This window comes from Zingiber officinale, chromosome 1A (genome assembly GCF_018446385.1).
Source record: "Zingiber officinale cultivar Zhangliang chromosome 1A, Zo_v1.1, whole genome shotgun sequence".
Classification (NCBI taxonomy): Eukaryota; Viridiplantae; Streptophyta; class Magnoliopsida; order Zingiberales; family Zingiberaceae; genus Zingiber; species Zingiber officinale.
Genome location: NC_055987.1, coordinates 152,536,664 through 152,605,551, shown reverse-complemented (window position 1 = coordinate 152,605,551; position 68,888 = coordinate 152,536,664). Strand labels below are relative to the sequence as shown.

Sequence of the window (68,888 nt, the reverse complement as noted above, 5' to 3'; positions counted from 1 at the left end):
GTGGGAGTAAAATCGATCTTGAAGAAATTCAAGATGCACAAACTAGAACTGACACCTTGATAGAAACTGAACAGGAACCACAAGATGTTGTTACACCACAAGAAGTTGTGGAGCAACAACTTGTTCAAGTAGCACAAGCTCTACGCAGATCTGATAAGACCCGTCGTCAACCTGAGAGATATTTTTTTCTCTTGTCTGACAATGGTGATGTAGTGCTAGTTGGTCTCAATGAGCCTACATCTTATCAGGAAGTTGCACAGGCCCAGATTCTGAGAAATGACTAGACGTCATGAGATTCAAAATGGAATCCATGTACACTAACCAAGTATAGACTTTGGTTGATCTACCTAAAGGGATCAAACCTATTGGGTGTAAGTGGGTCTTCAAGGTGAAGCCCGACATGGATGGGCATGTGCATACCTATAAAGGTAGATTGGTGGCTAAAGGATTCAAGCAGATTCATAGTATAGACTATGATGAAACATTTTCACTAGTTGCAATGCTAAAATTCATTCAGATCATGCTTGCTTTGCTGCTTACTATGATTATGAGATCTGGCAGATAGATGTCAAAACTGCATTTCTTAACGGAAATCTACTTGAGGATGTGTACATGACATGACCTGAGAGTTTTGTAAATCCAAAGCATGCTGGAAAGGTTTGTAAGTTGCAAAGATCCATTTATGAATTAAAGCAAGCTTCTATAAGTTGGAATCTTGATTTGATGATGCGATCAAGCGTTTGGTTTCATCAAGAACGAAGATGAACCTTGTGTCTACAAGAAGGTTAGTGGGAGCACAGTCATCTTTCTCATATTGTATGTTGATGATATACTTCTCATTAGAAATGATATCTCTACTCTTCAGTTAGTGACGACTTGGTTTGGAAATTATTTCTCAATGAAGGACTTAGGTGAAGCAGCCTACATTTTAGGCATCAAGATCTATGGAGATGGATCTAAGAGATTGCTTGGTTTAAGTCAAAGTATATATATTAACAAGGTACTTAAACGTTTTGTCATGCGGGATTCCAAGAAGAGATTCCTGCCAAAGTCACATGGTGCGAGTCTTTCGAAGACTCAATGTCCTTCTAAGGAAGCAAGGGACCGCATGGATCAGATTCCTTATGCATTTGCTATAGGATCTATCATATACGTCATGCTTTGTACTCGCTTAGATGTCTCGTATGCATTAAGCATGATGAGCAGATACCAGTCAGATCCAGTTGAAGGTCACTGGACAACAGTCAAGAAAATTTTTAAGTACTTAAGAAAAACTCAAGATTATTTGTTGATCTTTGGAGGCGATAAAGAGCTTGCTGTAAAGGGTTACAGTGGTTGTTGTAAAGGGTTATAGTGGTGCAAACTTCCAAATTGACAAGGACGATTCTAGATCACTGTTAGGGTATGCATTTTACTTAAATGGTAGAGAACTGAACAATGCTAACATTACGGATCCTTTGACCAAGGCTTTGGCACCGAGGAAGCATGATAGACACACTAGGTCAATGAATATTAGATATTTTAGTGATTGACACTAGTGGCATACGGAGAATGTTAGTGTAAGCCCTAAGAGGCAATCAAGAGTTGATTGACTTAGGACATTTTGTATCATATTTCGTTATTTCATTAAAAGGCAAAGGTTATGGTTATTATATTTATTTCAGTTCAATGTCGAATGAATAAATATAATAATGTCCTAGGGTAGTAGGTTCTAGTCTACAACATATCAATTGACTGAATTGATAGTGGGATATTGTAGATATATAGAACGCTAGTTTTAATTATTCCTAGTCAAACATTAATATACAAGAACAATATTAATGTGCTGAAACTAGTATGTAGGTCAACGGATGACTTAATCTCACAAGTCATGGATATGAGATATCAGATTGACACATGGGTATATATTAGAGAATATGTACTGAATTAACTCCCATGAGAATGTTTCATGAATCGTTATATGAGTGTCATAAACATTCTCATATAACTATTGGTATGAATAGTCTTTAAACCTGAAGTCACTACGATACCCTATATAAGGAGTGGTGTACTTTGGTATCATCAAACGTCGTCTGTAACAGGGTGAACTATAAAATCGATCACTAGGTATGCAATGAGTTACGCGGAGGGATGTGAGTGATGTAGATGGGATCTATCCCTTCCATATGACGGAAGCAATATCTGTGGACTCCTTGATTAGTAGGACACAAGAATGCATGGACATGCTCAAATGAGTCCATATGAGATATTGAGCTTATTTGTTTTGAGTGTGTCTACTTAGAGATCAAGAAACACAAAGATTGATAAGAGGATGACACGGTCTATGCTTCATTGATCAATCTAGATGTCAAGGATAGAGGGACTGAGTCATACAAGATAATAGCCACGGGGATCTCGACTTTCTCGTCACTTGGATAGCAATGATGCATTGCTATGTCACTCATTGTTTATGTATCTAAAATGTTGATTTGGATACATTGTCAATGTTACGAGAGTCTATTGGGTCACACACAAAGAACATGTTGGTTTGGAGATAGATATTTTAGTTTGATTAAAATACTGAGGATCTTAAGATTAATGGGTTAATCTAAAGTGTTGATGTCATCTTTGTAATGATTGACACTAGTGCTAGTGGGAGATTGTTAGTAATAGCCCTAAGAGCCAATTATGAGATGATTAGACTTATTAGGTTAATGGTTAATCCAATATAATAATCCAACCTATTAAGAGGAAAACAAAGAGAAATTTAATCCGAATTAGACTCATTGAGTTAGACTCAATTGGATCCAATTATTGGATTGAGTCTAATTTGAATTAGATTCATGGAGTCAATTTGGATTGATATCCATGGAGTCAATTGGGATTGATAAGGTTCAATGAGTCAGACTCATTGGGTGAACTTGAATTCACCAAGGAAGAGGAAAGGTCAATTTTGACTTGACCAAGAGGGAAGAGGGAAGGTCAATTTTGACTTGACCAAAAGACTCTTCATGAAAGATAACTAAGAGTCAATTCATGAAGAAGATCAAGAGGCAAAAGGAGGATCAAGAGCCAAATGGACTTTTGGTATTCCATGGGAGTACAACAGGAGGAATTTTGGCCATTGATTGTAAAAAAGTTCATTTTTTGTCTTCTTCTCCTTCCTCCTCTTCTTCCTCTTGGCCGATCCTTCCTCATGGCCGAATCACCTTGTGTGGCTAGCACCACAAAGTTGGATCATCTCCAGATCGAGAGTTCGTGAGAAGAATGGAACATGTTCGTGTGGATACCGTAGAGGCGCGGACACTTGATTGCACTGAGATCTGCATCCAAAGAAAGGTTGTTGCCTGGATTGCGAAGGGCACACATCAAAGGTATAATCTTCTCATGTAAGACTTAGTATATGGTTTTCTTTCGTATGGATCTTCTGGAGGAACTAGATGTTTTCCGCTGTGCTTTCACGTGTTTAGCGCCCTAGTTCCTTACAATCTTGTGTCAACGGTGCTCTCTCCCCGAAGGATATGTCAGTCGGCCGAGCGGGATAGCCGCTCAGCTGAGTATTCCTCCGCTCGGCTGGACTTGGTTGCTTTTCCGTGGCGACAGGTCTCAATAGTTTGTTTTAGCCCGACCAGACTAACGCTTCGGTCATACGCATGCTCCTCTGCTTTGTGACGATCGTCTGATGGTCTTGGCTGAACGAGCGCTTCTCTTGGATCGGCCCTTCGCCAATCGAGTAATACATGCCCGATCCAACAAGTTTGGCTACTCAGCGTCTGGCCCTTTGGCGTTGACTTCCTTGACTTTGACCTCCACGTTGGCTGCTACGTTCGTCGTTTGACCCGCACTTAGTGGGTCCCCTTTTATCATCGCATCAACATGAAAGTAAAATTGGCTTATTGATGAAATTTGTTGATTAAAATAAAGGAGCAATATTGTTATTTCCATGGAAAGAAAAACTAAGATTCTGCCTTCTGGATCTATGAAGAAGATCAAGGTACCTTATAATAGCTCCATTCAGTTTTATCTCCAACTTTATATGAGAGTGGATTGTCACTACAGAATGCAAGTTTAGCAGTTGAGAGATATAGAACACCCATGACAGGACCAGCTGATGTCGACAAGTAGCAAGCATATGTAGTCTTTAGTTTTTCTTCTGGAAGAATTTCAAAAGATTGTTGGAAAACTTTTTCATAACCTCCTTCAGCTATGACTTTGGATATCTGACCAATCCTTCCCATAGCTGCATCAGCAACACTAGGGCCTGTCTTCACTGAAGTAAGAAAAACAAATGCATCATTATTGTTCAAACATGATCTAATAAAGGCTACTCCACAAACCATCTAGGCAACAGAAACAACAGAAATACAGAGAAAAGAACATAGGCAAAGTAAATGCAGAAAAATGTTACTAACTCATATTTCAACTATGCATAAAGGATATGAATGATAGGAACTCTAAGAAGTCATATACAAAAATAATTTAAGATTTGTGTGTACTTTGATCTTATCATATCAGGAAGCTAAAATTAAGTCAAAGCATCAATTCATACTAAGCCTACTTCAACCCACAATCATCATATGACACATACCCACGAGAAGGTCGCAAAGATGGGAATAAGAAACGAACTAAGATGTTTCTTATGTGAAGGATCATGCATATGATTATCGAATCATAATTGGAGTTGACCTCTTCTAAAGACTCAGTTTCTTCTCCAAAATGGTTTCTATGCAAAGAATCATGTATACAAGAAACATTTTGGTAAATTTTGAATCGGTGGAATCACGTCCAAATAAAAAAATTATATAAATATTTTCTAAAAATCTATTTTATTCAGAATAATTGGTATGCAAAAGCATGTAAAATAATAAAAATATTATAATTGATAAATATAATAGTATAGAAGTTGATGTTGGTAAAAAAAATATAGGTTCACGTCTTATATTGATGACAATGGAGAAATTCCTATTTATTTCATTCTATTAAGATTGAAATACACCAGCAATAGGAAATTTTGTAATGAAATGCTTTTAACATAGAAAAAAACATTATTGTTAGATGGAAGATGACTTTGTTATGATGTGAGTTCTGGGTTCTGGCACATTGATTACACCATCATATTCATTTTGTGCATCAATGTGACAAAAATTGTGGTTTTGATCATTGTTAGGTATCTCTCTCCACATTAAAAAATAAATATTTTCTATGTCACCATTGAGATCACATCCCCTTCAACCTTTTTATTCAAAGTTTAGTCGTCATTTTAAGAGCAATGGAAGTCATGCAACATGAGGTAAATATGGGATTATCCAACTCCACTTCCAAGCTTAAGTGGTAAATCAAATGTGTAAACTAAAGACTGTGTGCATATATGTGAATCTCAAACCTTATGGAAATGAAATACAAGCAATGATCTACCATTGGGAAAATCATGAATTTGGGCATTGGATGGTTACAAAAGAAGTCCACTTTTCCAATTTTTATTTTCCATTTCTTAATATTTTTAATTTTTCAAAAAAACAAGCATCTATGCAAATATACACACACGACTTTACTATGCTGTGGACTTTGTCCACGACAGCATGTTTTCCATTTTTTTTTTGTTTATTATTTTTTAGCTTTTGGGTATGTCATTTAAGGTTTTGTCTTCAGAGTTTAGGAGTTGAGTTATAGTATTAAGTACAAAAAAAATTTCAAACCGAAATTTTTTTTAGGTGTGCATGTGGTGTGCGACGTAAGGTATGTAGGATATCATCCTCTCTCTCTCTCTCTCTCTCTCTCTCTATATATATATATATATATATTGGATTATTTTCAAAAATATGTTATATATTTAACAAATTGCTCCATCCATCATCATTGTTGTCATTCTCTATTTGTTCCTGGTCCACTAGAGTGTCAACAACTCCGCCAAATCTCATCGCGATACAAAATAATGCTTATCTTTCATCTCTTACACATCATCATTGATTGCACTCTCTTGCCCCATCGCCTTTCTTTCCTCACCCTCCAAACTTGTTGTGTCATTGTGAGTCTCTAACAATTATTTTCTCAAAAATCATAACCTTTTCAAGACTATCATTATCCTTAATTACCATCCAATCCTAACTAATTCATATCAGAATTTTGCCCTTAATTTTAATTGTAACACATCATGTACTGACAACATTAAGTTATTCTTTGCTTTAGCTAGCATCCAATACTAATGGTCTCACGGTTTTATCACATAGTAAAATCTGACTCCAAGAAAGAAGCTTCTCGAATGGTCACCTATTGTGGAATTGCTCCGCACCAAGCGCACTCAATATAGTATTCTTTTGGAGGCTCAAACAATTCCACCAAAACCCCTCATGTATTGAGAGTACATATTTAATCTATTTATAAGAAGTAAACACTAATGAGCTGCTCACATTTCTCCCGCATCAATGTGCTCATACATTTCTACTCATGCATCTTAGAAGTTTACTAGGAGTCGCCCTTGTTCAAGTTCTACATTGGCAACACTCCCTGCCGCCATTAAACCCAGTCATCATTAAATTAATGATCTCATTCGAATAATTTCCTAGTTATGTCACTGCTTGGTGATTAGAGCTGTAAATGAACCGAACGGTCGTGAACAAGCTTGTTGTTCGACTTGGTAGGAGCTTGTTTATGTTCGTTCAATGCACACAAGATCAATTAAATGAACAAGCTTGAACAACTCATTAAACTAAACAAACAAGCTTCAACACATGTGCAGCTCATTAATGTTCGTGAACAACATTCGTGAATAGCCTTCATGAACCGCATTCGTAAACAATATTTGTGAACCATATTCATCAATAAAACTTTTATCAACCTGCTAAATAAACAAAGAAAGTTTTAAAATGAAGAAATAATTTTGTATTATCAAATTCAATAACTGACCAAACAAGCTTAAAATGTAAAAGTTTCAAACAATCAAACAAGCTTAAATTAAGAGCTCGATAACAGCTCAACGAACCAAACTTAGGCCAAGCTTGAACTAAGCTTAAGCTCATAAAAAATAAACCAAGTCAAGCTTGAACAATCATTTCAAATGCTTAGTTCATTTTATATTTGGCTTAGTTTAGTTACCTTATCAAATAAGCTTGAACACTTCAAAGCTTGGCTCGGCTTGACTTATTTACAACTCTATTGGTGATACTACAGCTAAAAGATGAACTGACTCTGATGACAAAGTAGGGGGTCAGAGGCATCTCGAGAGATGCCAATAGTTGTCATTGAAAAAGATTTGAGTCAACTACATCTTGCTAAATTTGAAACAATAAGAAAAACTTTATTAGACAAGTAAATTCCAATTCCATCTTATTTTTATTCAGAACCGCATATTTCCCGTTGCTAATATGCTGTTCAGAATAAATATAAGGCTTGACAATTTGTGAAACCTGCCTTAGTCTTGAACACATCTGTATGACCACACTATGTTTACTCATACAAAATAAACAACTTTTTGATTAACTCTAATAAGTGCCGTTAAAAAAAAAACTACATTAGCAATCCTTAATTTATAACCCAACCTTGAATTTAATCTAATAACCCAAGGAGTCAATTCTATCCAGTAGAAGTTTGCAAACAAATGCCTTTATAGGCCTCCTCTTAACCCAAAAAAATTAATTTTTTTGTTGCAAAACTAAGATCGAATCTTCGCTACAACCTCAAGTAGCAAAAATCAAAGGCAGAAGAAGAAGTGCACAACAAAACCATAAAAACGCATCTGTTATACACAATCAAGATAGATAATACACTCACAGTGCTGCCAAACATCCCCCGCGAGTCCCTCTGTCTTCTTCGCTGCTTCGCTGACCTTCTTCCCCAATTTCCCTAGAGCTTCCCGCACCGTATCCGCCGTACCTATTCATCTCCCAAGAATCAAAATTTTATCATTTAAAACCAGCCCTAAATAAGTTAAACAGCGTGGATAAAGCAAGGAAAAAGCCAGACAAAGGGGATCCCAAAAAAAAAAACAGAGGCTCGTGCAAGGAGATCAAAGGTACGCATACTCTTGCTAGCGGGAGAAGAGGTGACATAGGGATTATAATTCGCCGGCATGGAGGCGGCATCGCGATGGCCGGAGGCAACGTAGGGCGGCGGAGGGAGCGCAACGTCCTCGGCAGTTAACGTGGGGTAGGGAGCGTAGTCGGTAGATTGATCGCCTTCGGATCTCTTATGATCGCTGTGATCCGCGGAGGAATCCATATCGGCTGAAGCACTTCAGCCGTCGCCGCCTCCGCACCGGTTTAAGTTGTCAGCTTCCGTCTTGGCCATCCTAATCAAGCTAGACATGAAGTTTATATCTTACAAGCTTTATCATTATCGTTCAATTTTCCAAATTTCACATCTCAGCCGTCAAATGTGAAAGGGACAGGTTCACAGATAGGTCGCTGATATATATATTTCTACGGTTTAGATTTATAATTGTAGGATCGAAACGTACGTTGGTTTAGATTTATAATTATCGTCGTTACGTATTTTCGGACGGGGTGTCGCCAGCGATGAAGTAATTTTGACCGAAGAAGACGCGTGCCGCATATTTAGAACGGCATGAATTCATAATGGAGTGTGGAAAATCAACTGTTATAGTTGTAAAATGGTTCCGATAACAAAATTCAAAGGTAAAAATTTAAGGGTATCCCAAATTAATAAAAGTATCAAATTAATGCCCATTTTTCCAAAAAAAAAAAGTTTAAATGATGCCCCTCCCATAATTTTATCTTAAATACTCTTAAATTTAAGATCATTATAGAAGTTACCGATTAATTTTTATAAGATATAGAAGCTAGTAAGTAACTATTATATATTGTAGAAATTATATACTAATTTCTACATACTCAATCACATTAGATTATATTTATTTGAAATATAATAAGAGTGTCAGAGAGTTCTTATCGTTTGGTTTATTTGTTAAAATATTATTTTAATTAGATTATCATTTAAAAAAAAAGTAAAATATATAAAAGGTTTCCTTTGTAGAAGTTAGCTGTAAGTAGTCTGGATTAGTTTTGATATTGTAATCAACTAAGTTAAGCTTTACAGTTTTGATCCCTTGTGTCTAAGTGTACAGGGACTTAAGAACATAGAAAGTCGAGCGGAAGATACAACGACTAAGAAAGATGGCAGAGAAAGCGAGTCGACGGACTTGGTACATTCGAGGGATGAGGAACTGCAGAAGAATATACCGTGCGCGGACGAGAAGAATACGCATGACACTTCCGAGGGATAAGAAGTGGGGAAGAAAACTACTTGAGGAGAAGGTCGGAGTTGAGTTCGTGTGAGATCAACTCTGGACAGCCGAAGAATCACTCAAACAATCAAATGAGAAAACGGCCAACTTCAGTGTTGACCATGTCCAAGTGCCTGAATCATTTTGGCCACGTCCCATTGCGAAGAAGATGAACATTGGAGTCCACGTTAGCCGACTCCAGGCACCCGGATGGGTCCAGGCAACCGAAAAGCGAAGATCAGATCGGAAAGAAGTTGTTGAGGAGTGGATCAAGTCGACTAAGTCTAGGCGTCCGAGAGGTGTTACATCAGCCGGCTAACTTCGACCAGTCGACTATAAATTAGAGTCTTATGCTCGAAGTTCGATATAACACACTCTGTACTTTCGTTTACAAATCCTATTTTTATTGTTTGTATTTAATTGCTATAAGAAGCTACTCCGCCTTCATGAAAGAGTTCTATACATCGTTTTGGATTAGCAACCTTCCCGATTACAAACCAAGTAAAATATTTTGTCTCTTCTCTATTTTGTCTATATTTTTATTTGTTTAAAATTAATGTGTGTTCCTTGCTATGTTCAATAAAAAGAGATTCGAATTTCTAACTTGTAGGCTATTCAGCAACTAGCTTTTGCACGTTGTAGAGGTTAAATGTTAGTTTCTACATAATCAATCGTAATCCGATAATATTCGTTTAGAATATAATAAGTGTTATAGAGTCTAGTTATTTATTTTGCTCATTGAAATATTATTTTAACCAGGTCATCACTCAAATAAGTAACGGTTGGAAAACCTAACATCTAGCTTCTACCATTATAGAAACTAATTGTTAGTTTATATATGAATGAACAATTAGATAATGTATTATAGAAATTAGTTACTAGTTTCTATATGGTCAAATGATTAGATAATATACGAATATTTTGGATCAGTCACTTTTAGGGGTGTCAATGAGCCAAGCCGCTCGTGAGCTATTCGAAGTTCGATTCGATAAAAGCTCGTTTGAGCTCGTTTAATGAGGCTTGTTAAGATAAACAAACCAAGCTTAATCTTCACAATATTCGGCTCGTTAGCTTGTGAACATGTTCGTTAAGCTCATAAATCAACTTTTAAATAAAAAAATAATAGTTTTGATATTAATTTATAGATTTTACACTCTACTTATAAAAAACATATACAAATATATTAAATTTATTTATTAGAATAAAATTATAAATTTTAACAAGAATATTATAATTTTTTAAAAATATATAATTTAGTTTTCAATGAATATTTAAATTTATAATTTATATTTATTAAGCTCGTTTAGGCTCGATAAAAGCTCGAATAAGCTCGTGAGCCATGAATATATTCGTTTAATAAAGCTCGAGCTCGGCTCGATTATAAACGAGTCAAACTTAAACATCCAAGAGTTCGGCTCGGCTCGGCTCGGCTCGATTACACCCCTAGTCACTTTAAAAGGGATGCTCATTTAACTTTAATAAGAAATGGGGCGCTCATACGACAAAAACATTTATTCTATATGCTTGCGAGAATGCTCACAAAATAGTCTGGATGGGCGGTTGGCTAATGCATAGAATGTTACCACCATGAGGTATGGTCGTCTGGGAGTCAATTCCTAACTAGTAGCCAAGTTCTTGTTAGAATCGGTTGAGCAAGAGGGGGGGAAGGGGGTGAATGACTCACTTCGTTTTCTTGATCTTCTTGATCTTGCGCAGCGGAAACTTGAAGGCAATGCTAACTCTTGTATTTACTTAGTATCCACCTCTTTAAGGAGGTGACTAGTCCAAGGATCCACACCACCGTCACCCTTCCACTATCAAACTTCTCCTTCTCAGAATTACACCGAAGGTGAAGAAACCTTACAAGATTTACAACTCTCCCTCTCCAAAGTAAAAGATCACACTCACTACAATGAAGAAGAAAAGAAGGATTACAAACTTGAACTGGCTTCTTCACAGGGTGAGACTTCAGAAAGTAGCGAAGGGGAGAGCTTGAACTTGAACACTTTGAAGATCTTGAGCACATGAGAGATTGAAACCTTGGAGAGCAATGGAACAGTACCTTTTATTGGGTCCTTTTGTTCTTGTTGCTTCCAGCTTTTTAAATGTCGAGGAAAACTAGTCATTTCTCACATAATCGTCGCCATGAATCGATTGAGTTTATATTTCAATCGATTCACAACTATCCGTTGAAAACCATCGCGTCAAAATTAACAGTGTAGATCATCTTGTTCGAACTTCAATCGATTGGGGCATTTCTTCCAATCGATTGAATTCATGAATCGATTAACGAATCGCTTCAGACGCAGAAACGCAGAATCACATAATTGAACTCTGTGAATCGATCGGCCGATCAATTGAATACCTTCAATCGATCGACTGATCGATTCAGGAGGATTCTGTACGTCGCGCAGAAGCTTCTCCAAACGATCGACCGATCGATCCAAGACCATTCTGTGCGTTGCGCAGAAGTCTTACCGATCGATCGGTTGATCGATTCAGTGTCATTCTATTCTTCACGCGAGCTTAGTCAATCGATCGGTCGATCAATTGGTTTCCTCCAATCGATCGGCTGATCGATCCAGGAACTCCCTGTATCATAATCATGCGTCTCAATCGATTTATCAATCGATTGCTAGTTTCTCGATTGATCACAAATGGATTAATACATATTTAATTTCACAAATACCTCATGCCAGATGAACGCCTATTCCCCTCGACTTTCTTGCCTTGCATCTAGCCTTCTGACCTGCAAGGACTTTTTCTGCCAAGAATCTGGTCCTCGATCTTCTTGGACTTCTCTTGCCTTACATCCGGCCTTCTGACCTGCAAGGACTTCTTCTGCCAAGAATCTGGTCCTCAACCTTCTTGGACTTCTCTTGCCTTACATCCGGTATTCCAACCTGCAAGGACTTCTCCTGCAAACTCACAATGCATGTTAGATCCAACGTATTAATCTAAACTTAAACAATTGTCAACACATTGAAACTTCAGGGCATGATTTCACTAACAATCTCTCCCTTTTTGATGTTTGACAATCTATTTAAATTTAGACTAATTTCCAATATATCATAAAAATAAAACGGTAAATAGTAATTGCATTAAATTCATCTAAATTAAGCATAAACAGTAATAGCGAGCACATATATAACAGAGCATGAATTTCATTCTTAATCAAATTAAGCATAAGCTTCAAACATATATCTCCCCCTTTACCAAATATCAAAAAGAAAAACTAGAAAGACTCCCTCTCAATAGGTGCATTAAACAAACATAATATACTCGAGGAGTACTCCCCTAAAATAAAAACAATAGGGTAAGCATGCAAACCATAGATGAAAAACATAACTAACAACAGTAGTGTCACAAACCATATGTCCAACAACAAGTCATATCATGGATACAAAACATGAAATGGTGGCGAAGATGCACAGCACAGACTAAGAGGCAAAAAAAAAAACATCCATACAGAAGGGAGACACGATAAATCACAACGGAGCATAGAAATCAATCATGTCGCCCTCAGAAGGAGCGGGAGGGTCAGCCGCATCAGCAGGAGCAACAAGACTCTGGGAAGCAGCAGCAGGATCAGGGGGCACATCATCTGCCAGAGGAGGGGGCACATCATCTGCCGGAGGAGGGGGCTAAGGAGAGCGACCTGATATCCAAGAGCGCACTAGCTCGGTCAAAGAATCAACACTCCTCCGCAAGGTGGCAATCTCAGCGTGCATCCCAACAATAGCCATGGACAGCTCCTTAAAGCGAGTGTCTACGGTCTCCTCAAGCGTTTGAAGCTGAGTGGCCACAACATGTCCTGGAGAAGCAGGTGCCTCCACATCCGCCTCAGGATCAATAGCCTCTGGTGCCAGTGCCTGGCCTGCCCCCCGAGGTCGATCTCGGGGTCCCTCACCAAGAGCACACCGGTCAATCCATCAGACGCCATCCGGCCCAACTTCAATACCAGTCTTTGTGAAAGACCGTGCAGAGATGCGGGAATACGAGACTGTCATATGCTCTAGCTTCCCGTGAGATACCTTTACATGTGTGGACTCCAACCAGTCGGTAATGATATTGCCAAAAGGCATATGAACTGTCTGCTGCACAGGCTGAGTGAAATGGATGATGCAGTGAAAGATATTCAAGGCAATGTTGACATCCAAGCGGTGCCGCATGGCATACAGTAAAAACATGTGAGAGGGTCTGAGAAGGGCCAAGACACGAGAGACGATAGGCAGAAGACAATTAATAACGATTTTGAATAAGGAATTGTCTAGGGCAAATAATTCAAGGGATGAGAAAGTGGTGATATGCGCAAGTGGACCATCTAGATGGGGACGACCAAAAAGAGCTTGATGCATGGAAGCAATGGTGATATGCTCAAATGGCGGAGGTAAGAGCTCTGGCAAGGTAGGATAAAATACGAAATCATTCGTTGACTAGCGACACCCTAAAAACTCCTGAAGAATCTGATAAGAAAAATCCAAGCTACGCTTGGCAACACGCGTGCGATAAAGAACTCCATCTAAGGTATGCAAGTTGTTATAGAATTCGGAGACAAGCCCGAGATTGACACTAAGTTCACAATATACAACAGAGGAAAGTTGATAATGCTCTATTAATGAGAACACTTCAAAGCAGGAGTCGTGATAAAATTTATGATCAATGGAAAGAGGGGGAATCAATTTGAAAGTGTTTTGGTTAAAGGCTTACTGCAAAGCAGCATTTGGAAAATGTTGATCAGTGGGAGGCTGAGGGCGGGATTGCAGTCGAGAGGAACCCTCACCCGACTCTCCAACCTTTTGTTTTTTTCTAAAGGATGGAAAAGAAATGCACAAGCACAGAAGCAACACGATGGAACAGAATGCAAAGAAAGAAGAAAAAAAATGTCGTGCACATGATGCATGAATGAAGTGCACCGAAAACACAATAAGATTAACCACATTCAACTGACAAGAGCAGAAATTAGAGAGAAAGAAAAAAAATAGTGGAGGAGTTACCTAGGGTTTGGCATCGGGAGGTCTGCGACGAGGAGACTAGGAAGTCAGGGACCGCAATCTTCGGTCGCCGAGAGGAGAAGAGTGGAAGTGGGAGAGAAAAAATGGCACTCGGTGCCGGAGAAGATCGTCGGAGTTGACAGCTGAGGAGGGTGGGTGTGTCGCCGGAGGAATCACCCAAGTTAGGGCACGAGCTGAGTCGAGAGAGGGAAAAGTTGGAGTGTGAGGAGACCTAGGTCAACAACGTTTTTAAGTCAAATTTTGAACTCCCCGATCCACTTGCTCTCTGCATCGCACAAAAGCTCCGTGAATCGATCGAGCGATCGATTAATACGTGCTGAATCGATCCAGTAATCGATTCAACGACATTCTGTGGGAGAAACAGCAGCATCCCAATCGATTGACCAATCGATTGGGAGTTCTGCTGCAGATCTGAATATATTCAGAGGGAACTTGAGAAATGCACGAAAAAAATTTTACACTAAGTCAAAAATCGTGAAATGATAGGTAGACACTACAAATGTCGATTATGATCAGGGAAAAATAAATATTGACGAAATTTGATTCTTGTGGTCAAGGATTGACACATAATTGGAACTCATCTAAAACGTCAATAGTATTTATAAGTTCGTATCTAACAACACACGGATAACGCTTATCCAAACACATCTTTCAACAGGATTTTTCAAAAATGAGTTTGATATGTATTTCAAAATAGAAATTTTCAATCATAATCTTTGGCTAAATGCATATGGATTGTACACTTGCTTTCCCTATGATTGGACAAATGAATGTTTCATATGAAAATCACTTTTCTTGACCAAAATAATGCATCATAACAAGTATTATGACCAAGAAAAACACCCCTAACCTCTCACTCCCATCTAAACCATATCAAGAAAAACATTTCTATATTTTTGTGAGAGGCAAAAGTAAGGTTAAGAAAACTTAAAGACCTTTTCCCATGAAGTGATCATGGAGGATGTGATTTAATCAATACAACACATTCTCAATTTCCTTCTAAGAAAACTAAACTCAACCTCGGGAAGAGGTTTCGTAAAGATATCAGCTAAGTTTGATTTCGACTCAATATAATTTAAAACTATGTCACCTCGAGTTACATGATCACGGATAAAATGATGTTTAACCTCGATGTGTTTTGTTCTTGAATGATGGACGAGATTTTTGGTCAAGTTGATTGTACTCACATTATCACACAGAACTTGAACATTGTTGTAGGTAAGTTTATAGTCCTCTAGAGTGTGAGTCATCCACAATAATTGTGATACACACTCTCCCATGGCAATATATTCCACTTCGGTTGTGGAGAGAGCTACACAATGTTATTTTTTACTTGACCAACTTACTAGAGAGGATCCTAGAAATTGACAACTACCACTAGTAATTTTGCGATCCAATTTGCATCCGGCATAATCGGAATCGATATATCCCACTAGGTCAAAAGTTTCGGTTCTAGGATACTAAAGGCCAACATTTTGAGTTCCCTTGAGATATCGGAGAATTCGCTTAATGACACTCAAATGTGACTCCTTGGCACAAGATTAATACCTTGTGCATATACCTACGGCAAAAAGTATAGCCGATCTACTAGCCATGAGATAGAGAAGACTTCCTATAGCACTACGATACACCTTGGAGTCAACTTCTTTCCCCTCAATATCTTTATCCAATTTAGTACTAGTGGTCATGGGAGTAGATATCTCCTTTGCATTTTTCATTCCAAATTTCTTAAATAGCTCTTTGACATATTTAGATTGATGAATGTAAATGCCCTCTTTTGTTTTCTTAATTTGTAAACCTAGGAAAAATATCAACTCGCCAACCAAACTCATTTCAAACTCACTCTCCATGTGATTAATGAATTCATTTAAAAAATCTTTATTTGTGGAACCACAAATAATGTCATCTACATATACTTGGGCTACAAACATATCATTACCACTATTTTTTAAGAATAATGTGGGATCAATTATCCCTCTATGAAACCCTTTTGATAGTAGAAATGTTGACAATCGTTCATACCAAGCCCGGGGAGCTTGTTTTAGCCCATATAAGGTCTTTTTAAGTTTATATACATGGTTTGGACACTCCAAATTTTCAAATCCCGACGGTTGCTCAACATATACCTCTTCTTTTATAACACCATTTAAAAACGCTGATTTTACATCTATTTGGTACAACTTGAACCCCTTGTGAGCGGCAAAGGTCAACATCATCCTAATGGACTCCAATCTTGCTACGGGTACATAAGTTTAATCATAATCTAACCCTTCTACTTGATTGAAACCCCTAACAACTAATCTAGCTTTGTTTCTCACAATCATTCCCTTATCATCAAGTTTGTTTCTAAAAACTCATTTTGTATCAATAATTGATTTGTTGGTAGGCCTAGGAACTAAATCCCAAACTTGACTTCTCTCAAATTAAGATAGTTCATCTTGCATTGCTAAAATCGAATCCGGATCAAACAAGGCATCATCAATGATTTTCGGCTCTATTTGAGATATTAAGGCTACTTGACTTTCGTCATTTCTAAAGTAAGATCGAGTTCTCACTCCTTGAGTGATGTCTCCTACTACTTGATCTAAGGGATGATTTACATGAATCCTAGTAGGTCTCGATTCTTGATTTGTTATAATTTCGGGTTCAAGTGGCAAAGTTTCAATTTTCTCACCATCGCTCTCTTGGTTTTCTTCCCCTTGATCATTTACTCCTTTTAGTGTTAGTTTCTCTAACTCAAATTGTAATTCTTCATCGTTTGCTCTTATAGGGTTCAAAGGAGGATTTTCCTCAAATACAACATTTAATGATTCTTCAACTAATTTTGATCTTTTGTTGTAAATTCGATACGCCTTGCTATGACTTGAGTAACCTACAAGAATACCCTCATCCGCCTTGGCGGAAAATTTGCCCAGATGATCTTTAGTGTTTAGGATATAAACCTTACATCCAAAAACTCTAAGATGCTTAATTGTTGGTGGTTTATCAAACCACAACTCATGAGGTGTTTTTCTTAGAAACCTATGTATTAAGGTTCGATTTTGGACATAACAAGCCATATTAATTGCTTCGGCCCATAAGAAACTATGAAGTGAATATTCATTTAACATGCTCCTAGCGGCCTCTTGTAAAACCCTATTTTTCCTCTCAACAACTCCATTTTGTTGAGGAGTCCTAGTGGTGGAAAATTCATGTTTATAACTTTTTTCAATACAAAAACTTGTGAATCTATCATTTTCAAATTCACCTCCATGATCACTTCTTATTTTGTTTATTTTATGATTCTTTTCATTTTCTACTCTATTACAAAAAGCAATCAAGGTATCTAGAGTTTGATCCTTATGTTTCAAGAAGAACACCCATGTATATCTAGTGTAATCATCCACAATCACGAATCAATATTTACTACCATTTAAAGAAATATATCTACTACTATTAAACAAATCCATGTGAATGAGCTCCAAAGCATTTGAAGTACTTACAACATTTTTACCTTTGTGAGTAGCTTTGGTTTGCTTACCCATTTGACAAGCATCGCACATTTTGTTTTTTTGAAACTTCAACTTTGGCAATCCTTGCGCCAACTCCTACTTTGAAAGTCTTTTGATATTCCTCATGTTGGTGTGAGCAAGTCTCTGATGCCAAAGCCAAGTCTCCTCTCTTTAGACATGAGACACTTAGCAAACACATTAGTAGCACCAAATAATTCAATTTGATAAATATTTTCTCTTCTATGGCCTATGAGGATATTGGTGTTTAGTTCATTATACTTGATTAGGTATTGAGATGAGTTGAACTCAACTCCATAACCCGAAGCACATAGTTGACTAACACTTAAAAGATTAAAGACCATGTCTTTCACTAATAACACATTTTTTATTACAAAATTTTCAGAAATTCTAATATCTCCTATTCCTATGACTTTTAATTCACTACTATTATCAAAGGAAACGGTACTTTTACTTTTGTGTCTAAATGATAAGAATTTTGAAGAGTCCCCCGTCATGTACTTAGAGCATCCACTATCTACAAACCATGTTGTCGGATGCACCCCCTTGGCGCATGCCTGTTTAAACACGATGAACCAAATGTTTTGGTACCCAAACCTTGGGTCCGGTAGCATCAATAATAAATTGCTTGGGTACCCAAGCTTGAACAAACTTAACCCTTGAGGCATGATTTCTACTAATTAGAGACATGAATTTAATTTCCTTATGTTGTGATTTAAAACCTAATCCCGCTTTGTTGTACACACCCCTTTGAGCTCTTAGAATCATGTCTAAATATTTTGAGCTTAAAGTAAACTTTTCTAGAACACCTCTAAGATCATCAACTTGCAATTTCAAAGATGTATTTTCCTTTTTAAGATCATCAAGTTCATTTGTGTCATTTTCATGAAGCATGCAAATTTCATATGGTACAATTTCATTCTTAAGTGATTTCAATTCATTTTACAATTTTTTAACCTTCCCTTTTGATTTGGCTAGTGCATTGGTTAAGCATGCAATAGTGTCATACATCTTATCAAGCTTGGGAAAAATTACCTCATCATCACTAGATGATGACTCACTTGAAGATTCCACATCCTCCCCAAGACTATCTTCATCTTCATTATCTTCAACATGGCTTAAAGCCATGAGAGCCATATGTTTTGAGCTATTCCTTTCATCTTCTTCCGATGAGCTTGAAGATGAATCGTCCCATGTGGCTTTCAAAGCCTTCTTCTTCTTCTTGATCTTTTCTTCTTGCTTCTTCAATTTTGGACACTCCGTTTTGTAGTGCCCTTTTTTCTTGCATTCATAGCAAATTACATCAGTCTTAATTTTAGAATCCACAAGAGATTTACCTTTTCTCTTTTCATCATTGAAAATCTTCTTGTCATCCTTCTTGTCAAACTTCCTTGAATGTCTCATCATTTTTCGAACAAAGTTTGTCATTTCACTTGATGATAGTTCTTCATCACTATCATTATCACTATCTTGCTCAGATTCTAAAGATGACTCCTTCTTTTCCTTGTGCTTCTTTTTGCTTTTTTCACCTGCAACCAAGACTATACTTTTCTCTTTGTGGCTTGTGTTAGCTTGCTCATGCAATTCAAGTTCACAAAATAATTCATCCAATTTTACTATTGACAAATCCCTTGAAACTTTATAGGCATCCACCATGGATGACCATAATAAATTTCTTGGGAAAGATTTTAAGGCATACCTTATGAGATCCCGATTCTCCACACTCTCTCCAACTGAATGAATATCATTTAAGAGTTTCTTGAATCTCCCATGTAGTAAACTTACCGTTTCTCCATCCTTCATTGTGAAATTCTGAAGTTGATTTATTAAGAGATCTCTCTTTGCAATTCTTGAATCCTTAGTACCTTCATTTAGCTCAATGAGCTTATCTCATAAATCCTTGGCACTCTTGAAAGGTCCAACCTTGTTGAGTTGTTCCAAACTTAATCCACACTGAAGAGTCACAATCGCCTTTGCATTTGCTTGAGACTTCAATTTTTGTTCAACGGTCCACCTTGATGATTCAACATTTTACCATTTTCAGTTGGCGCCGTGAATTCTTCCGTGATTGAGAACCACATATCAATTTTGGTCATGAGATAGTGCTCCATGCGGCTCTTCCAATAGGCGAAGTTGCTGCCTTCATAAAATGGTGGTCGTGTAGTGCTATGTCTCTCCTTCAATGACATCTTATAGCTCTTAACTCGTGCTTTCTTGGCAGTAAATCCTCAAAAGCAAATCTATGCTCTGATACCATTTGTTAGAATCGGTTGAGCTAGAGGGAGGGGGGGTTAATGACTCATTTCGTTTTCTTGATCTTCTTAATCTTGCGCAGCGAAAACTTGAAGGCAATGCTAACTCTTGTATTTACTTGGTATCCACCTCCTCAAGGAGGTGACTAGTCCAAGGATCCACACCACCGTCACCCTTCCACTATCAAACTTCTCCTTCTCGGAATTACACCGAAGGTGGAGAAACCTTACAAGATTTACAACTCTTCCTCTCTAAAGTAAAAGATCACACTCACTATAATGAAGAAGAAAAGAAGGATTACAAACTTGAACTGGCTTCTTCTTCACAGGGAGAGACTTCAGAAAGTAGCGAAGGGGAGAGCTTGAACTTGAACACTTTGAAGATCTTGAGCACTTGAGAGATTGAAACCTTTGAGAGCAATGGAATAGTATCTTTTCTTGGGTCCTTTTGTTCTTGTTGCTTCCAGCTTTTTAAATGTCGAGAAAAACTAACCGTTTCTCACATAATCGTCGCCATGAATTGATTGAGTTTATATTTCAATCGATTCACAACTATCCGTTGAAAACCATCGCGTCAAGATTAACGGTGTAGATCATCTTGTTCGAACTTCAATCGACTGGGGCATTTCTCCCAATCGATTGAATTCATGAATCGATTAACGAATCGATTCAGACGCAGAAACGCAGAATCACAGAATCGCAGAAACTATGTGAATCGATCGGTCGATTAATTGAATACCTTCAATCGATCGGCTGATCGATTCAGGAGGATTCTGTACGTCGCATAGAAGCTTCTCCAATCGATCGACCGATTGATTGGTTACTCCAATCGATCGGCTGATCGATCCAGGACCATTCTGTGCGTCGCGTAGAAGTCTTACCGATCGATCGACCGATCAATTGATTTACTCCAATCGATCGGCTGATCAATTTAGTGTTATTCTGTTCTTCGCGTGAGCTTAGTCAATCGATCGACCGATCGATTGGTTTCCTCCAATCGATCGGCTGATCGATCCAGGAACTCCCTATATCATAGCCATGCGTCTCAATCGATTTATCAATTGATTGCTAGGTTCTCGATTGATCACAAATGGATTAATACATATTTAATTTCACAAATACCTCATGCCAGATGAACGCTTATTCCCCTGGACTTTCTTGCTTTCATCCAGCTTTCTGACCTACAAGGACTTCTTCTGCCAAGAATCTGGTCCTCGGCTTTCTTGGACTTCTCTTGTCTTACATCCGACCTTCTGTTCTGCAAGGACTTCTTCTACCAAGAATCTGGTCCTCAACCTTCTTGGACTTCTCTTGCCTTACATCCGGTCTTCCGACCTGCAAGGACTTCTCCTGCAAACTCATAATGCATGTTATATCCAACGTATTAACCTAAACTTAGACAATTGTCAACACATTGAAACTTCCATGGCATGATTTCACAACAATTCTTACCCCCCCCCCCTCTCTCTCTCTCTCTCTCTCTCTCTCTCTCATGTACTGGTCACTGCTCGGGCTAATAGTCATCCATGATTTATGTACCTTCATATAATCTGAGGACATATTGCGAGGGACGCATGAGATAAATGTTATCATCTTTTGCCCGTGAATACTCACAAAATGACGCTATACTTCTTTAATGAAAAAGGGGAAAAAAGATTTAAAATTATAATTATTTCTTTCACAATGCTTTCGCATTGACATTCTATCATTCAAAACATTCGAGAATAGTGTAGCCGTGATATGAATTGCTATAATCTATCATAATGCTACTATGTTGACCCATACATTTTATGCCATTATATGAAATAAAATGATGAAACTAAATTATTAACTTGTCAAGAACATTTCAAAGTATAGTATCTCTCTTCTGTTTTTTCTTCTTTCTTACTCTAACTAGAGACCTCTTCCAAGAGTTTATATCTTCTTACTTTGGCCTTGAAAACTTGCCTTGCCTTGCCCAATCTAGGGGAGATCTCTCCGGTTGATCTAATCCGATCCGTGACATCAGAGGCAGATCTATTCAATATCCTTGGCTTCTTGATTGGATTATCGAGTTGCGACGAGAAATGAACTCGGTGAAGCTTAATTCCTGAGCTAGTACTACTACTAGCATTAGTAGTAGTGCTTGTATTGTTCTTGTTAACCTCTCTATTGTCATTATCAGTATCATTACTGTCGTTGTTGCCGGAGGAAGAGATATTTGAGGCATTAAAATTGGAATATCCTTCTTTGACAGCTTCTTTCCTAGAAGAGTTTGATCCTTCTCTCAAACACCAATTGCAAAGTGTGTAGAATTCGAGATTAGGGTATTGGTTACTGCAATATCTGTCGACATAAAAGTAAATAGGATCAACATAGTCCTCGTTTATCAGATCATAATTATGAATTAGATCACTATTATTGCACTAAATCCAAAACCTAACCTACTTTTGATCATAAAGGGCAGTGATTTATACACTAGTAAGAAGAATTTTCTAAAAGTTATTTTCAGAATCATAATTATTCTATGGATTAATCATGAATATATGGATCAATGATTTAATTTGTTTGTTGTATATGAAAACATTCAACACAACACATAAAGTCATCTCTCTTGCAGATGGAGCTACTTAATAGATCGGAAAGATCAAATCTTGCTCCTTTAATCCTGTTTTGTTCCACTTAATTCTGCTTTAAATCTGATAGGAACATGATCTTGGCAAAAAGATTAGAAGGCAGTAAGGCAGAGGACTACCTGTGCTGCGACCTCACAAGGCAGAGCTTGCACCGGAAGAGCTCCTGAGTCAACCCCTCATCGCCGCACATGCAGCAGACCGCCGGCGGCTTCGCCGGCGACGACGGCCCTCCCTTGCTCGCCATCGGCGTTGGATCAGCAAATCTTGAGTAAAAATCCGATCTTGGCTCGGGAGAGAAGTTAAAAATCTGATCTTTTTGCTGCTTGGTGAGGAACAGAAGTGGGGGATGGAGATGGATTAGGAGGAGGAGGACCGGCTGGGGGGACTTCAAGAGGAGGAGGTAGCTTTCGGAGGTGGGGAGATTGTAGAATTTTCGTCCACGATTGTGGGCCTGTTGATTTGGTGAATTAGAAGAATAAATGGAGGGTTGGAGAAGAACGCACGGCATTGTCACTTGTCAGAAAACGAGGGGCAAAGACTTTGGTTACTGACAGCGTTTGGCGTTCGCACGATTTCAACTATTTTTTTTAATCTGCTTATTGATTTCCTTTTATGAATAATGGATTGTAATTCATATGAAAGCCTCAAATGTTCGATTTGATCGCTCCACTCGTGCAATTTTAGTTATGTGAAAGTGGATTTGTAACACTTTCCATGGCATTTTAGCAACTAATTTAGTGTCAGATACATAGACGGCAGTAGTAACATTGGAGCGCAAGGATTCCACTACTGTCTACTGCTGAAGCCAGTAAAAATAAAGTAAAAACTAAGCCTCATCTTCATCTGCAGGAAAGAAATGAAAAGATGGCCACTGCAACTAGAGATTTATGGGATGCGATTCGATTCCTTGTCAAAAGTCCTCTTCGAAGTTGCAATCAGACAGCTCATAGATTTGGTTTTCCAGGCCAATACAAGTACACATTGCTGCTGGATCACAAGCGGTGCAGTGAAGAAGGTTCTTGTGTCTTAATTTATTTATTGATTTCTAGATGGTGTTGGCAGTATTTAAATAGTCAGAAACACTCTGACTCTGGTTCATCCTAAATGCTATGCAATTTTTAAATTGTAGTTCTATACAAGTATTCATATTAGCGACCCAGGTATCAAAAGCTTTCTACTAATGAGATGAAAAGTTAATAAATCTTACTGATAGTCTTTTAAGATTTGAGAATCCCAACTTTAGAATATAAAATCCTTTATTACCTTAAAAAAGTATTTAAATTAATATAAAATTCAAACATAAATAAAATATTTTACATCTCTGGAAGCACCAGCAAAAAGTAGGACATGAGTTCTGCAACAAAGCACAGGCATAGCCACCCACGTACAATAAACATATCGAAGGCCTGGCCAACGCATCTGTTTGAGGTGCCGTCAATGCGAAGAAGATGACTCGTGGGGCGGCGGCTCAGGTCGAAGATGACTAAGCCTGGTCAGAAACAATGGCCACAAATCATCGCATGGACACACGAAGTCTTAGCAGGAACACACAATATCTGCCACCATAGTTGACAATGACCACGAAGGGAGGGGAAGGATAACAGGAAGCAATGAGAGCTCCACAGGCATCACGCTCTCATAAAGTCATTCCTCAGAAATCTGCCCTATAACTAGCTGAACCAGAACCAGACCTTCCAACAGGACAGCGACATCCACTACTTGTGAAAAAGGAACCGAACAGTGGAGACCACAAGTCTCGTCCACTCATCATCCAGCCCGAATGCCTTCGTCTTCAAAATATTCTAAACAATGACCCCAAAGAAGGTAGATAATGAATGAGACTGCCTTCCCCATATCCTCCACAGCTCACAGAAAATCATTAAAGTTGCACTGCCTGACGAGACTTCATTCTTTCACTGCGTTTCTATTCTACTGTCTAAAGAAGCCCATTCACCGAGATAAAGTCAGAATCACGATGACATATATAACAGGCGCGCGTAGGCCTGCTTTCTCTGCTGTAGGCCCATCCCACACGCGCACTCCAAGCATAATCCATCATTTCCATTTGGTCAAAAGAAGCTTTGCGACAATTTGGAATCCTCCCCTCGCACAAACAAACACTGAGGTATGGTCATGGTTTATTGGACCATCATATCCTCCATTCCCCACCATCAAGACCCAAAACTCCAGCAGAGTTTTGAACTTCAGTCACTAGAATTATGCAGGTGAAAGTCCTTCGGTGCTCCATCAAAGTGGTACCGCTACTACCAATGCAAACGATAAACTCATCTGAGATATTAGTAAGAAGGCACTCCTAGAATAGATGCTAAGGAAAACTTTCCAACAATTTGACCTTCAGCTTAAGCGATTTGAGATAGTTGATGGCCTCATCGAGGACGGTGACCGCATCCTTGCAATTCCCTCCAGGGATGATCTTTCTCAGTATGCCAAGTGTTTCCTGAATTTTAGCTCGTTTGAATTGCCTGTTCTCTTCGTTCTGATCAGGACCTACTACTTCAAAGCGGCTAGATGCAGTGTTGTTATCATCCTCTTTGTTCCTGTGTTCTGTAGGTATATCAGGGCAATGGAGTACTTGCGAGCTAGCAGTATCTATGAGTGATGCATCAAATTCATCATCCACATCAACTCTCCTCCTCTTTGTTGGAGGAACAGAGCTAGCTACCTCAGAAAAGGTCCTTTCCACTATCTCAGGCTCAGCTGGAGAGTGTCCTGTGCTAGTTTCTTCATCGCCATTGTTGAAGTCGGAATCTGAATATAACAGTGCATCAATTTCCTCTGTGTCTTCATGCATCTCATCAGCTCCATGTCCATTGGACACACTAGTTTCAGTATTTCCCTGCAGATTGAAACCTCGGTTCACAGAGTTGATGCACGGAGTGGGGACGCTAACTGAGCTTAAGATGAAGCTCCTTCCATCTACTAGCTGATCAGAAACCAAGTATCTTTTATCTGAGCTAAACAATTCAGGAGCCCTGTGAGATGAGATCAGAGCAGGAATCAAAGGTGAGGTCTTCGGGAAATAAGTATCGGTGTAGAAACCAGGGAAAGGTATTGAATAAGTTAGTGGAAAGCGACTAGTAGATGGATCAACACACGCAGTGGAGAGCATTGAAATGGAGTTCTGAGGCCTGGTAACAAATTGTGTATTATTTCCAGCAGAGATCATGCTACTAAATTGCCAAAGTGTAGACTGCGAATTAATCTGGGGATTATTTTCTTGTTCCATCAACAAATGCCCAAATCAATCACCTGAAAACAAGTATCAGTTGATTTAAATATATCCACTAATAAACTACGACGGGCAAGATGAATCACAACTTAAACAAAAATTCATGTTTTACCTCATGCAAATGGTAATGCAAAATTATTCCCAGAAGCCTACCAAAACAAGAAGACAAAAAAAACTAAGATCTTTTGATTGAAGATGAACTGCAAATCGAGAGGATAATTTACGTGACAGGCTTCAGGAGGTGGCGGAAGTATTCAGCCTGTTAAAAATGAATAAATCAATCAAGCCAGTGAAAATAGCTTCTTTTATTATCATTATTTTTCAACAATATCACAGCAGACAATTGAGGGTTTTTAATTTACCTGGCAATCTTGCAATGGCTGGAAGCAAGCAATGACCCTAATGATTATCGTGGTGCTACCAGAAATTCCATTCTCATGTTTTAAAGCTCGGAATGCGGTTCTTGTTGCTGCTTGACACACCATTCCTACAATTCTCTCCTCTAAAAACGAACCAGAACACCAGGAAATCAACTGAAAGCACGGAGAAATCAAAAGGGAAGGAACACAAACGATACTTGAACAAGAAAAGAGTTGCAGATTTAGTAGGTAAGATGGAGGAGGAGCGCAAGAAAACCTTGGGGTGCTTGGTATCTCAAATGAAAGAGGCCTTTGATGCCTAAACAAGTAAACTAGAACTAATTCAAGAGAGCTTTTCAAGGAAAGGGAATTTTAATACCTGACATGCTAAATGGAAACCAAAAAAAAAAAAAACAGAGGAAGAAGACATGATTTACAGAATCACCCTACAATACAAGTTCAAAGAAATCAGTCTGCGGTAAACATCCACCGATAGACTCAGCCACCACATACTGCTCTAAATTTTTTGCTACCAAAATTGAGTATTCCACCACTTCCCACAGCTTGTAACACCTACAACAACAATCAATCTCAAGACCAAACTTATAGAAAAAAAAGTATATAGTAAAACAGTAGGCTGTTCCAAAGCACAGTCGGTTCTCAATTTGTTCAAAAGTGAACGAACACTTGAAAAGGAAACCTAAAAAAAGGTGAAAACTTACAACTTAATCTCCATAATCTAGAAGGATAACCAATAAATTGAGGAAATATTTGATTATCACCCAAAAAAGATCAAACACATGCAGTCAAACCTAGATAATATTAGAAGCAATCGCCGGGTAACAACTGCTTCGTGTATCACTAAGTAAGTACCTAGGAATCGTCAACTTACACGAAAAGATCTCCACGAAGGCAATTGCTGGAAGGAAACCGAAGTCTAAGTTGATTTGAAGTATGAGCTACTACGAAGAATTCTAAGTTTAAATTGAGCAAAACCCTCAAAAGGGTAGGGAAAGTGGAAAAGCAAGAAAGCTTCCGGATCAACAGAAAATAAGCAACAAGACATATCGTACCAGGAAAAGTTTGAGCAAAGACTCGATTTTTGAGCACGACATTAGTCATATTTCACCAAACCAACAGACTCCACAAATGCTTATCAGATTAAAACCGATTCAAGAACCCCAAAGCGAGATAACTCGAAATACCCACACCCTACACCAAAAGAGCTCGACAAAAGACGCAATTTCTCGGGGAACACCACGGATCTTACCCCCTCCACGTCGATGCCGAACACCAGAAGCGCCGAATCACACGCGCTGGTGGGAAGAGCTCGAGCGCGCGAGGCAGCGATCACGAGAGAAAGGAAAGGACGAATCTTTCCTTCGTGGGCACTGAGCGATCACGACGGGAGGAAGCGCAGAGGCGTGGCTCTTTATCGATTCCTAAGGACTAAAATACCCTTCTTGGATGGGCGAATATACCAGTACTTTAATTGCACAATGATGTAGTTTTCGATTATATTATGCCCTCTCAGGTCTTAATGCTTCGTAAATACGACGCGGTCAAATAACCTGTTGACCCGAGTTGAGTTTGTTGCCACAAACCATAGTTTGAACGGTACATTTTCTGTTTTGCCCTCACCTTTTATGTCGTATTGCAGAAAATGCCCATGAACAAATTGACATGACGAATATATAATTTTAGGCTTCCAATTTTTTTATTATATTTTCACTATGACTCAGTTGGCATCAATCATATTGAATTATTATTATGATGAAGGTGAAATTGAATAATATGAATAATTTTATATTTTATCATAAAGACAATTTTATTTTCTTCTTTCTTAAAAGAATTGGCAAGAGATAAATATTGTATTTTGACTATGATTACGCTGCATCAGATTTCCACCGAGGCTGATAAAGTGGACAAGAGGAATAATATATGTAAACAAAAAGAAAGAAAAAGGATGAATAAGGATTAGAAACAAAAATAAAGAAAAATTTTAAGAAAAAGTTGATTCATTAGACAAAAAACAAACTGACTTCAAAAGTTAATAACAAGTCTCCTTTATCTTAAAAGGTTAAAGTAGAGTACCCAAAATGCACTTTATGAAAAGGCATATATTCTTCTTGCTCTTCTTCTTATCTCAATTTTCTATTCCCTAGTGAAGATATTGTTTGTGATTGCATTTGAAAATAGTTACATCACAAGCTTGAGAAATCACATGAAAATGTGTTGAAAATGGTAAAATCATATGTAAGTTCAGACTATCATGTTTACTAGTTTGGCGAAAACTATTTTAAAAATAAAATCATAGAAGCAAAATAAAAAAAGATAATCTACTCCATTTTGATTTCGTGCCACAGGAACCTCATCAGGCCACATATAATAATAAATAACAAAAGATGCATGTAGATCGACTTAATTAAATAAAGCATGGTATGATACCAAATCTTGAGGCCTAAGGGTGAAAGATTTGCTCACAATTTGTTTAATCCCCCAAGGATTAAACAAAGTAGCTTTTAAATCTTCTTTTGGGGGCATATTGCCTTTGCTTAGGGTTGAGGGAACGATCGACTCCCTTGAGGTCTAACTTGAAGTGGCATGGGGTACATGTATGTACCCTACTTTAGGGTTTAGGGAGGACCGGAGGAATATTATACCAGGGTGGCTAGTGTACATGGGTTTGATGGTACTGGGAGGAACATGCATGTGCTGTGTGGGTGGGAAATTGACGAAAGTCGGTAAATGAGTGCTCAAAATTCTACAAAGTCAATCTAAACAGGATTATTGTCAAATCTCTTTTTTCGTATGATAAGAACAGGTTTACAAAAACTGCAACAAGTTTCAGTGGTTGATCATCTGAAATTGACATGTAAATGGAATTGCAACGTCAATAGTTGACCAAATTAGTAAAGTTTGGCAGGGACATGAGGCACAAAACCAGGCATGCTCGAGACCTTTTTTCCCCCTCTGCGTGGTTGGAGGATTCATAATGGAGGAGACTCGAAGGAAGGGCCCTGCACTTTGCACGCAAGCAAAGGGGACACATACACCTTCACCTTATTATTATTATTTTATATTACAATTTTTTAAAAAAAAAAAAGTGGAAAAAAGGGGGGAAAGGCAGGAAAATTAAATGCACCCTCCGTCACCATGCACCTTTCTTGGCCACCATGGAAAGAGAGGAGGAAGAAAGCTAAAGGAATTGGTGCATGCATGCACAGCATGCCTCGCTTTGTAATAAACTCCAAAAAGAGATTTGAAATGCAGAGGAGGATGAGAAATGAGAATCCATGCTCCCCCATGCGTAATGCAGCCCCACCACCAACTCCAATGACTAGTACCAACACCGAAATTGTTTTTCTCCTCAATTTTAGGGGGCGTTTGGTTCTTTCCTATGAATAGGAATCGAAATGGGAATCATTGTATTGTGGAATAGAAATGGGTATGAGCATGTATATCACTTTTAAAAGCAATATTTGGTTAGTTGTATATCTTCTATCGGAATAAATCAAAGTTTCTTTTTTTACCCTTAAAGGAAAATAAGAGAAAAAATTAGATGTGAGAGAAAGATGAATGTGAGAGAAAAAATATGATGAAAGAGAATGATGAGAGAGAAAGTATTATAAGAGAGAAAGTGTGATAAGAAAGAATGAAGAGAGAGAAAGTGTGATGAGAGTAAATGAAAAAAAGAGAGTGTGATTGAAGAAAGTATGATAGGAGAGGATGAAGAGAGAGAAAATATAGTGAGAAAAAATGAGGAGAGAGAATGAGGAGAGAGAAAGTATGGTGAGAGAAAAAGAGAACAGTGAATATGATGGGAGTAATTGAGGAGAGAGAAAGTATGATGAGAGAGAAAGTGTGTTGAGGAAAAAAGGAGTAAGTGTGATAAGAGAGATTGAGGAGAGTGAAAGTATGTTGAGGAAAAAAGGAGGAAGTGTGATAAGAGAGATTAAGGAGAGAGAAAGTGTGATGAGAAAAAGAGAGTGTGATGGGAGAGATTGAGGAGAGAGAAAGTGTGATGAGGAAAAAAAGAAAGAAGAGAGTGCGATGGAAGAGATTGAGGAGAGAGAAAGTATGATGAAAGAGAAAGTGTAATGAGAAAAAAAAAGAGAAAAGAGAGTGTGATAGGAGAGATTAAGGAGAAAGAAAGTGTGTGATAAAATGATGAGAGAGAAACTATGATGAGAGAGAAAATATAATGAGAGAGAATAAGGAGAGATAAGTGATATGAAAGAAAAAATAAATAAATATATTTTGATATTGATATTAATGGAGAAAATTTTAGTTTTAAGTAAAGGGTATTTTTGGAATAAGGAAATATTTTGATTGATGAAAATAAGGTAATGACTCATTGAATGGGAGATACATGGGAATGAGTTATTACCCAATTTCAAGGATTCATTCCCTTATTTGTATTCCTATTCCTATAATCCAAACATTAACAATGAGAATCAATAATTCTCATTCTCATTCCTCACTCCTATTATCCTAAACCAAACGCCCCCTTATTTTATTGACCTTGGAGTGTGTTGCCCTGACTGACTTTAGACGATGAAAGAGGCTCGGTAAAAGAGGATGTGGATCGGTGCAAAAGGAAGGAAGTTGGAGAAGTGAAGAAAAATTCAGTGAGAGAAATTTGAGTAGATTGTTGGCAAACGAAACTTGAATCGTGCATATTTAAGGAAGAAACAACAATGACAACAATATTGATCAGCGAGATGATTGCATTTGGTTCGAGGTTAGATTGCTTGGTTTGGATTTGTTGAAGGGTAATTTTGGTGGGGGGGAAATGGTTTAGGTGAGTCGATTCTAAATGGTGGCAGGAGAGTCGATTCTAAATGAAAATATATATAAAAAGCAATCACGTGACATCAGGTATATGATTGACTTGATCTAGCAGAGAAGTTGAACTCAGTTTTAAAACCATGAGGGATGGTTATGACATTTTAAAAAATGATTAAAAGTTTTAATTATTGTCAGGTCTACATGCATGTGAAAGACGTGGGTAGTGATTAGGTAGAGGCTCGAGGAGAGATTATCATAGTCAATATAAAGGTCCCCACTCATCATCACGCACGTGTGAGTACTTAATTGGACGAAGTGGATTTCTACGTGCAAAGTTTAGGTTAGGTATCGAGTACCTTTGTTGCGAATAAATTGAATTGGAGGTGACACTTTTGTTGGCGTGGATGTGGCAATAATGAAAAACAGGAGAAACAATGTTATTGGTGACCAATGTTTTGGAACATCTTATCTTATCACATCCTAAGAAGCCGATGGGCTACAAAACCATTTGAATGGCAACGTCTTTCGACCTTTTTACAATGGCAAGCAGAACGCTTACATTGTCATCCAAGAAAATTCATCTTAGTTTTCACATTCCAGAATGGCTACAAGGGGAATGTCTGGGATTCACAGACTAAAGTGATGGGATATTATTCAAGTGCATGATAACAAGCATATGGTGGTTTACCAACCCATCTAAAATTCCAAACTAGAAAGGACAAGAATAGTAATACTAGTGCCTAGATAGATAAGAAAGACATCAGGATTTAGAAAAGCATCGTTTGAATTAAAACTATTAGATTACGTGAATTACGGCAAAGAAAATTATGGCGAAGACTTCATTTTAAATAGCTTTTGGCAAACTATAGTACAGAAAGTGCCATACTTGGATCAAGGCATTGTGCAAGAGGCAATGATGATACTGGCCCAACGAGACCAACTTTACTCGCTGGATGATGAAGCAGTGGGGGCACAACATGCATAAACAATTGAGAGATGTGAAAGTAGGGTGAAGATATCCCCGAAGATTTATTGACATGTTTCTGTGCATCATACTTGGCGTGCTTTACATATTGCTAAACATTTTAATGATTAATATTGCTGCTGATGCTGAATAGAGGAGAGTATTCATCAAGTAACGAACTAATAACTGACACAAAGCTGGTTGTTTCTCATTATCAAGAAGATGGCAAATTCGTGCAAGTTTGTCTCAAAAGACATTTATAACCATAACAAAATATAAATCATTCTTGTAAAGATTGTCATTTTTCTTAAATACAAGTCCGAAAAAGCACTAATAAGTCCTAAAACATATCATTATCTCAAGCACTGCCATTACAAAGTCACAAGTGTTTACTGTGGCAACTACAAAGATACCATTTCCTCGAGCACTAGTTTCCTTCATACTTTGGGTCTGCCATTACATAGTGATAAGCGATCACCAAGACAAATATAAAGATGCCAAGAAAATTGGCAAAGAACCCCAAGTCTTGATCGTCAATCATCTGAAAAAAAAAAAGTATATAAAAGTGGTAATTATCCAGGTCGGAGGAACAATATTGCATGTTAACATATAGTGGTGGGGCCATGTAACAATGGGGCCATAAAAGCTACTACTTTTACATCTGCAACTCTAAAAGGCACACTGCATTGAGTTAATGTGGACTCGATGGTCCATTCTAGCTTAAAGAGGCAGCAACATACCACATTGCAATCACAATAACAAGTCAGGAACAGTTAGAAAAAACAGGGAAGTGGGAATTCTCAGGATTTAAGAGTAAGTCTAATATTCTGTTTTAGTGTAATGCATCTGACATCCAGAAAATGCAAGGCCAGGCAGATGCAAGAGTCAACCCTATTGAGGGTCATAATCACATGAAATATTCAGTTCACAGGCAGAAGCATAAGGCTCTTCTCAGGTCCTATTTTAAACAACCCTATGACCATGATCTGACCGACTGACTTTGGCCAATGCAACATCAATTTCTAGCAATCCAGTAACCATTTAACATTTTAAACTTCAGTTCCATAAAAACTTGAAAATTAAAAGTTGGCACAGTAAACATGCAGGAAAATTGAACTCGAAATGGTAAGTTATCAGAACAGCAAGATTATATTGGCAAGACTTTCGCTTAATTGCTTGGAAACACATTCTTCAACAACAAAATGAATGCACACTTATATTTGGGACATTTCTGTTTCTCGAGATCTATGCTGGGTTTCCAGATATAATAAAGTTATCCTACTTTGTTCTTTAGATTGCAAACATGTCATGTAAGATGCACTCAATGTATTTCTCACTACAAAAATTCCAATTTATAGCTCAGGTGCCAATACCAATGTGAAGTTTGCAATAACTCCTTTTGTTTGACTACTCTATCAACTACCAAATATTCACTGCTGTTAAACTAATTACAAATAAGGGAAAATTGTATGTGTATGATATCCCTTAGTTTACTGACATTATATATATAGTTATATAGTACTGTCACGCTGCAGATGAAACACTGTGTGCTCGTCCGTGCCACAGTGATCCAGGCGCTTGGATTCAATCCAGGTGCCTGGATTCAAATTTTTATTTTTTTTAACCAAACATTTCCTTAAAGATGAACACTATTCCCCGTGAGCATCTTAAAAAAATTTTCTTAGACACTATAACCAAAGAGAGAAGCCTGAACCCTAGAGGAAAAATCTTATTAGCTTAAACCCATTATAACCTAACCTCTAAATCCTAAAATCTTAAACCCTAAATACAGATAATATACCCCGTGAGCATATAAAATTTTTAATCTTGACTATAACACAAGAGGGAAGCCTGAACCTAGAGGGAAAATCTTATTGGCTCAAACCCATTATAACATAACCCCTAAATCCTAAAATCTTGAACCCTAAATACATAATATACCCCAAAACAAAAAAAAATTACTGAATGAACCCAGGCACCTGGACCATGTTGCGCACGGGCGCCTAGATCAATTCCAAGCGCCCCAAGTCAAGTCCGGATTGGTCCGCAGTATAAGGTCCGCAACATATCAAATTTCTATATATATATATATATATACACACACTCAATGTGAATTCATAATTTGGCTTATTTAACCTTAATTTAATCAAACCATGATTATCTGAAATGTTTTTGAGTAGAGATGATTGTTAAAAGAAAAAGTAAAATAAGTCATTAAATTAGGCTAAATTAATCATACTAGAGGTAAAGTGAAGATTCTATGGAAAAATGGAGCTATTATAAATTACCAAAAAACTACAAGGGGGGTCGAGACAAATAATATAATGAAGTTTCATAAACTTTATCTTTAGCTAATTCAATTCATGTTTTGATAGGGAAGGGGATGGACCAGGATGATTTCTTGGCTGGCATGGACCAACTTGGACAAAATTCTGGCCCCAATTCAACCATGCACAGGGAGACCTGAAATGTGTTTTGGATGCAGTTAAGAAGGAACTTGATCATGTCCCCTCTCAGCCAACGATGGGCAATCTTAGTGAAATCCTGACTCCCGGGTCAAACATGGAACTCCACTGAGGATCCCGAGGGCAACTTCTACACAACACAGAATGACCTGAACATCCTCCTATGTGTCAATGGGTGTACGAACAACAATTAGCCACAAGTTGAATCTCCATACTATTGGTGCAAGTGAATCAGGCCATCCCACATTCATGGGAACCAGTCACCTCATATTTAAGGTCAAGATCGATTGAGATCGGAGGCTGCTCGCCTGCTGGTACCAAGTAGCAGGGGTTGACATGGCCAACATCCCATTAAGTATACTTTGAAACTGTGATTCCACATCTTATAAAATATGACTCACACAAGCATTTCTCCTGAGTTTCTTCTCTACCAGAATTGAGTGTCTACCTTGTTGAATATATATGCGAGAGCAGGTAGGTGGAATGATGCTGAGAGAGTGAGGGGGATGATGGAGAAGGAAGAGTTGATGAAGAAGCCATCTGGGCATAGTTGGATTGAGGTAGCTTGAGATTTGTTGTACTAAAATTGTTTTCTATAGCCATGTGAAGAAGATTGGAAATAATTAAATTAGAAATTGTTGGGGAAGAACTTATACGACAACTGTTTGAAATAAATCAGCTGCTAGGGAAGAAATACTCCTGAACTCCAGTTGAATCTAGATTATAAATTAACAGCTAAATAGGATTGTGATAGAGTTGAAAAGTTTAAGATTGTTGTAGAATAAAAAATGCACGATAATTTATTAAATAACCTTTAAGTTTGTGGTACTAACTGATGAACACTGGTGAAGACAAATACTAACAAAAATGGATCATAGCACATGTTTATACTGCCAAAGGAGCTGGGTATGGTTGTTTTATATTTGAATAATTCTTATGAAGACACTCGATAACAATCGACCAGAAAGAAACTCTTGCGAGGGATTTGAATACCCTTGTTGCATGAAGGGTAAGTTGAACAGATTCAATATTGTACCAAGGCCCTTCAATATTGCTTATGCCAAAGCCTCCTTTTTGTTGAATCAGTAACAATTTAATTGTTAAGTGATTGAACCTTCTCCCAACACATTTCCATCATTGAATGCCCAATTCTTGAGGGAAAGCTTGCGAGGCGAGATAAATTGACACGGACCATCCACAAAGTGGGTCTTGCAGCAGATTGACTAGTTGATAGTCAGATCTTTTAGGTTAGAAAGATGGAGAGCTGAAGGGTGACTTCTTTAGTCGCATATAACCTTCTGCAAAAGATATACTCATTTTCTATCTACTTGTTGTCTTCTGCAGAAACTCAGTGAACTGATTTGCACTAAGGCATAATGTTGCCCACCGTTGCGGAGAGAAAGATCAACATACATATTACAGCGCAGACTTCATCCAACTCATCACAAACTGCAGGGAAGCACAATGGCGGGGGACTGGCAACATTGCAAATAGTAGAAGATCCACCAGTGTCTCCTGCTATCCATAAGCCAGAGGAAGGCTAATTGATTCTCATTGAAAAGTTATCATTTCCAATGTGAACATTGCAGTAATACCATCTAGAACTAAAGCTGATAAACATGATCGGCTCTTTCATATGAATCACACTACAGAAGCAAGATTAGCGACTTGTAAGAGCAATTGGGGAGAGGAGAGTCTGAAAAAGGGAATCGAGGTTTGCAAGATCACCAACTGTGCATTGGCTCATAGACTTATAGTTATCAATGCTATATTATCTCAACAAGACTAACTCCTGCTTCTTTCTTAACACGTTTGAGCTCCATCTCCCACCTTACCATTCCATAATCTGTCCATTGCCCAGCTGCAGCATAGATGTTAGATAGCATCACATATGGAGTTGGTCTATAAGGAATGGCATCGATCAGTAACTTGCCAATGGCTTCTCCAATTTCAGCATTGCCATGGCTTTGACAAGCTCCAAGCAGTGACTCCAGCAAGCTTGCGGAAGGCTCAAATGGCAGGTTCTTTACAACATCATAGGCTTCATCCAAATGCCCGGTCCTCCCAAATAGGTCTATGATACAAGCATAATGCTCCATCCTTGGTATAATTCCATGGTGTTCTATCATTGATTTGAAGTATGTTCTTGCCTGCTCGACAAGACCAGCATGACTGCAAGCAGACAAAAGACTCATGAAAGCAATATCATCTGGTTCCAAACCAGCTTCTTTCATCTCAGAGAATAGACCTAATGCAGCTTTACCATCACCATGTATCCCATATCCATTTATCATCACACTCCAAGTGATGGAGTCCTTTTCTTTCAACCCATCAAAGAGCTCTCTTGCAGTCATTACGCTTCCACACCTCGCAAACATGTTGATGAGGCAATTGACTATGGTGGTGTGGCTGTCAAGACCCATGCGAATGGCTATACTAGTCACACATTGTGCCAGATCAAGAGATCCTATCTGAGCAGATGCGGAAGCCAAATTCAACATTGTCACAGTATCGGGCTTCAGCTGCATCAAAAGCATATTGCTGAAAGAACAGATTGCTGCTTCTGCATGATTAGCTTGGATGTATACAGACATAATTGTGTTCCAAGCAACAACATTTGTTTTATCTATTGTCTCAAAGAGCAGGCGGCAATAATGATAATTTTCAAATCTAGCATACATCATCATGGTTGCTGTATGGAGGGTAGACTCTATATCAGAAAAGTTTCTAATAGCGTAAGCATGAATCGACTTACCTTGCAACAAGCTGTGACATGCAGGCAATACATTCAAAAAAGTTACAGAATTTGGCCTCTGACTATAAATATTCATTTGCTCAAAAAGGAGCATGACTTCCTCAAATAAGTTAACGTTACGGTATCCTGTTATCAAAGTGTTCCAAGTGACAACATCTTTGGAGGACAAGGTATGAAAAAGTGTGTTAGCAGCCTCAACTTCACTAAAACTCATATACATACTCATAAGGGCATTAGTAAGAGATGTATCTGAACTGCATCCAGTTTTAATTGCTAAGGCATGAAAGAACATTCCACATGCAGCATCCTCAGCGATGTAGAAGCTAGAAACAATACCAATCAATGTGACCAGGTCAAACCTAACACCTTCCTGGCCCATCATGTGAAACAAGGTTATGGAAGATTCTGTATCTCCAGTCTTAGAAAACCCACCTATCAAAGTATTCCAAGAGATTACGCTACGTGCATGAATTCGGTAAAATAACTTCAGAGAAGTAGAGAGCTGGCCGCAATCACAGTATAGAGCCAAGAGTGCATTCATCACCTTGGTGTTTGAATCAAATCCATTTCTGATAATATATGCATGTGCAGATTTACCACGGCACAAGTCTTTAGACATTGTGCATCCAGAAATGGCATTGATTATAGAGATCGAATCCGGAAATGCATTATCAAAAAGCATGTCATGGAATGCACTCAATCCTTTGTTGGATAGACCATTCGAAAGATAGCCTGATATCAAGGAATTCCATAGAAGTAAGGACTTCAATGGTGAAAAGTAGAATAGATACTCTGCTGAACACATTTTTCCATGCCTAGCATACATTGAGACAAGTGCAGCTGTAACAGGAACCTTATCCGCAATGCCAGATTGTATCCCAATAGCATGGATGCACTCGCCATGACAAGTAGTATAGATATTAGTGCAAGCAGCAAGAACAGAGATTAGTGTCACAGAGTTCGGCTTTTCATTGCTGTTGTGCATGAGCCGGAAAACTTGCAAGGACTCCTCCCATTTGTCATTCTGTGAATACGCTGAAATCATAGCATTCCAAGCAACAGGATCTTTTGAGGGCAGTGATTCAAATAGCAGTCTGGCTGCTGCTAGATTCTCGAATCCAGCATACATCGAAATGAGAGTAGGCGCCAATGCCTCGCCACTGAAAGCCCCATATTTTAGAGCAAGAGCATGTATCAGCTCACCTGCCTTGGGCGTCTCGTAACTTCTGCACAAAGGGATGATGCCAAGAAACGTGCTTGAATTTGGCTTCCAACCCTCCGCTTGCATCTGCCGAAATGCTTCAAAAGCCTCTCGCTCAAGTCCATTCGAAGAATAACCTGACAATAACGCATTCCAAGAAATCAAATCTCTATCAGGCATTTCATCAAAAACCCTCCTTGACAACTTAACGCAACCAGTTTTCGCATACATGTCGACAAGAGCAGTCTGCACCACCAGATTGGCTCCGTATCCAGACCTCAGAACCACACAATGAACCTCCTTCCCCATTCGAGTATTCGAAACTGCGGTGCAAGCCTTGATCACGAATGGGAAAGTGAACTCATCGGAGCGGAGGCGTCGACGCGAATGCTGCTTCTGCGAATAGAAGGACAGCAGGTCTCGGTGGAAGCCATTATCCGAGAGGCAACGGAGCACTAGATTCTGCAAGTATAGCGAGGTGTTTTCAACCGCTTCGAAGACTGGAAGCGCGAGTCCTGGCCGGTCGAAAAGGAGGTATTTTCTGATGGTTTCGATGGCAAAAGTGGAATCTTTGAGGAGCCCGGCGACGACGAAGCGGGCATGGAGCTTCTTGACAGAGAGCAGGGAGCTGCATAATGGGAATAGGCGAAGGAGATCCGCACGAAAGAGAACGAGAGATCGAGCAGGATTCGATGGTGCAGGTAAGGGCGAAGAGGAGAAGAAAGATACAAGGAGAGCGTTGCACGGGAGCATCACACTGAAAATAAGAATTGAAATGGATTATTACTACAACAAATGGTAATTTGTCCCAAACCATGTTTAGAACATTTTAAATTGTCCATTAATTAGTTAAATGGTGAAACTATTGGCTAAATCCTTTAGATCAAACTTGAAGCAGCCACACATTTTGCAGAGGTCGCTTGTTTTAAAACATTAATGTTGGCTTGATAGCATGATTGCATAATTATGTAATGAATTTCCTTATATTAGTTAATTTACAGTATACAATTTTACAAACTACTTTCAGCTAGCACAAGAGTATCCTGCAGATAATATTGTTTCATTACACATACGCAAAGGGAATCAAGGTTCCCACACCACATTAAAACAGACGAAAAAGTTACAGTACGTTTCTAATTAGCATTATGATGATCTAATCATAGAATTAAAAATGTCAAAAGTGGCCAGAAGTCGTCAAACTTCAAATGAACAGCTCCTACCAAGTTCTCAGTTCGTAATATAATACAGTAGGTTATCGAAGATAGGTCACCAAATAAGGCAGCAAAGATTCACGAGAGATAAATCTCCATGCCGATCAGCTTTGAAGACTGACACAGTGGACAGAAACTGAGTTTGCTCTCGCACTCTTTGCACAGGCAAAGATGTTGAACCTAGAGGGAAAATCTTATTGGCTCAAGTCCATTATAACCTGCCCCCTAAATCCTAAAATCTTAAACCCTAAATACATAATATACCCCAAAACAAAAAAAAAAATTACTGAATGAACCCAAGCGCCTGGAACCAGGCGCCTGGATTCCAGGCGCCTAGACCATGTTGCGCACAGGCGCCTAAATCAATTCCAAGCGCCCCAAGTCAAGTCCGGATTGGTTCGTAGTATAAGGTCCGCAACATATCAAATTTCTATATATATATATACACACACACACTCAATGTGAATTCATAATTTGGCTTATTTAACCTTAATTTAATCAAACCATGATTATCTGAAATGTTTTTGAGTAGAGATGATTGTTAAAAGAAAAGTAAAATAAGTCATTAAATTAGGCTAAATTAATCATACTAGAGGTAAAGTGAAGATTCTATGGAAAAATGGAGGTATTATAAATTACCAAAAAACTACAAGGGGGGTCGAGACAAATAATATAATGAAGTTTCATAAACTTTATCTTTAGCTAATTCAATTCATGTTTTGATAGGGAAGGGGATGGACCAGGATGATTTCTTGGCTGGCATGGACCAACTTGGACAAAATTCTGGCCCCAATTCAACCATGCACAGGGAGAGCTGAAATGTGTTTTTGGATGCAGTTAAGAAGGAACTTGATCATGTCCCCTCTCAGCCAATGATGGGTAATCTTAGTGAAATCCTGACTCCCGGGTCAAACATGGAACTCCACTGAGGATCCCGAGGGCAACTTCTACACAACACAGAATGACCTGAACATCCTCCTAGGTGTCAATGGGTGTACGAACAACAATTAGCCACAAGTTGAATCTCCATACTATTGGTGCAAGTGAATCAGGCCATCCCACATTCATGGGAACCAGTCACCTCATATTTAAGGTCAAGATCGATTGAGATCAGAGGCTGCTCCCCTGCTGGTACCAAGTAGCAGGGGTTGACATGGCCAACATCCCATTAAGTATACTTTGAAACTGTGATTCCACATCTTATTAAATATGACTCACACAAGCCTTTCTCCTGAGTTTCTTCTCTACCAGAATTGAGTATCTACCTTGTTGAGACTTGAGACCCATCCTAGTGTCATCTTTGCAGGTCAAGAACTTCTTGGAGACACCTTCTCGAATCTGCCAACTTCAGATGAGAAGTCAGCTCAGTCCATTCAAAATCAATTTTTTCCAGTGATTTATTGAGGCACACTGATTCATATCGTACCATGAACACCACAGATCATGAATGTTCTAGTGATAATGATTAGTAAGATCACCCAGCTTAATTACAAAATGTTTATAGCTTCATCTCCAAACCTTTTTACTTCCTACACTGCCTAAGGACCATATATCTGCAGATTATCATCAATCCAAATCAGGATAGACAATGAAATAAGGCTACCTTGGTCATAGAATCAGCATCCACATGTACATTCTTATCGTAGTGGAATAGCAGGATCTGCTAAACCATAACTATCACAGTTACCTGGATCCCCATTGGGATCGGCAACTAAACTCCGCCCACATTCGTTTAGATCATGAGATCCATGGAGAAATCGAGGTGCCCGTAACATCAAACAAATTCGCAAGGCAAACTAAAATTCTAAGCAAATAAAAACTTGATTCACGAAAATATGCCTATATTAAATAATCAACAAAACGTTGAGTTTTTCTCGACACGATAGGAAAACAAATCGATCTGCGACTCGAAGTAGAGACTAACGCTAAAATAATAAATCCAAATCTACAACAGGAGAGCGGAGGGAGGCACCTTCGGTTGGTGGTCTGAGCAGCGCAGGAACTGGGAGCAGCGGAGGAGGCGACGGCGACTTTGTCTTGCGGATATTATAAAGGCTGAAGCCCTAGAATAACGAAGTAAATGACGACGACTGGGAACACCTTTTTATCGATTTAGCACCTGGCTCAGATCTGGAGTAATTCAACCAAACCAATCGAACCCGCAATTAATTTTGGGCCGAAACCAGTTACACCCGGCCCAGTGTTATAGACAATGACCAACGTTGGCCCTTCACGCGTCATAGCCCTAACTCAAGTCTCCTGCCTCCCCACTCGATGCCATGGCAGACGCCGATTCTGTCCTCCTCCTCCCTCCGATCCCTTCTCAACGCCACCAAATCCCTCCCTCAGATTGCCCAGATCCACCAGCACCTCGCAGCCTGTGGCCTTTACGCAGATCCATCCGTCGCCACGAAGCTCCTCCAGCTCTATGCCGACGCTGGCGACCTCCCGTCCGCACTCCGCCTCTTCGCTGTCATCCCCTCCCCTTCCGTCTTCGCATGGACGCCCATCCTCGCCCTCCTCTCCCGCTCCTCCCTCCATCGTCGTTGCCTTTCGTCCTACCGCTCTATGCGTTCCGCCGCAGTCGCCCCCGATGGCTATGTCTTCCCCCTCGTCCTCCGCTCAGCCGCCTCCGCCCACGGCCAGAGCCGCCACCTTGCCGCCTTCCACGCTGAGGCATTCAAGTTCGCCGCGGAAGCCGTTCTCTCCGTCACCAGCGCCCTGATCGACGCCTACTCCAAAGCCGGCGACCTCATTTCCGCCCGCCGCGCCTTCGACGTCGCGGGGGCCCGCGATCTCCTCTCCTGGAACTGCATCATCGCGGCCCACGCTTCCGTGGGCCTGCTCAAGGAAGCACTGGCCCTGCTCGACTTCATGATATCAGACGGCTGCGATCCCGACCTGGTGACGTGGAACACCTTGATGGACGGCTACTGCCGTGCCGGCCGTTGCGCCGAGGCCCGTGCAATCCTCCACCAGCTTGCCCGGCCCAACGCGATATCGTGGACGACGGTGATCGTGGGCTACGCCCGCAGCGGGAATCACGAGGCATCTCTGGAGATCTTCAGCCGCATGATGCACGCAGGGAGTGTCCTGCCGGACCTGGATACCTTATCCTGCGCGGCCGCCTCCTGTCGCCACGTGGCAGACGTGTCGGCAGGCCGGGCGGTGCACGCTTACGGGGTGAAGACGAACGACGTCGGCGCATTCTACGGCTCCGCTGGAGCAGCGCTGCTCTTGTTGTACGCCGGGAGCAGTCGGACGGCGGCGGCGAGATCGGTGTTCGAGTTGATGGATCCCACGGATGTGGTGACGTGGAACGCCGTGGTCCAAGGGTTGGCTCTATGTGGACGGCGCTTGGCGGCGCTGGAGCACTTTAGGGTGATGATGTCACGAGGCATAGGATGGAATCACGCCACGCTGTCCAATTTGCTTCCCTTGTGCGACTTGAAGCACGGGGAGGAAGTCCACGCTCATGTCATCAAGCACAATAATGGAGGATGCATCGTAACTGAGATGAACGCACTGATCGATATGTATGCGAGATCGGGATGCATTCGGGCCGCACGCAGAGTGTTCTCGAGCATGGACGGCAAGGATGTGGCGACGTGGAACACAATGATCAGCGGGTTCGGGTCCCACGGGTTGGGGGAGCAAGCGATCGAGCTTGTGACCCGCATGGTTCAGCTCGGGTTCAAACCGAATGCGATGACATTGACCAGCACGCTTATGGCATGTGCCCAATGTGGGCTAGTCGATGAGGGGATTGAGCTCTTTGGGACCATGCCTCGGGAATTTCGATTTTCACCAGGTGAGGAGCATTATGCTTGTGCAGTGGATATGCTTGCTCGGGCTGGACAGTTCACTGAGGCCGGTAGACTGGCTGGAAAAATGCCGACGGCAAGGGTATGGGGGGTGATGCTAGCGTCGTGCCGGACACATCAAAATGTGGAGTTTGGCAGGATGGCTTTTGAGGAACTTGTCCGATTGGAACCAGGAAACCCGGGGAATTATGTCACAATGTCGAATATATATGCGAGAGCAGGTAGGTGGAATGATGCTGAGAGGGTGAGGGGGATGATGGAGAAGGAAGAGTTGATGAAGAAGCCATCTGGGCATAGTTGGATTGAGGTAGCTTGAGATTTGTTGTACTAAAATTGTTTTCTATAGCCGTGTGAAGAAGATTGGAAATAATAAAATTAGAAATTGTTGGGGAAGAACTTATAAGACAAGTGTTTGAAATAAATCAGCTGCTAGGGAAGAAATACTCCCGAACTCCAGTTGAGTCTAGATTATAAATTAACAGCTAAATAGGATTGTGATAGAGTTGAAAAGTTTAAGATTGTTGTAGATTAAAAAATGCACGATAATTTATTAAATAACCTTTAAGTTTGTGGTACTAACTGATGAACACTGGTGAAGACAAATACTAACAAAAATGGATCATAGCACATGTTTATACTGCCAAAGGAGCTGGGTATGGTTGTTTTATATTTGAATAATTCTTATGAAGACACTCGATAACAATCGACCAGAAAGAAACTCTTGCGAGGGATTTGAATACCCTTGTTGCATGAAGGGTAAGTTGAACAGATTCAATATTGTACCAAGGCCCTTCAATATTGCTTATGCCAAAGCCTCCTTTTTGTTGAATCAGTAACAATTTAAGTGTTAATTGATTGAACCTTCTCCCAACACATATCCATCATTGAATGTCCAATTCTTGTGGGAAAGCTTGCGAGATGAGATAAATTGACACGGACCTTCCACAAAGTGGGTCTTGCAGCAGATTGACTAGTTGATAGTCAGATTTTTAGGTTAGAAAGATGGAGAGCTGAAGGGTGACTTCTTTAGTCGCATATCACCTTCTGCAAAAGATGTACTCATTTTCTATCTACTTGTCTTCCGCAGAAACTCAGTGAACTGATTTGCACTCAGGCATAATGTTGCCCACTGTTGCGGAGAGAAAGATCAAGGACCATATATATTACAGCGCAGACTTCATCCAGCTGATCACAAATTGCAGTGAAGCACAATGGCGGGGTACTGGCAACACTGCAAATAGTAGAAGATCCACCAGTGTCTCCTGCTATCCATAAGCCAGAGGAAGGCTAATTGATTCTCATTGAAAAGTTATCATTTCCAATGTGAACATTGCAGTAATACCATCTAGAACTATAGCTGATAAACACAATCGGCTCTTTCATATGAATCACACTACAGAAGCAAGATTAGCGACTTGTAAGAGCAATTGGGGAGAGGAGAGTCTGAAAAAGGGAATTAAGGTTTGCAAGATCACCAACTGTGCATTGGCTCATAGACTTATCGTTATCAATGCTATATTATCTCAACAAGACTAACTCCTGCTTCTTTCTTAATACGTTTGAGCTCCATCTCCCACCTTACCATTCCATAATCTATCCATTGCCCAGCTGCAGCATAGATGTTAGATAGCATCACATATGGAGTAGGTTTATACGGAATGGCATCGATCAGTAACTTGCCAATGGCTTCTCCAATTTCAGCATTGCCATGGCTTTGACAAGCTCCAAGCAGTGACTCCAGCAAGCTTGCGGAAGGCTCAAATGGCAGGTTCTTTACAACATCATAGGCTTCATCCAAGTGCCCGGTCCTCCCAAATAGGTCTATGATACAAGCATAATGCTCCATCCTTGGTGTAATTCCATGGTGTTCTATCATTGATTTGAAGTATGTTCTTGCCTGCTCGACAAGACCAGCATGACTGCAAGCAGACAAAAGACTCATGAAAGTAATATCATCTGGTTCCAAACCAGCTTCCTTCATCTCTGAGAATAGACCTAATGCAGCTTTACCATCACCATGTATCCCATATCCATTTATCATCACACTCCAAGTGATGGAGTCCTTTTCTTTCAACCCATCAAAGAGCTCTCTTGCAATCATTACGCTTCCACACCTCGCAAACATGTTGATGAGGCAATTGACTATGGTGGTGTGGCTGTCAAGACCCATGTGAATGGCTATACTAGTCACACATTGTGCCAGATCAAGAGATCCTATCTGAGCAGATGCGGAAGCCAAATTCAGCATTGTCACGGTATCGGGCTTCAGCTGCATCAAAAGCATATTTCTGAAAGAACAGATTGCTGCTTCTGCATGATTAGCTTGGATGTATACAGACATAATTGTGTTCCAAGCAACAACATTTGTTTTATCTATTGTCTCAAAGAGCAAGCGGCAATAATGATAATTTTCAAATCTAGCATGCATCATCATGGTTGCTGTATGGAGAGTAGACTCTATATCAGAAAAGTTTCTAATAGCGTAAGCATGGATCGACTTACCTTGCAACAAGCTGTGACATGCAGGCAATACATTCAAAAAAGTTACAGAATTTGGCCTCTGACTATAAATATTCATTTGCTCAAAAAGGAGCATGACTTCCTCAAATAAGTTAACGTTACGGTATCCTGTTATCAAAGTGTTCCAAGTGACAACATCTTTGGAGGACAAGGTATGAAAAAGTGTGTTAGCAGCCTCAACTTCACTAAAACTCATATACATACTCATAAGGGCATTAGTAAGAGATGTATCTGAACTGCATCCAGTTTTAATTGCTAAGGAATGAAAGAACATTCCACATGCAGCATCCTCAGCGATGTAGAAGCTAGAAACAATACCGATCAATGTGACCAGGTCAAACCTAACACCTTCCTGACCCATCATGTGAAACAAGGTTATGCAAGATTCTGTATCTCCAGTCTTAGAAAACCCACCTATCAAAGTATTCCAAGAGATTACGCTACGTGCATGAATTCGGTAAAATAACTTCAGAGAAGTAGAGAGCTGGCCGCAATCACAGTATAGAGCCAAGAGTGCATTCATCACCTTGGTGTTTGAATCAAATCCATTTCTGATAATATATGCATGTGCAGATTTACCACGGCACAAGTCTTTAGACATTGTGCAGCCAGAAATGGCATTGATTATAGAGATCGAATCCGGAAATGCATTATCAAAAAGCATGTCATGGAATGCACTCAATCCTTTGTTGGATAGACCATTCGAAAGATAGCCTGATATCAAGGAATTCCATAGAAGTAAGGACTTCAATGGTGAAAAGTAGAATAGATACTCTGCTGAATCAATTTTTCCATGCCTAGCATACATTGAGACAAGGGCAGCTGTAACAAGAACCTTATCCGCAATGCCAGATTGTATCCCAATAGCATGGATGCACTCGCCATGACAGGTAGCACAGAAATTAGTGCAAGCAGCAAGAACAGAGATTAGTGTCACAGAATTCGGCTTTTCATTGCTGTGGTGCATGAGCCGGAAAACTTGCAAGGATTCCTCCCATTTGTCATTCTGTGAATACGCTGAAATCATAGCATTCCAAGCAACATGATCTTTTGAGGGCAGTGATTCAAATAGCAGTCTGGCTGCTGCTAGATTCTCGAATCCAGCATACATCGAAATGAGAGTAGGCACCAATGCCTCGCCACTGAAAGCCCCATATTTTAGAGCAAGAGCATGTATCAGCTCACCTGCCTTGGGCGTCTCGTAACTTCTGCACAAAGGGATGATGCCAAGAAACGTGCTTGAATTTGGCTTCCAACCCTCCGCTTGCATCTGCCGAAATGCTTCAAAAGACTCTCGCTCAAGTCCATTCGAAGAATAACCTGATAATAACGCATTCCAAGAAATCAAATCTCTATCAGGCATTTCATCAAAAACCCTCCTTGACAACTTAACGCAACCAGTTTTCGCATACATGTCAACAAGAGCAGTCTGCACAACCAGATTGGCTCCGTATCCAGACCTCAGAACCACACAATGAACCTCCTTCCCCATTCGAGTATTCGAAACTGCGGTACAAGCCTTGATCACGAATGGGAAAGTGAACTCATCGGAGCGGAGGCGTCGACGCGAATGCTGCTTCTGCGAATAGAAGGACAGCAGGTCTCGGTGGAAGCCATTATCCGAGAGGCACCGGAGCACTAGATTCTGCAAGTATAGCGAGGAGTTTTCAGCCGCTTCGAAGACTGGAAGCGCGAGTCTTGGCTGGTCGAAAAGGAGGTATTTTCTGATGGTTTCGATGGCAAAAGTGGAATCTTTGAGGAGCCCGGCGACGACGAAGCGGGCATGGAGCTTCTTGACAGAGAACAGGGAGCTGCATAATGGGAATAGGCGAAGGAGTTCCGCACGGAAGAGAACGAGAGATCGAGCAGGATTCGATGGTGCAGGTAAGGGCGAAGAGGAGAAGAAAGATACAAGGAGAGCGTTGCACGGGAGCATCGCACGAGGTCTTGTTCACTGAAAATAAGATTTGAAATGGATTATTACTACAACAAATGGTAATTTGTCCCAACCCATGTTTACAACATTTTAAATTGTCCATTAATTAGTTAAATGTTGAAATTATTGGCTAAATCCTTTGGATCAAACTTGAAGCAGCCACACATTTTGCAAAGGTCACTTGTTTTAAAACATTAATGTTGGCTTGATAGCATGATTGCATAATTATGTAATGAATTTCCTTATATTAGTTAATTTACAGTATACAATTTTACAAACTATTTTCAGCTAGAACAAGAGCATCCTACAGATAATAGTGTTTCATTACACATACGCAAGGGGAACCAAGGTTCCCACATCACATTAAAACAGAGGAAAAAGTTACAGAAGGTTTCTAATTAGCATTATGATGATCTAATCATAGAATTAAAAATGTCAAAAGTGGCCAGAAGTCGTCAAACTTCAAATGAACAGCTCCTACCAAGTTCTCAGTTCGTAATATAATACAGTAGGTTATCGAAGATAGGTCACCAAATAAGGCAGCAAAGATTCACTAGAGATAAAATCTCCATGCCGATCAGCTTTGAAGACTGACACAGTGGACAGAAACTGAGTTTGCTCTCGCACTCTTTGCACAGGCAAAGATGTTGACATGGCAATAAGAGCATGCACGCTTCGTTACCTCTACAAACCTTACAAGCAATCTCCTTTGAGTCGATGTTTTCCTTTAACATGAGTTGCAAACCAATGCCGCCATTGCAGCAAGAGGTCGTGTCGTCAACCTCACTATCACCACAACCTTCTTTGTTGTTCCTGTTCTGAGCATGAAGTTGCTCCAGATTATACTTGAGCAAGTTAACCAAGTTCTCGTTGTACTTCGCCCGTTGCTGCCAGGCGTCTACTTCGGTTGCCAACTGCTTCATCTGTTCCTCGAGTTCCATGTTCCTCTTGTTCAAATTCTCCACTTCTGAATCTTTCTCTCTTATTTTTCTGTGGATCATATCCTCAACCAGTGCAAGTGTTTGAAATTGTTTTGCTTGAATCTTCTCCAAAATTGATTGCCTTAAACGTTCACCCTATAATTTGAGAGTAGACCTTGTTAGTGCTTGATCTATAATCATTCAAATATCGAATAATACAAAAGTATGCCAGGGAAGGACGAGCATCATTTGAGGGTTCTATTATACTTCCTTGTGCTTGTGCCGTACTATGCGAAATAGAAATTTAATCCATAGTTCTATTTAGTTTGCAATCACTTCCTGCTTTGTATGTATAAATGGGTTCTTTAGCAAAGTGATGCAGACACCGGTCCTACATAAAACATTTCTCAGGTCCAAAGAAGGCTACCTACCACTCACGAACAAGCCCAGATGCTTTATTCTTCCAACCAATAATGGATTTTGAATTCAACTTAAAGGCAAACAAGCAAAGAAAATTTGAGATTAAAAGAAGAAACATATTAATAAATCCATAGCTAAGTTGCAGGCGGTAACAGCAAGTAACAACTCATCATGAGTATAAGAGACTTCTTGTAGTTCAATATAGTTAGTGAACCCTACACATGCCTAATTTAGTTGCACAGGTCAACAGGAATGCTGTTTATATATGCATCCAAGTGTATAAATGGTGAACCAGACAGAAGAAGCAGATACGAGTATGGAAAAGATAAATGAAAAAACTATGTACTAAAATAATCGAATATAAGAAAGTATATATACATGACACAATAGTGCTTGGCAAGAAGGAAACTGTTTGAGGTTTCCTTTACAATAATGATGCTCAATTTTACTTCAAGTTAACTTAAAAAGTGTATATGACACAATTGCGAGTTTATAGTTTATATAACATAATCATTCAGTATTCAAGCCTCAATATACTGTACAAGATCATATGGTTTTGTACTAGAGTTAGCAATCATATGAATAACAAACAAAGGATGAGGTTTCATTGAATGCATAACATCAATCAAATTTGCTTCATATTCAAACTTTGCATTACTGCCCTAATTGAAACTATGGAAACAATATAAGACCAAAAGGTCAAAAATAAGAACGGAATTCAACAAATATCAACTTGATAAAGCATATTACCTCAATCTTGATAAAGCGGTCCATATCAGCTTCCATACTCTGCGCGTCGCGAAGGATACCCTCATCAACCATAGGTAGCAACAATAGCGGAGGCTCCCCAGAAGAAACCGCCGCCCTCCGGTCGTCCAAAGACAATCCTAGCCCTGTGGAAACCGAACCCATCTGCAAAAAATCGATGGACGTTATGTGCGAGTTCTCTAGCAAATCATACTCCTTAAGACGCTTCGCTCTTGGCTCCCATCCGTCCGCCGCTACAGCCGCGCCAGGAGCAAGTCCCAGGGCATTTACAACTGAGTTCAGAAGCGAATTAAAAGAAGGAACCGTAATTTTCCGCGCGAAGTAGCGCAAACGGGGAAGGAAACCCTAGAGAAGGGAAAACGAAAGCAAATTACCGGACGGATGAGGAGGGTCGGGGAAGCTTCCGGTGTTGAAAAAGGAGATTGGATCGGAGATTTGTCCAGAAATCGGCACAAAATTTCTGCTTTTGACGGAGAAGGGGTTTAGGCATTGTAAATTTCTGGGTCACATGAAACTAAAAGGGAGAACAGATGAAGCACGAGAATTAGGAGAGGAGAAAGGATCGGAACCTGAAGGGAATGGATTGCTGCTGCTGTTGCTGCTGGAGATGGAGGTCGTGCTGCTGCGGGAAGAGCGACATGGCGAAGACCGCAAGAACGAAGGGGGTACAGAGGGGAAGAAGAGGTGGAACATGGTGACCATCCCGTTATGGTATTCAACTATATCGGATAGGACCGCTACGCTACACATGACGTCCGTTATAATCTCCATGCCTTTTGCATTATGCCATCAGTCATTATTAAATTATTAATTCTTAAACCCCACAAAATTATTCAACCTAAAGTTTGAAATCAGTAAATCGTCCCAAGGCAACACGGAGGAGGTAAATCACGGACGACTATTAGCCTTTGAAATAGTGACTAGCACATAAGGGAGGTATTTACCTCGACTTTGTCGAGATTCGAACTCCAGACCTCATTATGGCAACACCTCATGCGCTAACCACTAGACTCATCCGAAAGGATAAATTTGAAATTATTTAAGGTCAATATGGAGGAGGAGGTATCTACGGAAGTTTGAAATTATTTAGGTCAAGGACGTAAATTATAGATGACTGTTAATCCTTAGAATAGTGATTAATACATGAAAAAGATATTTATCTTGATTATATCAAAATTTGAATCCCAAATTTCAAGTTGACAATGCATAATGTACTAGCCACTATACCGTCGTGAGAAGACTTTTTTCTTCTCTTTTCTCAATCTTATGCATACAAACTTTCTTCTCTTTCCTCCCCTTTAATTACATTAATTTATTATAGAGGATTACAAATTTTCTTCTCTTTCCTCCCCTTTAATTACATTAATTTATTATACGGAGGATGTGTATAAGCACTATCATGGATTTAGTCTAATTTAAATCAGACCAACATGGGCTTGATTTCTTGAAGACCAATATTACATTCTAGTTGATTCTTTTAATAATATTTTAATACTTCCAAATAAATCGAAATAAGCAATTGAGGGCATCATTGGACTCATTGCAGTCTAAGAAATTCACCGAACCTGAAATAGGTCTAATCGGACATATCTAGATTCATCAGTAAATTTTGATCAAAACTCGCTGGTGGACTTAGATGTGTCCAACTGGACTCATTTTAGATCATGTGGATTTTTGAAGCTACAAAGAGTCCAATAGTGTCCTTCATGGCTTATTTCGATTTTTCCGGAGATGTTAAAATGTTATTAATATCTGGCTCAACGTTAGTTGATTCTTCCAATAATCTTTTAACATCTTCGGAGAAGGTGAAATAAGCAATGTAGCACATCGTTGTACTCCTTGTAGCCTCAAAAATCCACATGATCTAAAATGAGTTCAGTCTGATCAATCTATTAATGAACTTAGATAGATCCGATTGAACTCATTTCATGTCCTATAGAATTTTGAGAATGCAAAGAGTTTAACCATGTCATTCATTACTTATTTCAACTTCTCCAGATGTGTTAAAATATCATTGGAAGAATTATCTACCACGTGATCTTGATATCTAGGAAATCATGCCCAACGTGGACTTGATCTAGATCAGATTTGGCTCGTGGTATTGTCGATTTAGATGCTCTACAGAAAAAGATAATATAATTAAATTGTAATTCTAATTTTTAAAAATCAATATCATAATAATTATTAGAGCAAAAGATGATAATGCTCATCTATGAATAGATATCAATAGTGCCCAATTATTAATAATGACTCATTGAGAATTGACCTCAAAATATATTGCAATAGAAGAAAGGAAAGAGTAGAAAATTGAAATGAAAAAAATAAAAAAGTGAGTCTTTTGGGCGTTAGCTTTAGGTGCCCCTTGATTTTTTTTTTTTAACTGGTCTTTGATAGCTAATATCTTTAAAATTTCTCTATTAAATTCACTTTTTCTATTGATTTATTGCCCTGCTTGTTTGATAATATATCCAATTCTCTCCTCTCTGTTGTTTAATTGAATCAACTTTATATATATATCCATATATCTAACCTAAGGTTGAAACTTTGTCTATTATACATTAGCTTCAACAAGTATTGTATTTGAATATCTTAAATATTTAACTTAATTTTATATTATACATCAAAAAAATAAATTTGTTGCGTAATTATATTTTTGTTTGGACAACATTTTATATCTTTCAATGATGCATTTATCTTTAGAACCCTAGATTCACATCCATGTCGTTATATCTTTATTTGCGTTGACAAGAAGTTAGATAAATATGTCTTTGCTTAAAACCTTCGCCACTCTTAATGAATTTGCTTTTACTAGTTTGGGCTTAAGCCTTGCATTGTTTTTGTGTGCTTTGGATGCGAGAAATGGATTTAAAACTTTTATTGTTTTTATTGTTACCCAATGTTTTTGCATTATTCAACACAAAGATCATACTTTTAGAATTCAATTAGTGCCCCAACGATTTCAAATTCACCTAGTAACATTATTATAAATTTTCATTATGCATTTTAATCATGTGAAAAAATATAATAAATTTGCATCAACTCATACCATAATAATGTATAATATAAATTTGAAGTCATTTGTTCACTTAGAAAGGGGTAATACGATTTCAACAAAACATGATTTTGTATGAAACTTATAACTAGTGGATTCCGTAACTGTTCAAAATCATTTATTAAATCCAAAATATATAAAATAATATACTCAACCATTATTAGCTCAAAATCAGTTGGTGCTTAAGGAGAAAAATATTGTTCTTTAAAATTTTCAGTCATTGTCTCCTCTTTAATTGCAGGGCCTCAATGTTTATCGAATTATCCTCGGTTGTTAAAGGCAGAAAGGAGCTGAAACTCAGAAGCAAAGAAGAAGCTTGTCTGTCTTCTTCTCCTCCAGTGTAGGTTAAAGGTTGTTAGTCCAAAGATGCTACCAACAGAGAGAATGCACATGCAAACCAAGAGGAGGGTTAATTGATTAGTCGAACCGATGACATAAATAAACCAGGCGAAGAACTGAGGTTAGTTGCGGTATTTTAAGGGTGTCAACCATCAAGATCTAGCCGGGTTTGAAGTCTTTGAATACAAGGAATTTGATTGAGCTTTTTGGAAAATCAAATGCCTTTTTGTGGTTTTCTCCTTGTATGAGTTTTTGAAGTATAGTTTGTGGTACAATTCAATGTTGTCTAAAGAGAATTTTATGGGTAAACAAATAACAGAGTTTCACTTTTAGTACAACATATTTAGGACACCAATTCTTGTTTGAACACTTCTGGATGCAGACAAAATTGACATAAACATTAAAGCACAGTGGCTAGTTGACATTTATTAAACATGAAATAGATTGCATATATACTTTTACAGTACTATAATATTTTTATCAGTCTCAGTTCAAATCATTTACCTTTTTTTCTTCAATCAGAGAGAAAAAACAAAGGATTGTTTGAAAAAGTTAGTCACCAATTCCTTCAGAACACTGGTTTCAAGTTCCAACTTCAATTAATCAATTGAAACAACTCATAAATAAAATGTAGACAAAGAAGGACGTGATGTAAATGAAACATGAAAGAATGAAAGTTACTTAAAACTTTCTTTTTAACTCAAAAGCATTTTACTATTCCGGTCCAATTAATGGATATACTTGCCTCATATGATGTCCTACAAAAGTATAAGTGCCACCAAATGACACTTAATTACCATAAAATCAAATTTGATATGCACGATCTCAATATGGTGTTGAAATAATTGAATAAACTAATCGTATTCACAAAACCACCACAATCGAGTAGAATATTTGATTTCAGAATTAACAAAACCACCACAATCGAGCAGAATATTTGGTTTCAGAATTAACAAATGATGATGTTAACGATATCACAAAGGTCTAACGAACATAACATGCATCAAAGAGGAGCAGCTGATGAAGGAACATGAACACATTAAAGGCTAGTGACGCTGATAACCTCAGCATGCATTCAAATCTTCCATGTGAAAAAAAGGGAGTAAAGAATTGCACTATTCATCCAAAATTAATGATGCATGTTTAGATGAGGCAACAACACGTAATAGGTAGAGAAAGTCTATACGGTAAAATAAAATTGTTACCGTAGCAAATTAATTCCCCGTCAGAAGTGAGCAGGACAGAATAAGTATTCTGTTGACAAGGAGTTCTGCTCTGAAAATTAGCAAAATCGGACAATTCACACCTGAAACAATAAAGATCAAATGCAAATACGGTCAAAAGGCTTGCCTGATACATATGCGACAACTCCACATTGTGACCTTCATCAAATATTTATTAGCTTACAGGTGAGAGTAGTTGGAGTTGGTTGAAAATTGTGAGATGAATCTAAAGACCACAGCTGTTGAATTATGTTCCACGTCCAAGTTCTAAAGCAGTATGAACTCAAACAAAGCAGAGAAGATCCCTTCAGAAAGTCTAGAGAATTGAAAAGGGATCTCCTAGCAAGTCTAAAAAAATAAGGAAAACCAATGAAATAGTTAAGAAACAAATTAGCAAGCATCCAGTGCATGAATTTGTTATTTCACGTGAGCACGTGATATTATTACACTGGAGAATAGTTTATCAATATTATTATAACACAAAAAATGTCTGTTTTCCACACATGCCGCAGAAAATGGTGGAAGTGGTGAAAACAAGAGAACATGAAGAACAGGGGCAGATCTGAAAACAAAATACTATTCAAATAGTCTGCCTGTGGGCTTATCAACATTTACAGAAACTGGTTGTATATAAAAAAGATTCTGGACATTTGTTGTCAGTCAGAATCTTAAGTTTCTCTCACACACATTCTCCAACTCGGATCAGGCGGGTGTTTGCCTGCTAACAACTACATGTGAGCAAGTCTACATGTCATAGTCATGGGATCTTGGGCAAATTTTAATAAGGATTTCTGGCATCACTGTCAGTTTCTTGAATATCCTTCATATTCATCCTCCTAATCCTTTCAGGCAGCAAGGCAGGTATTAACCTACCATGAATAGGTTGGCTCACTTATGAGGTTTAATCTAGCATTTATATGTCGCAAAACTTTCCTTTCTTATGGTTTTGAATAGCTCTAATTGCAGCAACTCTAGCAGCTGTGGCTGCTTTATTTGCAGCAGATACTGTCTTTCTAACTTGGTCCTCCACCTGTGGGAGAAGGGTAGCATTTTCTGCAGCCTTTCTTGCAGCCTAAAGCAATAGGCCAAATTCATGTTAGATGAAACTAGTAGCATCTGAATTATTTGAAAAGCAATGCTAGTTCAGGATGCACACCTCGACGGATCGTTCAATTGCAGGGTCTGATGGAACAAGGCTACACTTCAAAATGCCATTGTCCCACTCGCCGGATCTTTTTTCACCATGCCGGAACGTATATGTCCCAAAGCCCTGTCTTCGTCCTTCATGCCATGAACCCTCATAGCAATGACTATTAGCAAATTTATACACCCCAAAGCCATTGATCTTGTCTCCAAAGTACTCACCGCTATAGGTATCACCATTCCTGTAATGAACCAAGCAAGCATCAATTGCCAACACGTCTAAACATTTAGTCCACAACAAACTAGTGAGATTCGAGCAAGAAAAAAATATTATGCACGCTTTCTCATTAATCGTTGATAGATTGCCAACTATGACGATTTCTACAAGTAACATACACCTCAAGAGAAGTTGCGACTTGTGGGAACATGGCAAGACTAAGATTTAAGGAAACAGCCAGTTACACAAGGGATTAATCATCTCATGTATTTATCTCCAACAGAACATTCATGGAAATCTAAACACCAAAAATCAAAATGATATGGCAGCTATCAATAAAATCAGTCCACACCAAGTACAACCGTGTCAATCACAAAATTAGAACGAGAAAAAAAAATGAAGCATGACCCAAAAAATTCGTTCAGCTGATTAATTCGATTCGGAACAAGCTATCAAAATTCATGATCAGATCCACATCGGCCTCTGAGATCCAATACACTACCGAACGGCAACAAAATTTTTCACATAAAACATGCAGCAAGGAAGAGAAAGCCATAACAACCCTACTGGAGGAAAGGATCAATATCTACCTGAAGCAATAACGACCAAAGCCGTGCTTGACCCCGCACTTGAACTCCCCAGCGTAGTAGCTGCCGTCGGAGCAACTTTGCACGCCATTGCCATGGCTCTGCCCTCCGACCCACTCACCGGCGTAGCAATCGCCGCTATAGAACCTGTAGGCCCCGAATCCATGACGCAATCCCTGGCGATACTGCCCACGGTACCGGCTGCCCCTGGCCCAGCTCTCGATCCCGTATCCCTCATACCTCCCATCGACCCAATCCCCTTCATAGATCCCTTTTCCGTAGAATTTATACACCCCGCTCCCGGAGCACCTACCCTTCCGCAACTCCCCCTCGTACACGTCCCCGTTGCCGTAGAACACCACGTCTTCGCGCGCGATCCTCGTCCCGGATCCTGAAACCCCTCTATTTGAATCACTCCCAGAGGCATCGTTTCCGATGGACCATACGACAGGGAGGACTCTGCGGGAGGGTCTGAGCTTGAGGAGGCGGAAGAAGGCGAACAGGGAGGAAACGGCAGCTAATCCGGCGGCGGGGATGAGGAAGGTGTTGAGAGTGGAAAAGACTTGGTTGAGGTAGAAGAGGAGGAAGGAGAGGAGGAGGAAGGATGAGATCGGGAGATAGAGAGGAGGAGAGAAGCCGCAATCCATGGCCGCTTCTTCTATTTCTTTGCTCTGTTATGTTTATAGGGGTGTGAGTGATCGGTGCGTTTGGGTGAAGAGGGCGGGTGGTTATATCAAGGGTGAGAGGTGGGGATCAGACGGTTGGTAAGTGTTAAATTGGAGGCGACGCCATGGTTGAACCGTTGGATTGGTGGAGTGGGGCGGCTCGTGTGAGGAGCGGGTGGCCGGTGGGGTCTTCAACGCAGGGGCCGGCAAAAGTCGAGAGGATGAGAAATTATTAGGACGGTAGCCCAGAGGCCCACGTGGCTGTCGAAACGTGGGTCCCACTTTGTGGGGCAGGGATCAGATGTTGTGTGTCGCCGTTGTGGACGAGATCGGTGACGTCCGACGTGGTGTTGGAGTGAAAATCCGAATCCGAACCCGATATGATCGAACACGTTGAAGGAATATGCGATTCTCTAGAGTAATATAAGATTTGGTTTTATTTAAGTTTAATTAGATAAAAATCTATAATTATATATAAGTTCGCACTTAATGTGGCGAATAATAGAATACAATGGAATTTAAATTACGATTCAGATTTAAAATTCTTCAATTAAAATTCTGAAAGAAGAAAATTAAACAATAGGAATATCAAATACTTTCGGTTTCTCTATATGTCGTTATCAAAATAATAGGTGATATCTAGGAGAATTATCATCATAACATAAGACGAATGATATATTGAAAAGATAATATCATCCCAACCTTTGTAAAAGATAATTAGAATAAATAGTCACTTAATAACTGAAGGGCATTTATAAAGTGAACAATATAATAACCAGATAGACAACTTTGAATGTAAAAGATCATTACTACACGTAACTTTAATTATTGATACGGCGATTTGGTAGGACCCGATTCGGGTAAAAGTTTAGAAGGCCAATATGATGGTTAAAATTAAAGAAAGTCAATCCTTAAAGTTAACATGGTCAATCTTCATGGCCAAGAGATTGTATTATGGGACAATCTTTGTGGCCAAGAGGTCATCCGACCAGATCAGTAGGTTGGTCGGGCGTCAAACCTCTCAATATGGATGAATATCTCAAGACGAGTCAGTACTATCCAGGCCCAGATTTCTTTAAGATGGCACAATTGAGTAGCTCGGTCGAGCAGTTCAGCCGATCAAAACTACGATCTGATCAGATAGAAGGGACGCTTGAACTGATTGAACTTTTTGGTTAAAACCAATAAGTCCAGTCATGGACGAGCCCACGACGACATTCTATATGCACGATCGACCAAACGACCGACGACCAAATCATGGGAAAAGCTTTGTTAGTTTGCCAAGGAAGGCGGTTATGGGTCCCCCAACCCAACGATCTTATATTTCTATTTAACGTTTTATGTCACGAAGGAAGGCAATGAAGACATGTCCTAGTTGGGACAATCTTAGGTGTTGATTTGATTGAAAAATCCAATCAAAGTTTCTAAGTTGAGATCATAGAGTCTTAACTATAAGTTTGATTAACTCTGTTTTGCAAGATTATTATTGTTGTTGTTGTGCTAATTTTATTTTGTAGAAAAACAAAGTCTTTTGTTGATAGAAGAGGTCAGTCAAACCGATCCAAATAAATAAACACATATCAAACTCGATCCAAGCAAAGAAGGGAATAAAGATTCAATCAATTGATCAGGAAAATTAGTTGACTGGACATATAGTAAAGGAAGTTCTGGGGTTTAATCGTCTGATCAAAAGGATCAGTCGACCAGACAAGCGGCTTACATAGGATTGATTTGATGAGATCGGAGTAAGCAAGGAAAGATTAAGGATCTAGTCGATTGCTAGGACCATCAGTCGACCGGATGTTCAAACAATTGGATATAGGTTATAAAAGAAGTCTCAAAATTCGAAGCTTAGTAATCAATTCTCTTTACGATCTCTCCTTCTCTACTGCTCCATTCGTGCAAATACTGTTGTTGCTATGCCGAGAAGCTCTCCGACAAGCTACGACTAAATTCTACCTCCTTCATTGTCAGTATATCTAATACTTGCATTTAAATAAAGAGATAGTAATCTGTTAGTATTCTCTTCCTCCGAAAGTTTTTCTAAAGGAAAATATTAATGAATTGCCCATTCAAAAATAGTCCAAGAAATCATGGGTGATGTGGTGGTAACGGAGGGGGCCATCCAATTCGGGTCAAAAGTGGAGTTAGCTATCAACGTGGAGGTCAAAGTCAAGGTGGTCAATGCCAGGGAGTCAACAGACTCACCCATAGTAGCCGAGCGGAGGTCGACTACAATGGTTGATCAGAGCAGGCAATGTCCGAGCGACAGATAGTTTCTCCGCTTAGAATTCTATGGCCAAATCGTCAGGCACTTAATACGGATCGAGGAACGAGACCGGAGTGCTTGTCCGATCGAGCGAAGACATTCTACTGGACCCGGTTACCGTAAGGAAGAGCAGCTGAAGCCAACCGAGTGGAGGGGTCCACAACCGAACGGCTACCTCGCTCGGCCAAGTAGAGGAATCATTGACGTATCTTTTAGTATCCTTCTAGGAGATAGTGTCGCCGACACGAGACATGGTCAACAGGCGGATCATACGGCAGAAGCTTCACTGTCTCATCAGGGATTTGTATATCTTGTTAAGGTATAGTGTCAGAGATACTTTTTTGACATATCCTTTCATGGGATGATTGGGAAAGTGTGTTCATGCCTTGGGGAGCGTGCGCATTGCCCACCAAGGCACTATATAAAGGGAGGTTCAAGCATTGGCAGAGGTACGCATTATTCACTATTCATGCCTCTGCTTATTGTTGTTCTGTTTCGTTCTATCTTCCCGGTGATTGATTTGAGCATCGGAGGGCCAATGAAGGGACCCCTTCCTTGGCCCAGCACTGACGTTTCTTGTGTTACAGAACGGAGCGAGATCTACATTCAATCAATACAGAAGCCACATCCCCAGCCAATCATCTCCATGATTTTCGAACAGGAACAATGTGCCTTAAAATAACAGTTGCTAGACTATTAGTTATCATCCGAGTTCTTATTTTTAGTTTTCCACTACATCTCTATTTATTTTTCGTAAAGATATTCATCCCCTCTATCACACTATCCGGTTCTACAATATCTTATAAAGTTAATCTCCATAAACTCTTTTTTTTTTTTTACAACATCCACATCCTCATTTGTGTTCATAGTCATAGATACAACAACAGTATATCATCTCAATTCTCAAGCCAATTGTTACTCATGATATACCCATAACAAAGCCAAAAAACCAAAGTCACTATAATTCTAGCAATTATATAACTTTAAAATGAATCTTCATAAATGAAGAAGTAATGCAATGTTTACCATAAGGTTTGATAAAAGATGACAACGTGAAGATACAGCATGATCTTGGCTTGTTGAAGCACCAAGCTACAAGCAATAATGCCAATGCCAAGTTTACTGAAGAGGCAGAGAAGGACAAAGGTAAATGTAAAAAAAAAAAAAACAAACCTAGCAATGGAGGAGGGCGACCAACTAACCACTTCACATGGTTTCAGATGATAATGTAACCAAGACTTGAGACTCCTGCTCTGGCACCAGTCATAAAGAAAAAAAAAACAATCGGATGAGGTAACTTGATTCCATGGAGCATCCCCTCTCTCCTCTCCTGCTCGTCAGCAAAGCAGAGAGCAGTTCTTCCGATGTATCAGATATGCTTCCTACCCTATCCTAAGCTCAAAGACCAGAAGGAGAAATCGAAGTGAAAGCATAATGGAGAGAACGCATAATGGAGAGAACAACAATGGTGAACGTACGGCCGGAGAGCTTCCGCCTTCAAATTTTTTTTTTTTGAAAGTGCTCAGAAATTTAATCCGTCGACTCCACACTGTTTGTAAGTGAGCGATTGTTTTCTCGGGCTGATCCCGATCGCGCAATCCACGGACGCCTGTTTGATTGGACGCAAAAGAACAATTTACTCAGATAAAAATGACGACTTTGGCAATCATTGCGAATTTTTGCGACTTAAAGCGGAAGGATAGAGATGGGGCAGCAATTCGGTAGTGGAGGGGCACTCCGGACTCACCCGAACCCTAGGGGAGGAGATGCCGAGGACCAGGATCCTGGCGGCGACGTCGCCGGTGAGGCGGAGGTCGACGCGGTCGTTGAGGGAGGCGTCGCGGACGAGATCGAGGGCGCTGCCCTGGAGCACGTTGAAATGGTCGACGAAGACGCGGGTCTCCACCAGGCGGCGGCTCTGCGCCGGCTGTTCGAATGCCGGCACCGCCGCCACCCCCAGCGGCACGCCGCGATACATCACGTCCAGCGCCGCCGCGTCGTACCGGATCCCGACCTTGTTAGGGTTGTTCGCGGTGAAGAGCAGCGTGATGTTGAGCGATAGGTACGCGGCCGTCGGCTGGATCCCTCCAGCGGCACCGGACCCGAAAGTGGAGGTGGCAGAGGAGGGGGAAGAAGGGGCGACGAGGACGTATTGCACGGAGACCTGCTGGAGGTCGAACTGGGGCTTCTTGGGCTTGAGTACAAGGACGACAACGAGGGCGACGGCGACGGCGAGAAGGGATAGAAAAATGAGGAGGAGGAAGAGGCAGCAGCAGCAGCCCTTGAAGGAGGCTGCCGAGGAAGAAATTGGCGGGCCCATGTAATGGTGGTAACGGCGGTCGTCTCGGGGGGAATATGCCCTCGGATGGTGGTGGCACCGGCCGTCGGCGCTAGTGAGGGTGGTTGGGGTCGTCATCGCCGCCAAAATAGCTTTTGGGTTACGACGACTTAGAACTGAGATGAGTTATGGAAGGAGTTACAGCGATGGAAGTGGTCGTGGGGTTGGCTAAGTGTGCGAGTGGACTCTTTTTATTATTTAACTAGTCAAATGTAAGTTTTATTTTGGGTTGGTATAGAAAATTAATCCTTTTGAAAATGTTTAAAAAAAAAACTTTTTATTACCAAATTGAACAATACATCTAGGGATGTAAATGAACCAAACGATTCGCGAGCTATTCGGAGCTCGATTCGATAAAAAATTCATTCGAATTCGTTCGTTTATCTTATCGAATCGAGCTCGATTTCAAACTCGACAGTTTTATCGAGCTGAACTCGAGCTTAAGGATATTCGGCTCGTGAGCTCGCGAACATGTTCATTTATAGGCTCGCGAGCCAAAAAAACGAACCTTAAATCGAGCCTTAAAACGAGTCTTAAATGAGCCAAAAACGAGTTCTAAAACGAGCCAAAAAAATGAACTCTAAAACGAACATTAAAATGAGCAAAAAAAACGAGCTCTAAACGAGCCCGAAAATGAGCCCTAGCTCACTTAACGAGTTAAGCTCATTAACTTTGATAATCGAGCTAATAACAAGTCGAGTTCGAACTTGAACTTTTCGCGAGCCTGATAATTCTAAAACGAGTCGAGCTCGAGCCTTGTGATAAAAGCTCGATTTGAGCTCGAGCCCAAATATAACTTAAATGAGCCGAGCTCGAGCCTGATATTATTCGACTCGATTTGGTTCGTTTACATCCCTAAATACATCAGGCCCAGTAGTACTCTCTGTTTATTTATTTCAGATATTAGATGGCTAATCAAAAGATTAAGAAAAATATATTTTTTAATATCATCAATTTTTAATTATGGGATTAAAAAAATCAATATAAAACTTTATTAATAAATCTTAAAACTATTTTTAATATAGAAAATATTAACATAATTTAATTTTAAATTTTACTAAAATTTATTAATAAAGAGTTAACATTCTTAATAAAATAATAAAATATTCTAAACACCTTATCCTATACACCCATACAAACCCAATTTTTTTTATATTTAATACTATAACCTAACCTTTAAACCTTATTAAAACTCTATTAAGGCACCCGAGAGTTTAAAAAAATAAACAAGAATATTATTGTGAAATAATACTAGAAAATTTCCAAATTCACAATTCATTCATGATTCATCCGTACAACATGAAAAATAACATGTTCATGCACAACTTACCAAGGTAATTGAAACACCTTAAGTTTGAGGTAGTCTCCAAACATAGACGTGGGAATTGTGCAGGTCAGACAAGAATGTCTAGCATTAAATAAGAACTTTCAAGTTGCAGCCAGTCTTCATTAGGCTATCTAAAGATTGTCAAGTCAAGCATTTGCAACTTATGAAACTGAACTAGCCTTTCTGTCCTCCAAGAGTTTTAGTTCCTCGCGCCATCCTTCAACTTTTCGCATCTTCTCCATGTGCTCAGGTTTCATACTTTGCTGGTTATCAACTAACTGAGCTTCTGCTAGACGAATCTGTAAATTGGCATTGTTAAGACAGTTTAGATGGAATGATTTCCAGAGAAAAACAGAGTTAAGTGGATAATTATGTTATCTACAAAAGAATCCAATAAGATGCAATGTACAACACTTTTCTTAAACTAAATGGTCGTTGCTACGGCATGATGTCAGGAGGTGCATGTTTCTGAATTCTCTAGTGAGAAATGTAAGCTCTAATTATGCAGGCTACATGAACATTCATTGTATATTGGTGAAGAAACAGGGGCCTGTATGCATGCTGGTAATTTCAAAACAAACTGTGCAGCATATTAAATTTTCAATTCAATAAAAATTACCTTTTTCTTAACTGCTCGAATTTTCTTATCTAAATCCAGGCCAGAACACTCAGGTTTTAGAGCTTCCGCTGGATCTGCAGAAGAGCTTGGTGCCTCGGGTTTTGCAAAGACAGACATCCTACTTATCTGCTCTGTGACTATGTCCAAAGATTCCTCTCTTTGAGCAGTACTATCAGCCGTAGCAACTTCTTCAGTTCTCAATATCTGAGTTTCCTCTGAAACCATTTTCTTTTCCTTCTCAAGTGCAGCCTGCATTTGATAAAGTTTTGAAATATACAATGTGAACCTAATCAGGATGGATGCTTCAGACTTCATTCAGTTCAATGTAGTGAAAGTAAAGGCCCCACAATCAATTTGAAAATATCTTGGGCATGTTGTGACCAAAATCAAATCATTGAACACAATAAACCCATCTCATAATATGCAAACCCGATTAGCTTCGTAAACCTAAAGAAATACTTGAGAACATAATGGATCCTATCAGGCCTGTAGAAGCCTTCCTATTAATCAACTTGCAGTGCCAGAAACAGCTGTGCTTATTGAAAAGATTCTCAATCCTGTACTGGAAGTTAAAATGATTAAGACAATCAAACACAAAACTGATGATGTATTTGTTAAGACAAACTCTACTGCACAAAACAAGCACTAAATACAGCACTACTAGTAAACAGAAAATTTATTATAATAGCAGTAGTGGTAGTAGTAACAACAAAAATAAAAATCTCATTCTAATAAGGATTATAATGTTCTTGCTATCTAATTCTTCTCTATATCAAACAAAATATTGATTGAAAGATTGTAATAAAACTATTACTATTGAAAGATCAAAAGAAAAAATGCAAAGAAAACACTGGAGTAATATGTGCACGAAAGTGTTCCAACATCAGACTCCCTATATCCACTTAAATATAATTTAGAAAGCTTCAACATATCTTCATCTTCTTCAATCAAGGATTTGGGCATATGCAAAGAATATGAATTTCAAAAGAAATATATAACTTCGAAAACATGGACTTTAACAGAAAGAAACACTTCTGAAAGATCAAACAGTAGAGAATATCGATTCAAAGATTGTAAGAATACTCTTCCTTTTGAAGGATCAAAAGTAAAGATGCAAAGACAACACTGGAATAATATGTGCATGAAAGTGTTCCAACATCAGACCACCTATTTCCACATAGATATAATTTAGAAAGCTTGGAATAATCTTCTCACTCTTCAATTAAGGATTTGGGCATATCCGAAGAAAATGAATTTCAAAAGAAATATATATAATTTGAAAAACATGGATTTTTAAAAAATAACACTTCTGAAAGATCAAAAGAAAATATGCATAGAAATAATGTGTATGAAGGTAAGACTTATCCTCAGACCCCTTGCTCCACTATATCATAACCTACAAAAAAAACTCATGAAATCTTGGCAAAACATTGGATTTTTTACCATAGATAACTTTTTTGTTGTTTAGGAAATCATACCATCCAAGAACTATAAAGTTGCCCAGTTGCAATTCTAAAACAACAGCACTTAATCCAACAACAAAAACAAGCCTCTTACCAACTAAAATGAATTAAATACAACATAAAAACGTCCATACGCTCTTCCTACATTTAAGCACAGACAAGGAACTCAAGTCCCCTGCAATTTAAGAACAATCACTAATGTTCATTCATGATTTCAACTAACCGATTGGATAATGCAGGAATAGAGTATGCAGATTCTTTAGCCAACTATTGCATCCATTTCTTATATACCTCCCAAATTAATGTTAATATGCTGATTTGATTACCACATCAAAACAGTCAAAATGGATTTGTATAAAAAGATAGCAAAATCTGAAATATAACATAGAGAAAGGTGAAGACAGTAGAGAAATAAATTGTCAAAATTAAGTCACCAGGGTTGTGCAAAAGAACAAACAACAGAATCATGAATATATCCTACTAGAAAATGTTAGAAAGATTACCATGTAAACTAAATGTCAAAAATGTAAAATCTATGTCACCTTCAAGTTTATATGAAAGATTTGTTTATTTGAAAACAAGGATACTTTTAAAGCAATATGAATTCAGATAACATGCTTAACTCTCTAAAGGAATACAATTCATGTTTATGTATTGAAAATCTGGAAAATAAAAAAGGAAATAAGGAAAGAATAAGAGATATTTGTCACATCTTTTTGAGTTCGCTATATGCTAAAAACAATTACACCAAAGATGCTTGATCTCCCCCGAAAATATGAAAAAGAAAGCTATCAAATGTATTCTTTGTGAACAGTTTGCCCCTTTTTTTGAAAGCAGAAAATAGAAAACTAGAAAAATGTTCCAAAACAAACACAATTTTGAAGATTGCTACTACAGGAATTTAATTATTAAAAGATAGTTTTGTATTTTGAATTCAATCATTGAATTGGACAAATTTTTTATTCATAGAAAATGAAATGAAAGATCTTGCTCAAATGACAATCATAATCAAGAATCCAATAGAAGAATCCATTCAAAGTTGGGAAATTTGTTTTTAAATCAGCCATAACCTCCTGAAAAATGTAACTTGTACATATACCTATATTGTCCATCCAATAAAGTTACACTAATTGCTGTTAATTGTATATAATAAATTACTTAAGAATCCTTTAGCTAAAATTTTGGTTGTTAATGTCTTATCTAACCAGATGAGGGTTCTTAGTTACTTCAACAAAATATATTTCTCAAAATTTATAAGTAACAATCCAGTATGATAAGCAGTAAAAATATGCTTAATTTAAAAAGTTAAATGGATTGTTCCTCTTGATGGTGTAATGACAACCAAAACTAGATCTAAAGCACAGGAAAGTATATCACCTTCAAAAGACAAATTGCTAAGGCATAAAAGCGGTTTTAATTAGAGCTGATCAGTAAAGAATTTGACAACCATGATTTATTTGACAAAGTCAAGGTTAGCTATAGAGTCTCCCTCTGTCAAAACTACTTAACTAGTGATCAGAAGTTATTAACTTATAAGTTAGTTCAAACCCTTAGGTTGAAAGGGAGCTTGGTGCAATGATAAAGTTGCTACCATGTGACCAAGAGGTCATTAGTTTGAGTCTCAGAAACAGCCACTTGCAAAGCAAGATAAAGTTGCAAAGCAAGATAAGGTTGCGTACAATAGACCCTTCCCCGGGATCTGCATTGGCAGGAGCTTCCTGCACCAGGTTGCCCCTTAAATTAGTTAGTCATTTGAAGACTTGCAAAGTCCTACTTTCCCACAAATTTTCCATATTTTAGATGCATAGAAAAGAGTCGAACATAGAGAGCACAAACAAGTGGTATTAAGTGCTTCATAGTAACATAAAGAATTAGTGTAGTCTATTGTCCGCCAAGATCATTGTGGCACGTCATCCAAGTTCCACAAACTATTGTCCTTTGAGCAGTATGACCATCAAAACGTCCTATGAATAAGAATTATAAGATGCTTAAACCTTATGTTGGATCCCCTAACACTAACATATCCTCTATTATAAGAATTATAAGATGCTTAAACTACCCTCACCGCTTCTTTATCATGGTTTTAGTGGACCCAAAGCATCATACCAGTCCATCATGTATCAATTTGAAAACGTGATACGACTTATTGCGTTCAATGTTCCGGCTGTAAAGATTTAACATAAATTTCATCCTCCAAGAAGTTAATAATAAGGAATAGTTTAAATAATAAGAAATAACTTACCGAATAAATAGAGAATAAAACATATACCCAAATGTGAGACACAAGGGGTAAGCCACGAATATTATAACAATTTTAAGGACCACTTACTGCAAGGTTTCCCTAAAATTCGTAGTCGCCATCAATTTTTCCAATAATTGTATCCGAGTACAAAGAATCACAAGGGGAAAGAAAATATAGGTAACCTGGTGCCGCTTCTCCTTCTTCCTCTCGTTCCTCTTTGCTGCTTTGCTCTTCAGCTTCTCGACCAACGCAGGATCGTACCCTGGAGGCACTTCAGGTTCACTCTCTTTCCTCAACTGTATCCGTAACATTAAACCCCCAAAGAGGCACCAACGAAGAATACATCTCAAGTCCAATGACAAGAACAAAATCCAACCATCGTCAAGCCATATAGGAGAGGTGGAGAGAGACTCACAATTGCTCCCTTTGGCTGGTAGGGGGCGACCTCGTCCTGGGGTACGTATCCGGCGCGGATGCGGACGGGCTTACGGAGGGTGCCGTCGGGCCTCCTCGTGGGAGCGAGGATCCGCTCGCCCTCCTTGGGGATGGAGAGGAGGCGAGGCGGAGGGGGGTCACGACCGGAGCTCGCCATCACCGCGGCGGAGTGGAAGAAGGCGGAGGAGGCAGCCTTAGGAAGGGACGGCGACGGGGGTTTCAATTTGTGATCCTCTGTCGACTTTGGAGTGAATTATTGACCGATTTGGATTTGCGAGGATTTTATGTGTAGCCTGGCCGGGCCCTCCCTCTGCTCTGCTCTCAGTTTGATTTGACCTTGCCCGGATGGACGAGGCTAATTTTCACAATGCCCTTGAAAGTTTGATAATTCTAGAAATCAATCATGATTATAAATCACATTTTATTATGAGGATAAGATTTATGCCCTCCAAAATTACCAAACGATAGTAAAAAAAAGGCATCAGATGAACGAGGACTCTAGCACGAGCGCCATGGATGGAAGACCTTTAAATAAGATCTACTAGTTAGAATTTTCTTTGGAAAAGCTCAGATTAAGCACCAGATCCTATCACAGTTTGGAATCGATGATTTGACGGTTTGAAATAGTTCTCATCGACCCTTAATCTTAATCGTCCAAGACGATTACAGTTCATAGAGCGGAACCGTAAGTTCACAGTTCGTTCACGGTTCACTAAGGTTTATGCATGGTTAAAAAAAAATTGTAAATTCATTAAACAAGAGGACTTACACTTATTTATATTGTCCGCATATCTGCTTAGAGTATAGAAGAATCAAAAACTACATAGTTTTTTTATTTTTTATCCTTTTACCTTATGAAGTAGCGTTGTTATTCACTTTCATTTCTCGTTTCCATAGTATTTGTTCCTTCGGTATCGAATTTTTCAATTTTGTCATATGAAAATTACATTCTGATCCTATCCGAAAGCTGAGTCGGA

General features: G+C 39.2%; 11 protein-coding genes across 16 annotated transcripts in view; 1 reads left to right on the top strand and 10 right to left on the bottom strand.

The window, feature by feature from the left end:
- The window catches only part of LOC122038014 (GEM-like protein 1), a 14,568-nt gene extending 6,309 nt beyond the window's left edge, over positions 1-8,259 (bottom strand). Inside the window, exons 1-3 of the mRNA XM_042597552.1 lie at positions 7,998-8,259; positions 7,747-7,848; positions 3,978-4,249 (exon numbers count right to left, since the gene is read on the bottom strand). Coding sequence (XP_042453486.1) covers positions 3,978-4,249; positions 7,747-7,848; positions 7,998-8,193 — 570 coding nt within the window. The 5' untranslated portion in view covers positions 8,194-8,259. The remainder of the gene's footprint in view (positions 1-3,977; positions 4,250-7,746; positions 7,849-7,997) is intronic.
- A 13,371-nt stretch (positions 8,260-21,630) lies between these two features.
- LOC122038013 lies at positions 21,631-23,131 on the bottom strand. The gene is made up of 2 exons (XM_042597551.1): positions 22,728-23,131; positions 21,631-22,318 (listed from the first exon to the last, which is right to left on the bottom strand). The coding sequence occupies exons 1-2, from the start codon at positions 23,114-23,116 to the stop codon at positions 21,883-21,885; spliced, it is 825 nt and encodes a 274-aa protein (XP_042453485.1). The 5' UTR covers positions 23,117-23,131; the 3' UTR covers positions 21,631-21,882.
- Positions 23,132-23,846: 715 nt separating this feature from the next.
- Positions 23,847-27,641, bottom strand: LOC122038012 (transcription factor bHLH143-like). 5 transcript variants are annotated; one of them, XM_042597548.1, is made up of 5 exons: positions 27,488-27,641; positions 26,221-26,790; positions 26,083-26,117; positions 25,971-26,007; positions 23,847-25,878 (listed from the first exon to the last, which is right to left on the bottom strand). In XM_042597548.1, the coding sequence occupies exon 5, from the start codon at positions 25,853-25,855 to the stop codon at positions 24,935-24,937; it is 921 nt and encodes a 306-aa protein (XP_042453482.1). In that variant the 5' UTR covers positions 25,856-25,878; positions 25,971-26,007; positions 26,083-26,117; positions 26,221-26,790; positions 27,488-27,641; the 3' UTR covers positions 23,847-24,934. The 5 variants fall into 5 exon arrangements, with proteins under 5 accessions (XP_042453482.1, XP_042453483.1, XP_042453480.1 ...); XM_042597549.1 differs by having other exon boundaries at positions 26,221-26,360; positions 27,488-27,633; XM_042597546.1 differs by having other exon boundaries at positions 25,971-26,117.
- A 4,518-nt stretch (positions 27,642-32,159) lies between these two features.
- Positions 32,160-32,513, bottom strand: LOC122038011 (dolichyl-diphosphooligosaccharide--protein glycosyltransferase subunit 4A). The gene has a single exon (XM_042597545.1). The coding sequence runs from the start codon at positions 32,511-32,513 to the stop codon at positions 32,400-32,402; it is 114 nt and encodes a 37-aa protein (XP_042453479.1). The 3' UTR covers positions 32,160-32,399.
- A 3,348-nt stretch (positions 32,514-35,861) lies between these two features.
- On the bottom strand, positions 35,862-41,788 carry LOC122038006 (pentatricopeptide repeat-containing protein At4g31070, mitochondrial-like). The gene is made up of 2 exons (XM_042597539.1): positions 41,577-41,788; positions 35,862-39,150 (listed from the first exon to the last, which is right to left on the bottom strand). The coding sequence occupies exon 2, from the start codon at positions 39,144-39,146 to the stop codon at positions 36,204-36,206; it is 2,943 nt and encodes a 980-aa protein (XP_042453473.1). The 5' UTR covers positions 39,147-39,150; positions 41,577-41,788; the 3' UTR covers positions 35,862-36,203.
- A 90-nt stretch (positions 41,789-41,878) lies between these two features.
- Positions 41,879-43,850, top strand: LOC122038009 (pentatricopeptide repeat-containing protein At5g39350-like). Its single transcript, XM_042597541.1, has one exon. The coding sequence runs from the start codon at positions 41,879-41,881 to the stop codon at positions 43,742-43,744; it is 1,866 nt and encodes a 621-aa protein (XP_042453475.1). The 3' UTR covers positions 43,745-43,850.
- Positions 43,851-43,946: 96 nt separating this feature from the next.
- Positions 43,947-47,923, bottom strand: LOC122038008 (putative pentatricopeptide repeat-containing protein At3g01580). The gene has a single exon (XM_042597540.1). The coding sequence runs from the start codon at positions 47,882-47,884 to the stop codon at positions 44,942-44,944; it is 2,943 nt and encodes a 980-aa protein (XP_042453474.1). The 5' UTR covers positions 47,885-47,923; the 3' UTR covers positions 43,947-44,941.
- A 294-nt stretch (positions 47,924-48,217) lies between these two features.
- Positions 48,218-50,714, bottom strand: LOC122038010 (probable BOI-related E3 ubiquitin-protein ligase 3). 2 transcript variants are annotated; one of them, XM_042597544.1, is made up of 4 exons: positions 50,562-50,714; positions 50,367-50,452; positions 49,975-50,264; positions 48,218-48,960 (listed from the first exon to the last, which is right to left on the bottom strand). In XM_042597544.1, the coding sequence occupies exons 1-4, from the start codon at positions 50,630-50,632 to the stop codon at positions 48,412-48,414; spliced, it is 996 nt and encodes a 331-aa protein (XP_042453478.1). In that variant the 5' UTR covers positions 50,633-50,714; the 3' UTR covers positions 48,218-48,411. The 2 variants fall into 2 exon arrangements, with proteins under 2 accessions (XP_042453478.1, XP_042453476.1); XM_042597542.1 differs by having other exon boundaries at positions 50,367-50,455; positions 50,562-50,685.
- A 4,335-nt stretch (positions 50,715-55,049) lies between these two features.
- On the bottom strand, positions 55,050-57,248 carry LOC122038005 (junctophilin-1-like). The gene is made up of 3 exons (XM_042597538.1): positions 56,557-57,248; positions 55,763-55,991; positions 55,050-55,678 (listed from the first exon to the last, which is right to left on the bottom strand). The coding sequence occupies exons 1-3, from the start codon at positions 57,198-57,200 to the stop codon at positions 55,520-55,522; spliced, it is 1,032 nt and encodes a 343-aa protein (XP_042453472.1). The 5' UTR covers positions 57,201-57,248; the 3' UTR covers positions 55,050-55,519.
- Positions 57,249-60,989: 3,741 nt separating this feature from the next.
- LOC122011295 lies at positions 60,990-62,007 on the bottom strand. The gene is made up of 2 exons (XM_042567685.1): positions 61,235-62,007; positions 60,990-61,096 (listed from the first exon to the last, which is right to left on the bottom strand). The coding sequence occupies exons 1-2, from the start codon at positions 61,901-61,903 to the stop codon at positions 61,010-61,012; spliced, it is 756 nt and encodes a 251-aa protein (XP_042423619.1). The 5' UTR covers positions 61,904-62,007; the 3' UTR covers positions 60,990-61,009.
- A 1,070-nt stretch (positions 62,008-63,077) lies between these two features.
- LOC122038004 (partner of Y14 and mago-like) lies at positions 63,078-68,184 on the bottom strand. The gene is made up of 4 exons (XM_042597537.1): positions 67,892-68,184; positions 67,659-67,772; positions 63,772-64,020; positions 63,078-63,451 (listed from the first exon to the last, which is right to left on the bottom strand). The coding sequence occupies exons 1-4, from the start codon at positions 68,066-68,068 to the stop codon at positions 63,314-63,316; spliced, it is 678 nt and encodes a 225-aa protein (XP_042453471.1). The 5' UTR covers positions 68,069-68,184; the 3' UTR covers positions 63,078-63,313.
- Between the last annotated feature and the right edge of the window lie 704 nt (positions 68,185-68,888).

What these genes read in the sequence shown, in the direction of transcription:
- LOC122011295 (XM_042567685.1), bottom strand. Translation starts at nt 61,903, where the DNA reads ATGACGACCCCAACCACCCTCACTAGCGCCGACGGCCGGTGCCACCAC. An exon ending in TCTCCTCCCCTAGGGTTCGG is followed by an intron (nt 61,097 to 61,234) that starts GTGAGTCCGGAG and finishes CCAATCAAACAG; the next exon opens with GCGTCCGTGGATTGCGCGAT.
- LOC122038004 (XM_042597537.1), bottom strand. Translation starts at nt 68,068, where the DNA reads ATGGCGAGCTCCGGTCGTGACCCCCCTCCGCCTCGCCTCCTCTCCATC. An exon ending in ACCAGCCAAAGGGAGCAATT is followed by an intron (nt 67,773 to 67,891) that starts GTGAGTCTCTCT and finishes TTACGGATACAG; the next exon opens with TTGAGGAAAGAGAGTGAACC. An exon ending in AGAAGGAGAAGCGGCACCAG is followed by an intron (nt 64,021 to 67,658) that starts GTTACCTATATT and finishes TATCAAATGCAG; the next exon opens with GCTGCACTTGAGAAGGAAAA.
- LOC122038010 (XM_042597542.1), bottom strand. Translation starts at nt 50,632, where the DNA reads ATGTCGCTCTTCCCGCAGCAGCACGACCTCCATCTCCAGCAGCAACAG. An exon ending in CAGCAATCCATTCCCTTCAG is followed by an intron (nt 50,456 to 50,561) that starts GTTCCGATCCTT and finishes CTCCGTCAAAAG; the next exon opens with CAGAAATTTTGTGCCGATTT. An exon ending in ACCGCTTTATCAAGATTGAG is followed by an intron (nt 48,961 to 49,974) that starts GTAATATGCTTT and finishes CTCAAATTATAG; the next exon opens with GGTGAACGTTTAAGGCAATC.
- LOC122038011 (XM_042597545.1), bottom strand. Translation starts at nt 32,513, where the DNA reads ATGATTGACGATCAAGACTTGGGGTTCTTTGCCAATTTTCTTGGCATC.
- LOC122038005 (XM_042597538.1), bottom strand. Translation starts at nt 57,200, where the DNA reads ATGGATTGCGGCTTCTCTCCTCCTCTCTATCTCCCGATCTCATCCTTC. An exon ending in TTTGGTCGTTATTGCTTCAG is followed by an intron (nt 55,992 to 56,556) that starts GTAGATATTGAT and finishes GGTTCATTACAG; the next exon opens with GAATGGTGATACCTATAGCG. An exon ending in CAATTGAACGATCCGTCGAG is followed by an intron (nt 55,679 to 55,762) that starts GTGTGCATCCTG and finishes CTATTGCTTTAG; the next exon opens with GCTGCAAGAAAGGCTGCAGA.
- LOC122038006 (XM_042597539.1), bottom strand. Translation starts at nt 39,146, where the DNA reads ATGCTCCCGTGCAACGCTCTCCTTGTATCTTTCTTCTCCTCTTCGCCC.
- LOC122038008 (XM_042597540.1), bottom strand. Translation starts at nt 47,884, where the DNA reads ATGCTCCCGTGCAACGCTCTCCTTGTATCTTTCTTCTCCTCTTCGCCC.
- LOC122038012 (XM_042597546.1), bottom strand. Translation starts at nt 25,855, where the DNA reads ATGGAACAAGAAAATAATCCCCAGATTAATTCGCAGTCTACACTTTGG.
- LOC122038009 (XM_042597541.1), top strand. Translation starts at nt 41,879, where the DNA reads ATGCCATGGCAGACGCCGATTCTGTCCTCCTCCTCCCTCCGATCCCTT.
- LOC122038013 (XM_042597551.1), bottom strand. Translation starts at nt 23,116, where the DNA reads ATGCCGTGCGTTCTTCTCCAACCCTCCATTTATTCTTCTAATTCACCA. An exon ending in CTTGTGAGGTCGCAGCACAG is followed by an intron (nt 22,319 to 22,727) that starts GTAGTCCTCTGC and finishes TTATGTCGACAG; the next exon opens with ATATTGCAGTAACCAATACC.